Consider the following 66,959-nt stretch of genomic DNA (forward strand, 5'->3'; position numbering starts at 1 on the left):
TTATCAAACTCCCCAATATCATCATCAAAAACAATATTAGGTCTCAACCACATGGTAACCCAATGCAGACTATCTCTGTCCCTGATCTGAATTCAGAAATGGCATAGGAGACAATTGTTTACTTTTTACAGATCGAAATGTAGAGCCGAATCCTGAGGATAGTAACTGAAACTGGTAAACTTTCACCAGTATAAATCAACATTTAATTCTGATCCTGTTCATTTGGGTGCTGAAAAAATCATTGATCATTATAAAACTGGCTTTTAATTATTGTTGAAACGAGGATAGTGAATAAAGTGTAAAGTTTGTGTTTCCAGACAATGGTTGTGTTGTACCTTACTGAAGGTTTCACTCATTTTATTTTCACTAAAGCAATAGTTGAATTCAAGTTGGCACTTTGTCCCAAAATGTCAAAAACTGTTGCTTACCATCATGTGCTCGTCAGGTTTAAATGACATAAACTTCCCTTGGGGATCAATAAAGTATCTATCTATCTATCTATCTATCTATCTATCTATCTATCTATCTCTCTAGTGCTCAACTCTCTCCAACACTCTTCTATAAACAACACTTTAAGTAAAAGCTTCCAAAAAAGGCATCTGTATTCAGAAAACGATTTGCAATTAGCTGCATATGTAAATCAAACTCAGTGATGGTCCACAAGATGCTGAATCATTCTCAATAATTACCATTGACCAGACATTTGGCTGGAATGTGCCCAAATGTAATTATCTGTATTTTATTGCCATTATTGTCCCATTTGAAGAACATAGTGCCTATTGGCTTGCAACAGAGTTGCTGATGATGTGTAATTACTCCATCATCTTTAGTGTCGGCCCTGGCTGCATGGAGAGGGACTCTAGCCTTACAGTTCTCCGCTCCACTGCCTCCAAGGCAATTGTAGCTGTGAAATGAGACCTAAATTGCGGTTAGCATTCAAAGTTGATAACTCCCAAAGTCCTCCTTTCTCCCCTACTAAAGAGGGCGATTTCATAAATCTGCCAGAATGAGGTTGTTTTAAAGTGAGTTATCACAGGCCGACAGGCTGGATTTTACAGCCCAGCGACCCTTTCCTTCTGGACTTTTAATAACACAAAAATGCAAAGCGTTTGGCCTTTTGTACAGTGTTGCGTCACATTGCACTTCAATTATAGCAAAGCCCCGATTAGGTTCATTACCTAAGGTAGTGCTGTCTACCTATTCAAGACCTCATCACTTACACTGGACTTACGTATTTATGTACAAGGAGTCAAGCCTGCATGCATGGGGAAATCTCACTCATTGAGAATTTTCAGACTTTAGTACAGTGTTATACTTTATGAGCATGTGAGGGTCCCCCACAGTCCAAGTAAATTTTCTTCATAAGAGGCTCACAAGTGGCTCTGTATGAAGGTCCGTGCACCCGACAATTTCTTTTGTGGCCACATGGACCCATGGCCACAACATCACAAGGGCAACTAACGGCATGGATAATAGACTCTAACTGGGGCGCGTTCCCCAAAACTATAGTTGCTAACTAAGTTAGCAACTTTGTTGGTTGTAAAGCAATTATAGGGCAGCCGTGGCCTACTGGTTAGCACTTTGGACCTGTAACCGGAGGGTTGCCGGTTCGAACCCAGACCAGTACGGCTGAAGTGCCCTTGAGCAAGGCACCTAACCCCTCACTGCTCCCTGAGTGCCGCTGTTGTTGCAGGCAGCTCACTGCGCCTGCAGTTAGTGTGTGCTTCACCTCACTGTGTGTTCACTGTGTGCTGAGTGTGTTTCACTAATTCAAGGAGTGGGATAAATGCAGAGACCAAATTTCCCTCACGGGATCAAAAGAGTATATATACTATACTAATTTCCCATTGCCAACCAACGAAGTTGCTAACAGGTTAGCAACTATGGTTTTGGGAAACGCGCCCCTGGACGACAAGGTGTAATACATTTAACCAGGCATTCCTGCTGTCATCAGCTGTAAGTGAGTGGTTCCACAGATGAGATCAATCAAGGCCTTAAACTGCATATAGGCACCGACATGAGTGTATTGTCACTTCACGTGCACATCAGCTACGAAATGTTTAACTGAAAAGCGTTCGATAAACAATGGACTATATTGAGCGGCACTGACAAAAATAGAACTCAATAGTAATTCACCCAACGGCGGCAAGTTCGGCGCTGGTGTGCGGGGTGGTATTGAAAACAATGGAATCTAATGTAAACGAACGTTAAAAGTGGACTGTACCACACTCATGTCGGCACATATGTGCAGAGGCCTTTGCCTTGACTTGATGAAATACAGTCTCTGTTGATATGAGTCCTGGGGGGTATTCCAAGTACGTGTTTTAGTGACAAACCTGGGTAAGTTAACTCAGAATAACCTCCTACAATAAGAGACCTATGGCATTGTTTTGTTAGGAGAATGAAGCCATATACAGCTCTTCTATTAGGAGGTTTACCCCTTACTCTGTATTAACTTACCCAGGTTTGTCACTAAACCACGTACTTGGAATACCCCCCTGGCAATAAACTGTATTACTGAGGTGGCATATTTTAACTCAGATGTGTACATAAAAACATATTTACAAGCCTTTACACATAGCTTTTAAAGCAGAGCTTGAAAAAGCTCTACAATATGAACCAGCAGGACTCAAACATTACTGCAATCAAGTGGATCTGTTGTTGTTGTTGTTGTTGTTGTTGTTGTTGTTGTTGTTGTTGTTGTTGTTTTGGTTCTCCTGTCCAATACATCTTTGCGAAGTTTGTCTTGTATATTATTTGCAGTTGGTCTTGTAGATGATTTTGGTATATTATCCTTTTTCGTTTAAGTTTTTCATAATCTAAAATGACTTACACCAGCAGACACATGTGGTTGGTTCTGATTGAGATATTTGATAACAACTGCATTGTGAAATGACCAACCCAACCTGCAACCGACCTACTGGCACAAAAGGGGAAGAATCACAATAATGTGAACACATTGAGGAGGTAATGAGTGAATTTTCTACCTGCTGAATCCTCTGTCTAGTTCAGTGTGTTGACCCTGCTGGTGCTGTTGTGTTAAATATATACCAGAGGATAAATAGCTTTTTTCTGTCAGAAAAACAATGGATTATAGGCAACATGTACTGTAAGTCTTTGTCTCAAAGGAGCTTTCAAGCTTCACAAATACATCAGCACCATTTTGTCAGCTTGCAAATTTAGAGAAGATAAAAATCCCACTTCTTTTCCCCAAACATATATTGAATCAAAGAGTTCAGGAGTCAATAAATTCCTTCAGAAATGCCCTGATTGCATCAGAGCACTCAACACCTGGGAAAGCTGAGATAAGACTCTTATCTTCCTCGCAAAACCGGCCGACTGTTTTCACTTCACTTTGCGGTGGACCTCATCATCCCCCATGCACCTAGAGGAGGACAGGGGAGGGGAAGCTCTTCTTTGCATTCACAATTGCTTTCACTGCCCCGATTACAACATCGAGAACAGAGGCTTGATTAAAAAAAAAAAAACATATACCAACCACCATTCATGTCTAATAGGCCGCCTAATGTTTTGATAAAACATTTCAAAACAAAATATATTATTTAATATGCGCCATTTGTGGCTTAGTGTAATTATAGGACTTTAGATTAGATAACAAATTTGCAAAGCACTAAAACAGAGAATCAGACACAATCCATGAAAGTAAATGGAACAATGTTTTATTTTATGATTTTCTTCTCTAAACGGGCCTAAGTGTTTTCTTTTTATAATCAAATGCCTCTCTTTAGGGCACATATAATGACTTGGACATGTTAATGAGTAATTAGAGCCATTGATTAAATTAATGGAGGAGCTTTGTTGCATGGGTGGCTTTTTAAAGTGCTCAGTCTCATTCCAGCAAAGGCCTTGGGTGCCTGAACAGTCTCTTAGACTCTGCCCAAGATTAACACACAGACAGACCCATAGCCAGCAATCATGTCCACACCTTCGTACTTCTACTGATTCCAGGCCAAACCAACATCATTAGGGATCTGTAGCCTACCTCTGGAGTACTTTGCATTTTGGACGCAAATCAGGCCTATAGCATCGCCCGCTAGTTGCACAATGCTGAGTAATTGCTCATTTGATGTTTTTGTGTCCATGCGCGTGTATGGCTGAATGCCATGGTGTGTCATTTGTTCTCATCAAGCATTCTTGTTGAACCGTGTGAACGAGTGACGTCATGCGATGGAGTCATCAATCATCCGGAATGGGTTTGGGAAATGAATCTCTTTAACCAAGAAATGACTACCAGACGTGTAAGATGTGTACATAAAAACAAACTGCCTATCTACCTCACCATTACCACTGGACTCATACAGCTCTATACATCTGCTGATCAGCTATCATCCTGTCTCAAACAATGTGGTTTGGGTTTTTGTTTTAGTAATAATCAGGGGTGTATTGGTAAAATAAGAGGTGGGTAAACTATGAATTCTGTGATAAGGTAAGGTGGACTGCGCCATGTGGTATTGGATTTTTTAAAAAGGAACATGTTTCATGATGGTGGAGGTTATTGTCCAATGTTTATAACAATACCAGTGGTATGAAATGGTTCCAAGAGTGTTGATGAGTGCACATATTGTGAATGTGGATAAAACAGTGTGATTTTTAAATGCTAAGAGGTGGATAAACTCTATTTCTGAAATTTCAGAGATGGGTAAACTGTGTTTAGCCTACTTGCATTTAGCCTCCACTACATCCCTGGTAATAATGTTCATTCACATAATTTCATAGTCTGAATGGAGGTGATCATTCGCAATCCCACATTATATCCTATGTTCTTAGCATCAGACTATTGAATAAGCATTTAAGTTGTGTATCTCACGGATGTGTATATGAAAATGGGATTCTTAGTTCTTAGTTGAACTCTTGAATAGCACCGTGCGACTCCACTGCTCCCCCCCCCGCCGCCTGTCAGCTGACAAAGCAGGGCTAGGAGGGGTTGCTCACCAGCGTGATTCACGGTGACCGGCGATCTGGCACCGAGCGACGGCCGCGCACGCAGCCAGTGGGTAGGCGGCTACCAAAACTCCTGTGGCTGCAGGTAGAACAGTGGACAGAAGCGCCACAAGTTGGATGAGCAGGACAAAAAGCTGGACGTAGAGTTTGAGGTGAAAACGCGCCAAACCACCCATAGAAAAAGAGTTGCGACTTAAATTATAGTGTCCATTACATATTGCGAGTATAATTGATCTGCAAACATCGATCTAAAATATGTTCTTTGGTAGTTTTAACATTGGACGTTTTTTCCCTTGCTGGATATCAGTATCGGGTTCCTACATTTGCCTGTATCACGTGTATACTTTACTTACATTGTCAAAACCTGTTTGTGTGTGGACATTAGATCCAGTGTCCTTTCCAGTTCTGTTGGTGAGATGAGGATGAAGGTGCCCCCCCCCAAATCTACCACACAACCTTGATAATTGTAAGCCTAAGCCATTAACGTATATCAAATAAATAGCCTATATAAATCAATAGCAATCAGTAGCATAACAGCTTACATTTTAAAAGTTTGATCATGCATTAAATCTGTTCAGTTCTTTTGAAGAAATAGCATAAAGGTGGCCAGCACACAGCCTTGGTAATATTTTAAGACATAAACATGTGTCAAAAATACATAAACAAATAACAATCAATAACAACTTCAATGTGAAAAGTTTGATCAATACTGTAAAATAAGACACCCACTGTTTCAATAACACACTTGTAACTCAATAAGCCATTAACTGTTTCAATAAAACACTTATAACTCATATTTCAACCGGCTGGTAAGACTACAGCATAAAAAGGATGACTGATACATTTTAGGTTTTCAATAGATTTTTTATTAACAGTTAAACAAGCAGCACAAAAAACCTCAAAGAACAATACCAGTATCTACTAGTACACTTGGTATAGGAAATACATATGGCAATTAAAAAATTGTCGTACTTTCGTCTACTTACCACTGACAATATCAGGCAGAAAGCAATGGAAGTGAATGGGGCTGTGAATGTCAAAGTTAGGAACTTTTGAGCTCAGCATAACGCGGAAGTAGCCTGGGATGTTACTGTAAAGTAGATTGCAGACGTGCACATGAAGATCATAAACTAGCCTAGATGTACTGCGTAGCGGTACAAAATATGACCGCCGCTCCTGTAGGCCTATCCTCCCTGCGAAAATAAATCACGCTTTTCAATTTGTCTTCATCTCTTAACTTTTGTGTATGCTTGTATGTGCGTGCCTGTGTGTGTGTGTGTGTGTGTGTGTGCGTGTGTGTGTGTGTGTGTGTGTGGCGTTTATGTGTGTGTGTGTATGTCTGTGCCAGTGCGTGTGGATGTGTGTGTGTGTGTGTGTGTGCATGACTGTGTGTCTGTGCGTGTGTATGTGTGTGTGTGTCCCTATATGATTTAGGGTTTTAAATGCTTCAAACTGTGTCACTCCCTGAGTATGAAGAATTCTAGCTCACTTAGTAGAACACTAATGGTCATAATGAAGCTCAGTGTAGGTGTGTGAGCATCATACAATGCAACACAGCCACACACACTTCACACATCACTTAAACACACACTTACACTGTTCTTGGAAGGCGCTAATCAAACATAATGTTATGTTCCACCGGCTCCAGTCCCTGATAACAGAGCTGCAAGACATCCCCCCAAAAGCCTGGGATGCCGGGAGGCTCTCAGTACTTAACGTTCACAGACCAGCAGCTCTTGCATGTATTCCAGTAGTAAGTCTTGTAGAGGTAAGCAAGTAGTGAACAATTACTTTTTTTTCATGTAACTCTGGCTTAAACCGGTGTTATCGGGACCAGCTGGCCAGTGGTTTAGTCAGAGTTTAAGTGGACATTTAAAATTGTTTCCTCTTCACTGCACAGGAAACTACTCTGCATATCACTGGACTCGTTAGACTTGCACTTGGTGAGTCAATTCACTCTGATTACCAGGCTACAAATCTGCAGCACTCACAAAACAATTGTGCACGAAGCCTGATTTGAATGTCTTCAGACAAGCCTTGATTGGATTCAATTACATTTAATAAATTGTAATTACAGACATGGCCAGATTTCACTTGTCTTTATTGTGGCATAAGGAACCTCTTTATGTGATTGGCCTGACTGATGTAGCCTGGCCCCGCCCGCCTAGCTCCACTCATTTTCATTTCACTGAGATACTAGTCTGGCTCCTCTCAATGCCTTAATGTTTCCTTCAGCCACCAGGGTGGAGGGCCTATCATCGATGAGAGGGGAAGACATTCGTTGGGCCAATCATCGATGAGACGGGAAGGAATTCATTGGGCCAATCATCGATGAGAGGGGAAGACATTCGTTGGGCCAATCATCGATGAGACGGGAAGGAATTCGTTGGGCCAATCATCGATGAGAGGGGAAGACATTCGTTGGGCCAATCATAGATGAGAGGGGAAGACATGGCTGTGGTAAGCAGTAGATACACGAAACACTAAAATTGCAGTTGGAAGAATGTGTGCATTTACACAGCAAAGGTGTTTCCTGACTGCCGATGTGTTTATTATCAGTTTGTAAATGTTAAGTGTTATTAGTAAGTAACGTTAGGGCTCCCTTATAAATGTGATTGGTTTGGCTGGACCAATGATATCAAAGTTAACGCAAAGTGTACACCCGATACAATGCTAGAGTTGGAAACGTTTCCCAATCGTTAAAGGCCAGAATCTTTTCACAGAGTGAAGCGAAGTAGTGACTGGTGAAACAAGCAACGTTGGACTGAGCTCACCTATAGGAGCACGTTAGGGAGTTGTGTACAATGATTAGCTACTGAAGTCATATATGTGGGGGCAGCCGTGGCCTACTGGTTAGCGTTTCGAACTTCTAACCGGAGGGTTGCCGGTTCGAACCCCGACCAGTAGGAACGGATGACCTTGAGCAAGGCACCCAACCCCTCACTGCTCCCCGAGCGCCGCTGTTGTAGCAGGCAGCTCACTACGCCGAGATTAGTGTGTGCTTCACCTCACTGTGTGTTCACTGTGTGCTGTGTGTGTTTCACTAATTCACGGATTGGGATAAATGCAGAGACCAAATTTCCCTCACGGGATCAAAAGAGTATATATACTTATACTTACAGTATATGTCAACGACCTTTCGCAAAACCGAAATGCGGACTGTATCTTTTCACAGAGCCTCACTACCACCCCTGGTGACTGGTCAAGGTCAGGGTCAGATCCATCCCTGATTGAGACTGCACAGTCTGACTGGGTCAGACTCAGAGCATATGGCTCATGACCGCCCAGCTTTCATGACACATAAACACATCATTGTCAACGGTGTCATATGGATTTAGCTTGACGAGGGCTTCTGGCGATCCGTTGAGTCTGCTGCTGCGGCCACTGCTCAGCCTCTGGATCCTCCACAGCAGTGCCCTCTGCAGAGAGTGGTTTAAAGGAGCAGATACACATAAACATGGCTCCCTTCCGTCACTGAAAGAAGATCAGTCACTGGTTATTCACTCACAAGATAATGCTTTGTGAATGCTCAGGATCGTCAAGAAAAACTTAGTGATCCTTGTGGTCCTCTTTGATGCATATATAGTTACACTAAAGTATAGAATACAGAGACACAGATGAAATGACATGCTGATTATATACAGTATATACTTTTATCAGTTGCACTATGATTTTATCCCTAATCTTGGGTGGCTATGGGTGGCTGAAAAAGAGCTGTCTGAGGTATGATATTTGTTACACACAACCATGATGGAGATCACCGTGGGTTGGTGAGCAAAACACATCCCTGCATGGCCCTCTTCAGAGGGCTCCATTACCCCAGTAAGACCCCTATAAGCCCAGGAGCTCCCACTGGGCAAGCCCAGGCACAGAGCCCTCACGCAACCGCCACAAACACGGGCTGCATGCCGTCCAGCTGGGAGCCACAATGGCGGCTCATCTCAGGACCACGGGCGTCCGGGGCTTTGCCTGAAAGTCACACAGCCTGATGAGGGGGGATGTGTTTCTTGAGTGTTATCTAGAATACCCTTTTCTCCTTCTCCCTTCCTCTTGCTCTCTCTCTCCCTCCTTCTCTTTGCTTTTCTCTTTCTGTCTCTTTCTCGTAACCCCCCCCCCCACACACACACACACACACACACACACACCCACCTACATGATCTTGGTACATGAATCATATTGTTTCTAAGAACAGTTTGTACCTCACCTCAGTAAAACTGATCAAGTACTTTAGATCTAATGTCAGGGATAGATCTGGGATAGAAGATGTTAAGTCTCATGTAATAATTCATCTGAATATGTTAAATGATGACATGAAACAGACGCGATGAGAATGAGAACTTGTGGTTGGTTGTGAGAATTGTGACACTATATTGCCCTAGCTACTGTATGTTACTTTTAGAAGCCATTTTGCTTGGAGTGTTTACATAGGTGATCGACCAGAGGACATCCACGCACTCACTATACGATGAGCCTGAAATAGAGATCCAGAAATGGATAGCTGTGTTTACCTGGGGCCTCCTCTCCGGATGGGGTTCCTTGACGGACAGACGCCTGCTTTGGGCCAGATCCGCAGGGCTGTTTGATGTGCCGCTGGCAGGCGAGGCATCCGGATATCTGGGATGCGCTGACAGACAGACACAATACATAATACATCATACCGGAGTGCGGTCGCTTGCCTTGCCTCCCCTCCCCACGCACCTCCCCGCGCCTCCCCTCCCCACGCACCTCCCCGCGCCTCCCCTGCTGGGTGTCACTCCTGCTGTTACCTCTCCCTCCTTCCCCGTCCAGAATGATTCACATGCAGAAGGAGTCAGTGGTCCAACTGCAAAGCCTTTACTGATGTTGTGCTTTACTGGTTACTATAAAGTGAATTAAAAACTGTCACATCCATACAGTTAATTAATTCCAACCCAATGCCATGGTATTTAGTTGGCGTTATGGATGTGACAGTTTTGTGTGGAATTGCCCAGTAATCTAGAATCTACAAGTTCCCTTTTGTCAGTTTTCAACATACTGGGTACCCGTTTAGCACACTAAGGGCGAACCCATTAGACTAGAACCAACAGAGAGTGTCACACTCCTGCCAAAGCACAATAGTGCAATTCCTGATACTCCATCCTCTGTGTTTTCAAATCAGTGTACATCAAAATGAGTTTAAGCTGTTATTTTAAGGTAAACAAAACTACATTGTGTTGCTTTAACTATTTTTGCCTTGCAGTTTACTGTGCAGGATCGAACCTGCCAAAGACTTTGCTGAATCCCCCCCCCTTCTCTTGAGCTTCATTCTGGTTTCATCCCGTTAGAAAAAGTGCTGTTCTTTCTATTGCCAGATGCCAATGGTTTTGGGTAACAACACTATTATTGAATACAATGTCATTTGAGATTAAAAATTTAGCAAAGATATAACTGTATTGCTATCCTGTCTCTCTGCTTGTCTGAGATCTTTATGGAATTATAGAGACAAACAATCATAGGTCATCTATCATTATCTCTAAAATCTGTGGCTGTCTTCCTTCTTCCTCGGAGTAGCTGTTGAGTCATAAACTGCTCCCTAATTGACTATCTGATAATTATGGCCAGAACTGCCCAGAACTGCCCAGGGTTTGGCTTCAGGCACTTTCTCTGGTCAGTTGGTGAGTGCTGCAATGCTGGAAATTATTTTTTAAACTGTTCATTTTGTAGGTCATCCCTAGCTATGCGAGACGGACATAAAGCCATATGGACGTCAGTGAAGGTTGAATGTCAGGAGAGAGACACTGTGAGAGTTTTACAGAGGTGTACCTGGAAAGTCTTTCCTCCTCCTGAGTGAGTGGGCCAAAATTGAGTGTATCTGTGTGAGTAAGGCTATTCTCCTCAGGAACTCGAAAGAAACTTGGTGAAGAGTTGGGGGAGGGAGGGAGGAGTTTTCTGAAAGTGGTGTGGCACATCCCCGGTCCGTACCCGAAGCACGTCACACTTGACGCAAAAGAGGGTGTGAATATCTCACGTAGGCCCATATGATGCACTACTGTCAATCAGACTACGTAAGTACCTCTGTCTCTCTCCTCTTTCCCTCCCTCTCTCTCTTGCCCACTCACCCTCTTTCTCTCTCTCTCCCTCTCTCTCTCTTTTTCACTCTCTTCCCTTCTACTGCTCTTTCTCTCTTGCACCCTCTTTCCTGCCCTCCACCATCCTCTCTCCCCCTCTCTCTCTCCATCCATTCCCCTCTCCCTCCATATCTCTCTTGTCTCTCTCCCTCCCTCTCTCCCTGCCTCTCTCTCTCCCTCTCTCCCTCCCTCTCTCCCTCCCTCCCTCTCTCCCTCTCCCTCCCTCTCTCTCCCTCCCTCTCTCTCTCTCTCCCTCTCTCTCTCTCTCCCTCCCTCTCTCCCTCCCTCCCCTCTCTCTCTCTCTCTTCCTCCCTCTCTCTCTCTCTCCCTCCCTCCCTCTCTCTCTCTCTCTCTCCGGTCCTGTCAGAGTTGTGAGGGAGGGGGCTGGGCTTGGCCCAGAGGGAGGGGTGTGCTTATAAGAGATCTGAGCAACAGCATCTACTGAGTTCTACTAATCACAGCCTGGAGCATCAGGACACTACAGGCACCTCACACACAGACTCAGACTCAGCCTCAGCCTCAGCCTCAGCCACGCACCTGCCTGCCTGCCTGCCCGCCGCCAGGACAAGCCTCCACGTCAGCCGTCCAAACTCTTACACACAGGTGAGTGAGCGCAGGGCATGGAGGGGCTCATTCAGCCACAGCAACGCTGGGGACGATTTAATCCAGAGCTAACTTGAGTGAATCTGTCTCTTTTTACCTCTCCGTCTCCATCTCTGTCTCTCTGTCTTTCTCTTTCTTTGTCCATCTTTCTCTTTCTCCCTCTCTCAAACACACACTCACACACACTCGTTCACTTTCTTTAAATCATGTTGATGTTGTAAGCAATGATTGTTACTCTGTTTTTTTTTTTAAAGCATCTGGGTTGTTACTTTTTGTTTCAATATGAGAAGTTTGTAAAGGGCTATATCATAATTACAGATCTATTTTTCTGGCTGTGTTTGGTTGTGCTTGTGAAGCATGTGGCTCAGTCTGTGCGATTTTAGTGTGGCATATTGGCTCGCACGTGAAGCAGATCAGAAGGCTCTCTCACTAGTAGGAACATAATTCTCACATCACTTTCAATATCATCTCATCATTGATTTTGTCAGGCTAAAAATCGATCTAACTCTAGTTTTACAACACTCTTTTCAACACTTCCATTTTTTTGGTCCTCTACTCCTTTTTTTGTAAGTAGTGTGAGAGAAGAAGATGAGATCGGAAGGAAGTACTTGGTCCCAGTTTCAGGTGCCCAGTGCGCTAAACTGCAGAGGAGATGTTAAATGACGAGCATTCATGTGCTCGGATTCCCCGTCCCATTCACTTCTATATATAGTCTCCACCCATTAAATGCCCATTTACATCCGAGAGAAGATTAAGAGCCTAATTTTCTGTGGGCGCATTTTCAAAGCAAGAAAATTCCCGATAAGAGGACAAAAATATTTAACCTAAAAACTGTTTTGCTTGTGATTAATCAGGCACATTTTCATTTCAAGTCATTTTTTTTTTTGTTCGTTCCTCAGATTAATTAAAAGTCCAATGTTCCATTGCAGCCACTGGTTTATTTCACACCTGGTTTCTTTTCTTTTGTGACAATTGGCTAAGAGGTTGTGCTTAACGCAACACCGAGGGATTAAGACAGCACCAGGGACAGATTAAAACAAACGTTTCTTCACTGAAGTAATTTTTAAACAGCAAATTCTGTTATCAGTGTGCTTGAAATGGCTATAATTGCTCTAGGATTATTTAATCCTTAATCCTGTATAGTATTTTTTCCCCCTCAGGAAATGAGAACATATTTTCTTGTTGAAACCCATTAAATGGTGGTTATCTTTATGGAGCATTCTTTTGCTGGTGTGCTAGGATCAGTGAACAAAAAGTGTTTCAGGAATATTACTATAAACTCTGTGGTTATTACACTGTAGAGTACAAAGAGGGGGACCATATTCCAAACTCATCTCAACCAGTGAGTCACAACTCTTCTGCTCTGGAAGCTGCTGTGAAATGAACTGATGATAAGTTGCTGGCATTGCAAAAGATATATGATAAGATGGTAGTGATAAATTCCTCTTTAAGTCATGCTCAGGACAGATTTTCCTCAGGATTAAAAATGACCACGCTTACTGAAAAGCCTGAAGAAACAGTATGAGATTGTTTTTCTTATCTTGCCTTTAAAAATAGAAAGAAAAACAAAACAAACAATGATTTTTCTAATCAAGAAATTAAGCATTACAGTGGGCTGTGGGCTATGACATGAGATGCATTCACTGACACGGTTCCCCTTACATCTTTAGCTTACAGTCAGTTCTCTTTAGGAGGCATTTCCATTTAATTATCCTGTATTTTCTGTGTGTCAGACAAGCAGGGGGGTTGTGAAAGACGGAGGGGATTTTCTGTTATGTGGACACAGGTAGCCAATAGGACCTGAGTATTTCTCTGAAAAACCATAAGGTCAAGAGATAGACCTGAGTGCAGCAGAAATGCAGGAAGGAATACCCAGCGGATTAGCGTTTTTTTCCCCTCTGTTTTACCAGTGGCAGTGGTAAGAGCCATTCTGTGTGAGGAGGCTGTTTCTTTTTGTTTATCTGATGTCAAGAAGTCATGCCTTTGGATTTGGCCCCAATCTCCAAGAAATTACAGCTTATTTCAATGTGAGAAAATTAGACAACAAAAGCTTCTATGATATCAACGTCTGATTATCAAGACCAATGCCAAACCTGTAGAGATAAGCGGCTTATTGGCCGCAAGATTTCTCTCAGGTTGACAAACAGGTCAATAACTGTCTTTTTGAAGGTAGTATTCTTCGAGTTGTGGGGTTGGTAGTTTCAAAGTTTTTCTTGTGACCTTAATATTCTATCTAGGAATCGAATCTGTAACTATGTGGGGCTCGCTTGATAATCATTTGTTCTTTGTTAAAGCTGATTCATTTAAGATAAAAGGAAAAATAGGAAGCCTTAACAGATCTCTCGCTTCTGGATCTCAGTGATGTGTCTATTCTTTGAAATACCCTTGCCCTGAAGCCATAAGTTCAATCCATCAGTGAAAATAAAATAAAAAATTACCCATCTAATGTGTATCACAACCATGAAACCAAACTAATGCCTTTCTGATTAGATAATCTATCGCCATGTCATGGGTGTCAGGGTGAATCGCGTCTGGCTCTCTCACTGCATTGCAGTGTGGTGAATTGTTTCTCTTTCTCTCTTGTTCTCTCTCTCTCTCTCTCTCTCTCTCGCTTTCTCCCTTTTTCTCTTGCTCATGGTTGATAAAGGAGGAAAAAGGTGCACAAACAGAAAAGGAAAGGTTTTGTGCGGAAGTCAAACAGACAAATGTGGAGGAGGCGAAGAGGCCATATTCACCATATTCACCACTCCGCTGGCACCACAAGGATCATTTTTGAGCTTACTGCACTAAAAAGGTGCATCTTTGCAGAGACGTCTGTCCCATCCAGCCACAAGCATTTGATTCAGAGAGGGGAAACTGAATCCACCCTACATCTGATGTGTCTCTGTGTGGCTCTCTCTATGACCTTCATGATGGTTCACGCTTGTCCCCTTTTGATGGGCTCCCGTCTAGGCAATGTCCAGACCTCTGGCTACACAATCACCATCTGGGTGTGGTGTCTGGACCTTCCTCTGGGTCCAATCAGCCTGTCCGCTGGAACAGGTGGAGGAAAAGTCAAAGTTTTGCTTTGTTACACCCCCTCCCCCACCCCACCCCACACACACACACACACACACATTGTAAGTGGGCGTTGGCTGCCACTGTTGAATGGACTTATTTAGAGACATTATGGCTGATCTTTTATGTTCCATATGGAATCAATTACTGCTGTTAGGTTCTCAAGGTCAATTTGGGATTTATGTTTTAAATGGCTCAGTCTAATTGATCCTCCCTGTGATGTCAGTCATCATGAAGTTAATGATATGTATGGCTGTAAATGCCAGGTCTATATCAAATACATAAACTTGGCATTGAGTCAACAGAATTTTTATATGATTCCAGAGGAATGCATATAAGTATAGACAACTGCAGGGTTTGTCTTATTGAAAAATAGCACCCCTTTTTTTTTGAAGGGACCAACCAACTAGAAGCACAACGTAGTTTGAAACCGTGATGACAAGAATACATCTTTGTAAAAAATAAGTTCTCTGGAGGCCAGAGTGTTCTATAACCCACAAGTAGAATGAGTCACTCAAGTCAAGAGTACGTTCATGGACACTAATGAGTCTTGCTAACACAGCATTTGCATGGCTTGTCTCCGTCCCCTGGTGATGGCTGTCCAGTCCATTTGGCTGGGGGTGGTAGTGAGTGGAGAACATAGCTTTATGGAGGAGACTCAGTGTTTATTTGAAGCCACGGGCTTCTGTAATGACCGCTGTGACAAAGAAAGCAATGAGCCATTGACTTGTGGGACTGTTTGATTTCCAATCTTGATTGACCCAGCATGTGGCTCTCAAGATCTCTCGAGATAGTGAGTCCATCATGATTGAGGAACATTGGTTTTTTTTCTCTCTCTCTCTCGGTGCAAGCAGGCGTTTGGGGCTTTCTTTGTAGGAAATGGACCAGGGAGGAGATCTCATCCCATTCAATTCAATCTGAGTTAAATGAAAATTGGACACTGGCTGGATGATCAAACTATTAGATCAGAGTGAGTTATCAGAACAAACGCCCCAATAACAGAAAGCCAATGCAGGTTTCCTAACCAACTCCCCCTCACACCTAATTCAGATCCAAGAACAGTCTTCTACAGCAGGTGCAATATTTTACACCAACGTGGGTTGTGGAGCCATTATGGCACTTCATATTGAGAAAACAGAAGGCCTGACTCTCATCATGAATCAAGTTTGAAGAGCGATGTTTGGTTTGCACACACGTGCCGCTGAGATGACAAGTCTCCATCTCAATCTGTCAAAGGCTGGACAGATGGCTTCATGACATATAGAGGCTTGGTTGCCATGTGGCTACTGGATGGTCAGGACCACACTGCTCTGCCCTGAGTCCCGCAGAGTCAGACACATTGAGTCACACGCTTGGTTTTGGGAACATTTGGAAAAATCAATAAAAAAAAATAAAAAGTACAGTGTTCATGGCTCAAGAAGAGATGTTAGATTCATACAATCAATCGTAAGAACATTAATAACAACACAGTTCTGTCGTTTTCTTGGCCTTAAAGGTTTGATGTTACAACAAGATTAAGAAATTGGTTTCGTGAGAGACATTAGTTGATATGCTTTTCTCACTCCCTAAATACCCCCAGGCATGCCTTCCATGTCTTCTCTAGAGAGCAAATTTATTGATTTCGGGGCTTTCGATTATCTCTGTTTTGACTCATTTGTTAGTTTGCCTGTTAATTCACCAGCCTTCTGTCCTTTTTTACATAGGTGTGGTCAACATGAATTTCAGCACGGAAGACACACACACACGCACACGCACGCACGCACGCATGCACGCACACACACACACACACACACACACACACACAAAGACACACACACACCTATGCACATGCACTGAAACCCACCAAGAAATCTCTTGGACACTGGCTGGAGATCTCTGAGCCCCTTTAGAAAAATACATAATTTTCTGAAAACTACTGCCGAAGTGAGCATCAAAGTCACACAAAAAAAAATCAATTTGATGACAGCATGTCTCTTGTCTCTCTCTCTCTCTCTGGGTAGCTCTCTTGGCAAAGACAGCCCTGAAACACCTCAGCTGTCTGTGAGAGCTACAGGAACTCACTTAGAGAGAGCTTCTCAGAAGGAAAAAGCTGCCTTAGTCAGAGAGTTGATTTTAAAAGCAGCAGATCAATAAGTGAAGTTAGTCTGCAATTCACTCGGCTCTCCATATTTGTTATATACCAGTTCTGTTTCTTATTTGTTTTTTTTTGTTTTTTTCGTTTTTTTTTTTACAAATTACAAACTTACTCTAGGCAGATATTGATTCCCACATTTGGTCTTCATTGAGATGTGTTCTCAGAAAAGTGTAATGAAGTTAGTTCTGTACCAGAGAACTGATGTGTCAGTCTTGAATCTTCCTGTGTGTGCGCCGGAGAAAGGGAGAGATTAGATGTCTACGGAACAATGCTGGGTGATGGACACGAGCTGTTAATAGAATTGGCTTTGTTATAGATCTGCTCGAGAACAGACAAAGACAGCAGCCGCAGTGCCTTGTCCTGAACACTCACTCCGTCTACACAATTCACTTTAGAAGAAGTTTCTCAGGAGGCAATCAAAGTGTATGTCACAGTTCTTCATGTCTGAGATTGCTCTTGTTCATACGAGAGACACACTCAAAAAACATGGTTGACGTTGTCAGCTTTGAATTGGGAAGACTCTAATAAACTTATAAGGTTCAGGCGTATATCTTATCACAAGATCAAACTTTTTTGCCACTTTTTGCCAGCGCATATGTATAAAGCCAATGAAATTCAATGCAAACATTTGTATATCAATTACACAAGTGCAAGTACAACAGAATAAATAATATTATATTTTACTATATGTACAGGCTATGAGATGTGGTGAAGGCTTAATACAGTTACATTACATGTCATAATCATGTGTAATTCATTAATTGATCAACTAATAGCGTTACAGCAAGTGCATTATTGTTATTATTTTTATGATATTAGTATTTGTGTTGCGTTCGGAGAGCAGTTTTCATGTTGTTGCTTAAGTCTGCTTGATGACTAACTCTGTGCCAGGGTTGTTGGGTCTGACAAAACCCAAAATGGCCGCCTCGCCTCATTATGCCACAAGCGCTAATTCAAACCTCAATTAACCGAGATGATGAGTTTTGCTAATGAAGTACAACAAGATGATGAGTTTGTTTGTTTGTCAACCCCCCCCCCCCCCCTCCATACACACACACACAATCTTTACCAGACTTCCCGAGTTTTCCAAGGTCACAATAGCGTATGACTGCCAGTATAAGGTCGTGTCTGACCAGCCATTCAGGGTCTGACAATGTGGCAAATAATATGAATAATACAAAATGCTCCAGAATTTTCATTTTGACATGTCGTAGTCTGCTGGCACTGAATTCTCTCAGAGTATATTATTATTATTATATTATTATTATCATTAATAGGCAAGAAAGCACCATCTCTCACATCTCTCAGACATCACACACACACACACACACACACACATACACATACATATACACACACACATACACACACATATACACACACACAGTCCATACATTACACATACACACACACACACACACACACACACACACACACACACACACACAGTCCATACATTACAATAGATTAGATTAAGTATAGACATTAGGTCAGGCATTATGGCAAGATGTCTATCTCACTGTCGGTCGTGTCATCATGTCATGGCAGTCTGCAATGTATTTCGTAGCCAATATAGCAGTCAGTCCTTCTCCTAGTAGTTGGGCCAATTTAGCAGTGTCTTTAGGGATCTAAAATGTGGAATTTTGTCTGAGAACTGTAAAAAATATCCCTTTCTTATCTGATTACATTTTGGACAGTAAAGGAGAAAGTGCATCTCTGTCTCAACCTCACCAGTCGTACAGAGTGACCATCTTTTTCTGTTCCAGAATTTCTCTGTGGCACTTAGCCTGTTAACATTTTGATTGCTCTCTCTCTCTCTCTCAAACCTCTCAGTAAACCCCTCTCTCTTAGCCTGTAAGAATCTGTCTCTGCTTTGTATCTCTGATGGTGAAGAGATGGTCTGATTTTGGAAAGCTGATCTGAGATTGGTTTTAGAGTTGACATCTTGGATTTTGATAGCTCTCTCTCTCTCTCTCTCTCTCTCTCTCTCTCTCTCAAACCTCTCAGTAAACCCCTCTCTCTCTGTGTCCTTGATAAAGGTTCCACCCAGCCATGAAGACGCCTCTGTGGATCCTGGTGTTCCTCGGTCTGTTTGCGCCTGGATACAGCGACTGTCAGGGGGACTGCCTCTCCTGCCTTGAACTCCTGCCCAAAGACCAAGCCTTCAACACACTGGTCAGATTTCACTTCACTCCTCAGCCCACAATCAATAATAATCACTAATACCACCGCTGTCAATCATACAGCTGGCAATAGTTCATCATGGATCAGTAATTAATGATATCTTTAAACAGATATTGATCAATTCATTGATCCAGTTTAATTGTCTTGCTTGTCCTTCTCATGGACGTTCACTGAACAATTAACCAGTTATTGAAGAAATACCCGGCAGTTAATGATTTCCCCAAAGCTACCGTTTTAGACATGCATTATTAAGAGTAGGCTAAAATTAGAGCAAATTAAACTAGATGTACCGCATAGCGGTACAAAATATGACCGCCGCTCAGTCCTGTACATCCGTTCCGCGAAAATAAATCACACTTCAATTTGTCTCCATATTTTACTCCATCCCCCACTCTTGAAACTTTTGTGTATGCTTGTTTGGCATGCCTGAGTGTGTGTGTGCGGCTGCACAGAAAGTAGCCTACTGGTGCTGAAAAGGTGAATAGATTGTAGAATAGCCAAAGAAGATGTAGCATTGTTATAAAACCTTTAAAATCTCTAAACAATCACAAGTAGGGCAGTTCATCACAGTTCATCCATTGCAACTGGATTGATGAAAGGTCACTTACACCTGTAGGCTACATTGTATTTGGGAAAAGCAAAAGGTATCAGCATAATGTTATTTATTTATTTATTATGTATTTATAAACAAAAACATCTCTGTCAGTTCCATGCCGTTTTCAACAGCTATCAAAAACAAAGGTCATTTTTGGATGGATGGATTTTTTGTGAATGTTTCTTCTTCTACATAAGATTTTAGTCATCTTTAGTTCATGTAATACTTTATTGTCAATGCACAAATTAAGTAACAGTAGTCTGAAACATTATTGTTAATGCACAAATTAAGTAACAGTAGTCTGAAACGAAATGCTGTTTTACATCTAACCAGTGGTGCGAATAACTGACATGTCCAAATGGGCCTTGATGAAATGCGTCGCTAGACTGTTCATACACATTTTAACGGGCCAAAGTTGAAGAGCTTTTGTCCGTTATTGTTCGTGCAAATATAGGCTGATTCATGTTCCCTTGCATTGTGTAACTCAGGTCCATGCCTAGTCTGGCTTTCATCAGACCAAGCTCAATCTTTTAAGAAATCAAAAAATAAATAGCGGGCAGATCAGGCTGGGTTCACCCAGCCTAGTCCATAGGCACCGATATTGTTTAATTTTTCGATTGAGATATACACGCTCTGGCTATTCTAAATGCAAAAATGCATCAGGGAGTTATGACAAAACGGTAACTAACAAACTAGATCCTAATAGAAAGCTGTTAGCTTCCCTAAGCTACAGGTAGGATTATAAGGTAGGCCTATTTACAACATAAATTGTCAATAGGCTATGCTGGCGACACAAATAAAATCTCCTTTGGAAACCAATGGCTTACGCCTTACAGTATCAAGCGGACTTAACTGCCATATCGTGGCGAAAAGTTAGCCTGGCTAGCGCCACCACTTCTCAATGAGACGTGGTCTGGGAACCAAACGTTCATTTTCTCGTATTTCAAAAAAAAGCCCAGATCCGTTTATTGGGTGCCACGGATGTCTATCAAATGCGTCTTTGCATAGCTCATCATCGTCTTGCTTTCCCCCCTGTTCTGTGATTGGTTCCCTATCTCAGGCGAAAATTTGCTCCATGGTCTCCAGGCTGCCTTAGCAGCGTGAATCAAATCGCGCGCAAGGCAGCATGGGAACACCCAGGCTAGCGAAAAGTTGTAATAACATTCACGCAGCTCCATGAGTCAAGGAAAGCGCGAATGAAGTAGCCACTTCTAAATGGGACCCACTACACAGTAGCTTAAGGTGTGTTGCTAACGCAGCCATAATGAAATGAAGGTGTCATTGTTTGGATACTTCACACACACGTGCTTTTTAATTCCACAGACTACAACTACCAAGCTGGAATCAAAGCACATCGATTCTCCTCTCACACCCTGCACGCACTTAAAACAAAATAAACAGGCGTCTCAGTCTCACGCATGTATAGGCAAAACTGTATCAGACCGGTGTAACGTTGGTAAATCTTCCATTGCACAGAATGATTTTGTAGCACGTGCAATAAATGACAGTCGAAAGATACAAACAGTGCTGCTATTAATTTGCTTGGTATAACTGCATTTATAGTTTTCTACAAATGCAATCAATCAAATGGGCCTCCATCACTCAACCAACGCTAACGGTAACATTACCTAGGTCCTTATTGATATTACAAGATTAACGTACCTGCAGTAAAAACCAAGCATGTCCGATACACATCCTCAGATTTATTTCGGCTTCAAGAAGAAATGGGAATTACACTTCATGTGAACATTGTCCTATCTTTATTAGATGTTCGCTGCGGTAAATTACAGTCCTTGTAGGAAGCGTCCATTGTTTTTCCAACCCACTTTTAACTTCCAACAAAATTACGTCTCACTGCAACGATGCGCCATCTAGTGGACAAACGACTACTTATCGCCAATACTGAAAATGCAGCCATGATGATGATGATGAATATTTATTTTGGCTTTCTTTTAATCCTACTGAATTTGTAATTATGTATCGGCCGTTCTAATACCGATAGTATGTGGGTGCCTGTGTGTGTGCATGTGTATATGTGTGCACCGCCATTTATAGGCCAATGAGTGTACAGTCACTAAATGTACACATAACCTAATTTTTTTAGACCCCCCCCCCATGGATGAAATTCTTCGAAACTTGGCATACCCCCAGAGAATGCCAGGTCAAACCCCCCGGGGACGAAATGAACATTTTCCGTAAAAGTCTAGTGGGGCTACATACCCACCAAATTTCATGTACCCCGGTGGTTCGGTGTCCCGGGTATCAATGACCAAAAATTCAGGAAGTAGATGACGGGAAAAATTCTTGAATTGTGTACATGTGTGCGTGTACAAGTTTATGTTTATGTGTGTGGGTGTGTGTGTGTGTATGTGTATGTGCGTGCTTGTGTGTTTGCCTGCGTATGTGTGTTTGTGCATGTGCATGCATGCGTACATATGTCTGTGTGAGTATGTGTCATACGTATGATTACTGTAAATGTATGTGTGTGCGTGTGTATCTGTTTATGCACATGTGTGCACATGGAATGGGTTAACATGACCCTGGAGGCAAACATATCGGAAAAAATTGGTCATCCTAGGCCCTACAGTTCTCAAGATATTCACAGAGAACTGTGTTCGCCCTACCCTCCTTTCGGGGGTCCAGTCCAGCGGGGGCTACAGATCAAAACGAAAATGACGGTTCCATGCTATCCATGTGAGGGTACATGCCCACCAAGTTTTGTGTACCCCGGTCTTTCAGTGTCCCGGGAATCCTTGTTGGTGTACGTCACTAAATGTACACATAAATTATTTTATTGTAAGGCCCCCCATGAACGAAAGTACACAAAACTTGCCATGCATTTGGAGGGTGTCATAATGATCCTGCACTTTTAATTTCGTGCAGTTTTGACCTTGTCAGCCAGAGATATTGTGATGAAAACACCTAATTTTTTGCTTTTTAATTTTTAACTAGGTGGCGCTATACATGAAATAAGTGGTAATGGGATGGGTTGACATGCCCCCTTAAGACCAACATACATAAAAAAGGTGGACCTCCTAGGCCCTACGGTTCTCGAGATATTCACAGAAAACTGTCTCCGGCCACCTACAGGCCAGTTGGTGTATAGTAACATAAATGAATTTATTGTGTGGCCCCCCCATGAACGGAATTCCACAAAACAGGGTGTCATAATGATCCTACACTTCCAATTTCGTGCAGTTTTGACTATGTTAGGTCACAGATACCTTCAATTACAACACCTCATTTTTACTTTTTTGTGTTTAACTAGGTGGCGCTATACATGAAATGAGTGGTTATGGAATGGGTTGACATGGCCCCTTGAGATCAACATACAAAAAAAAATGGTCCTCCTAAACCCTACGGTTTTCGAGATATTCACAGAAAACTGTGTCTGCCCTACCCTCCTTTCGGGGTCCAGTCCAGCGGGGGCTACAGATCAAAACGAAAAACGATGGTTCCATGCTATCCATGTGGGGTTACATGCCCACCAAGTTTCGTGTACCCCGGTCTTTCAGTGTCCCGGGAATCGTTGACGGAAATTTGGGCATGCGAAAAAGAAAATCTGACTAAACCTATATGACCGCCGCTTCGCTGCGCGGCGGTCATAATTACACCAACAACAAGATTACGTATGTTTCAGGGAAAAAAGTAAGGGATATCGGCTGCCGAGATGTCCTGTTATACGGAATTAATGGACGAGGGCGAGAGGCAAAGAACTCTCCTCCGCATAACAGGACACCTCGAAGGCCGTTATCCCGCTTATCACCCGGTTGCCACTGTAGGCAGTAGTCATGCCGTTATAGCACGCAAAGACAACGCAAGCGGTTCTGCATAGAAAGAAGCCGACTTGTTCAGTTTGTTGTACAACTTCATAGGTGTCCCGTTATTCAGAATTAATAGCCACCCCACCAGCCAATCAGAAAAGAGTATTTCTTCTCTCCGGGTGACACTATGATTTAGCTCAGAACATTTTAGTTGATAGTAATTGAATGCCCTTAGCAGCCCAACAACTAATATAGGTACTCACGTACTTACTGATGCACTTTTTTTTTGTATATTTTTTGGGGGCTTATATGCCTTTAATGTGACAGGATAGTGTAGAATGACAGGAAGTAAGTGGGAGAGAGAGTCGGGGTGGGATCCGGAAAGGACCACGGGGCGGGAGTAGAAACCGGGTCGCCGGCGTACGGTGCAGGTGCCCCAGCCAGTTGTGCCACGGCTGGGGCCCTAGCTGACTCTTTTATTCAAAGTGACTTACAGATACCAATTGCAGGGGCCAGTCCCCCTGGAGCGATTTGGGGTTAAGTGCCTTGCTCAAGGGCACAACAGTAGCAGCCAGATACTTTCTAATGAGGAGACACGGCACTCAAAGAATCTCCCATAGAAATGTATGGGGTTAGTTCGTAACGCAAACATGGCAGTCATCTACACAAAAGTTGACATGTGAATACATCATGCCAATTGTGCCAATCATTTGTTGTAATCTCGCAGCTGGAGCGAGGTTGGTATGTCATGATTTGTGAAGCATTGCGCACGCGCAGTTCTACCCAAAATAGATGCCCGATAAGTGCCCAAAAAGCATTGCAATACGGCCGCCGAGTGGAGGGACTTGCCTAAAAGGACTTTGAAGCAGCCAGGCCTAGCCATGACTTTATTTGTGGCTACTGCATGTTATCCAAGTTCTTTAGCTCCTACACTAGATATTAGCTCCTACACTACCACTACCATAGTACCACTACCATAGATATTAGCTCCTACACTACCATAGATATTAGCTCCTACACTACTGCTACCATAGATATTAGCTCCTACACTACCATAGATATTATCTCCTACACTACCGCTACCATAGATATTAGCTCCTACACTACCATAGATATTAGCTCCTACACTACCACTACCATAGATATTATCTCCTACACTACCGCTACCATAGATATTAGCACCTACACTACCACTACCATAGATATTAGCTCTACACTACCACTACCATATTAGAAAGCTAGACACCGACTTGTTCATCGAGTTCTATCAAAGTCCTTTTAGTCAAGTCCCTCCACTCGGCAGCCATATTGCAATGCTTTTTGGGCACTTATCGGGCATCTATTTCGGCAGAAATGCGAATTGAGTGCTGTGTCTCAGACATCCCAAGTCTCCCGGAAGTTCCGGGAGTCTCCCGCATATTGATAGCGGCTCCCTGACGCCCGCAAATTAGATAAAATCTCCCGGAATCTAGAGTGAGCGATCAAGAGCGCCAAGATGCGAGACCGCGTGTGCATCTGAGTGTAAGCGCATTAACGAGGGAGAGAAAGAGAGGGGTGGTGCGTGTGTGTCTGAGCGCATCCAAGACAGTGATCATCCTGATTGGCCTGTTTCGCTAAATCAACCAATCAGTTTTCAGTGTAGGCGGGCTTTTATGTCTTTTCTCCCGAACTTAATTAATCAGTTCAGTAGAAACAGGAGCGTCATGGTAGAGTCAGTGCCTCAAAAAAAGGAAAATGTAAGACCCATTTCAAAGTGTAGGCTACCCTTGTCTCATAAGAGTAAAACATAATGATGGACCTAGTCTTGCACGCTGCACTGTTTGTAAACAGTGACTTTAGCATTGCCCATAGCGGGTTAAATGATTGCAAAAGACATGTTGAGGTGAGTTTAACAAGTGTCAATTCATGTGCATATTATTCAGGCCTATAGCCTACTAGATGGCTAGTTTCCAAGGCTACATGAAAAGACCAAACTACCAAAATCTACATATTTTATTTTGACAATTTCTATCTATAGGCCTTCCTTATTTGTTGTACTGACATTATTGTATAGGCTAAAGTTTTTTTTTTTTTTTTTTTTTTTGGGGATGCCTCCCTGAAATGACTTTTTGCAAGTTGGGATGTCTGGTGTCTCCTCATTGGAAAGTCTCTGGTTCTATTCGGTGACATATGTAAATGCGGCCGCCATATTTGCTGGGGGCAAACACCTTAGTGTCTATGGGCAACACTTGCCGGTAATCAGAGACACGTATTTGCGTACGCTCTGGAGCCCAATGCGGTATCTAGCTTTCTAACATCTATGCCCATTACCACTACCACTACCCTGATTGCTATAGACCTACAGCTTTACGCAGATGCAGAGTAGTCGGTTCTGGTGTCGGCCTGGTTCTGAGCTTGGGCCGGGGCAGCTCAACTTGTATCTGGGGGGACGTGGGGGATTCAATTATCCCGCCGCATAATTATCGAGCACCACAATTCCACTGTGTGGTGAGAGCTTTGATGGAGAAGTTGATGGAACAGAGCGGCCTCCTGTGGTGTTCACTGGAGACCCCCTCAGGGCTGTTCTCCATCAGTTAATAGCTTGGATGGCCAGAAAAGGGCACATTTCCTCTGTACAGCTACAAAACGGCGTCCCTGGAGCCTGGCTTTTAATTTGCATGGTCGACTAATTGAATTCCTTTGATGAAACAGAAAACATGCAAAAAAAAACAGTTGACGTTTACATATGTCGATGACATATTTGTATTGAGCGTGTATGTTTGTGTCCAGTCTGTCCTTTTTGGTTCACACTCATGATTGATTATAGAAGGACTGAAAAGTGTAAAGCTAAACTTAAAAAAAAGCTAAAAAGTAAACTTCCTGACACATTAAACCATGCAGATAACTACACAACCCTCTGTGGGATAAAAAAAATCACTCCCTCCCCCTAGATGTGGTTGGAGACAACAGTTACAGAGCCGACAGAGCTGACAGAAAAAAGATTTGGGTCACAGAGGTCAACCACCTGTTGTCTCCAACTCACCATCCTAAAAATTGTGAGAAGCAAAGCACAGGTTTCTTTCTATGTTTCACTAACTTCTGGTCACTTTCCGTTCGTTCCCCAATCCATGTGCCCTGCAGGTGTGTCTCGTAGAGTGCCATGGTAACGTCTCTCCAGGCCTCAACTGGGAGATGTGCCGCAAGGTTGTGGAGAAGCCACAGGTACCCTCCCAGTCCCTAGGGGGCGCCATGCTGAAACGCTCCCAGGAGGATGTGGCCAGTCTGCTGCCCCTGGAGCAGGAGGATGGTGGACTGCCCTACTCTGGAGCCTTGCAGAGGTTTGACCATGTGGCCCGGGCACTGGGTCTGGGTCAGCAGGGCGTCAGGAGCCGGACGACCCAGCTGGCGCCCGAGACCGTGGAGGGGAACCAGGAGGACGAGGACGAGGAGGAGGAGGCTGAGGATGAGGAAGACAGGGACGAGGGCGACGGGGTCGCCATCAACCTGACCAAACGCTTCGGCGGCTTCCTGAAGGGCAAGTATGGCTACAAGAAGCTGATGAACCCAGGGAGGTCCTACCAGAAACGTTATGGTGGCTTCATAGGCGTCCGTAAATCTGCCCGAAAGTGGAACAACCAGAAACGTTTCTCTGAGTTTCTAAAGCAGTACCTGGGCATGAGCACCCGATCTAGCGAGTATAAGAGTGTCTCAGCTGACCTCACCCAACAAAATGAGGTCTAAGGCCTTTGTTGATACCTGTCCAGTCACTGTACAAACAAACAAATCCTTTCGTCCACTCCACACTGCAGTTCTTCAGTTCACACAGTGACCTTCTAAACTACGCAACAGAAAGGTCATCCATACACATTTCCTCTTGCTTCTCACACTTAGTCAACCCATCTCAACATTTTTACATGAGGACAAACCACAGCCTATTCCTCGGCCTAAAAGTAGGTCAAAGTTAAATCTGGCTATTGTTGTTGGTAAAAAAAAAAAAATCTTGATTTACTAGCTTGACTGTATCCCGGGAGGCAAGAAGCATCTCAGTTGGAAAACATTTTATGACTAAATACTTATTTTACAAGACGACACTCAGAGAAATCCGAGATAAACAACTCTGTAGAGATAGATCAGATTAGTTTGATAAAAGGAATGAGGGAAAGTTTCTTTCTGTAAAAGTTAGGCCTATTGCCCAGAGCGATATTCGATAATAATCTGCTCATACTGTCAACTACTATCCAATAGGCTCTGTCAAACACTGCCATCTTGTGGCTAAATTGAGAAAGACAACACTTGTCTGAATGATAACCTTGCATATCTAATGAGAGTCCTGTTGCTGGACTAATGTGACTTTAAAAATCCAATGGACATTGTAATATTTGGTTGAACTATACAAATATTTTAATTAATTATACAAGTCATGAAAAATCTGAGAACATATAGAGTTCAGGCACACAGGAAACATTGCCAGGTCTTCTATCTGCGATGATGATGCATTCGTTTCTCCTGATGAGATCTCTATGGTTTAATCCAAGGCTTCTGTCACTACATAGAGATCTAATCAGCTGTGTTTGTGTATATGAAACAACCTGTACGTATGTAAAGTGTTTATTTTGATAATTTCTTTCTGTTGTGTGAAATCATTTGATTGTTCAGAATAACAACTTGTAAATAGGAACAAAGTTGAACATACCAATAAAATAGTTTACTATTTCCTTTGTGGCTTGTCATGCAGCAAATGATTGTGTCTCGAGGTATTTTGTTTGTCCATTGACTTCATGTTATCTCTTGCAATTCTGGTGGAAATGCAACTATTGTGATTACTTCATTCATCATCAATTCACATTTATTTGTTTAAGGAGGACAACAAAGCTTTCCGGTGAAGTGTATGAATTAAAGAGTTAGGATGATACACTACTTTTGACTAGGCGACTGCCAGGGGTTTCAGTACATTGACATGCTGTCTTTCTGGGAAATTCATTTTATCATTTGTCATTTACCATTTGTAACTCAGATAAGACAGAACAGCACACTTGGTTTGATATATATTTTTATAAAATGTAATAAAACTTAAGAATTACAAAAAGGTTTCAGATTACACAAAGAATTTCATAATAAGGTGTTACTTTTTTGCTTTGACACAAACTGACTTTATGGAACATACAATGACACAAGATACTCATGGACTTCTGTTGGTTATGTCTCATTTGCCTGGGCAGTTAGATGACAGAAGAAATTACCGTTTTAGTACTTAACTACAATGTGAACACAAATCCTTTCACTAAAAAGTATCTGACTCGCATAGAGCAGACTCCCTAAGACATTCATGTCGTCTGTAGTACAAGCAGACATACAAAGTCTTATTCCTTGGAACTTTACACGAAAAAAAGGTTGGAGGCTGATGTCTCTCAATCATACATATTATATTCCTTTCATTAAAGGACAAGACAGAATATCAAAAAGATTCAAAAGAGTGGTCTTACAGTGCGATTGCACCATAGTAAAAGAAGGAACCACAAAATGTACACTTGAGCCAACAGTTTGGTAAACTCGTGAAGGAAGTGTCAAATGATTATGGAAAAGGGGAACGTTGCTACACCAGAACTAATTTCTTTGTCATCAGAGATCTAATTTTTTTTACATCTTTTTTTGTCTCACTGGCAATCAATATAAGAGCACAATGATTATGACATAACACCAGAAACACTAGCCACTGAGTAAACAACAACAAAAAAACTCATTTTTTTTATACATAAAACATCTCTTTTTGAAGAGAAAGAAAAAAGCTTCGGACGCTGTGGAATTCCACCACAGATCTGCATGGCTTTTACAGTGGACACAGTGGGCCATGAGTGCCAACACTGCTCCACCAACTGCTGTAGTCATAATAAGCTGCCGTGTTTTTTATTTATTTTTCCTTTTTTATAACTCCTCTCATTAGGTCAATCTTACGCCTGCACCACAATTGACTTCTTTCTTACTGCATGGTCTTCAATATTAAATCAGTGCTGGAACAGTAACTGCCATCCCACTTCATACACAAATGTGTGCACACACACATACAGACACACACACACACACACACTCACTCACTCGTAGTGTTTGAGGAAGGGCGGGAAACCGAAGCGGCTTCTTTCGTAGGCGGCCATATTTATTTCTAGACTGCCATTGAGAAACGAGTCGATTCCTAGAACCGGGGTCGTGTGGAGATGGGCCTCCGTTGACTCCTAAGGGAAATCCCCTTGGCTGATGTGGCAGTGGCTCAGAGACTGTTACACAGAAGACCCCTGTGTGTGCAGGGGACGCGTCTCATCATGTTCCAGTTTGGAGGAAGACTAGCAGAGGTGGGCACCTCGAGACTCAAGACTCACCTCAGACAGGTAGAGTTAAGGGGAATGGCAGTGTAATACCTCTTTACTTCCCCAAAGCCTTACTGTAAGCACCAAAAACATTTAAATCATGCTGTAACAAAGTACAATTACAGTTGTGAAATTTAAACACAAAAAGCATGCAAGTATAAAAGAACAAAAAACAAACAACAAAAACAAAACAAAAAAACAACAAAAACATTTAAAAAGTAAAAAGTACAAAACAGTTTAAAAAACAAAAAAGGTGCTTCTCTGGTTTTGTGGTTAGCCTGTCCTCCTGTCTTTGGAAGAGGTGTTTCTTCAGTTTGAAAAGAAAATGTCCCCCTCTCTCACGATCTCTCTCTCTCTTTCTCTCGCTGTCTGCACTCTCTCAGTCCACAAACCGCTGACAGGCTTTCTTCCAGCGGCATGCGGTGCACCACTGGTCCCTGTGCTCGATGCCGTACACCTTCCGGCACTTCTTGGCCTCGCCGCGGATCTTTCTGGAACGTGAGGATCAACAAGTTCAGAAGAAAAAAAAAAAAACGGAAATCTCAAACATATTTTGAGACGTACACACTGACATAATCCAGTATACAGAGACTAAGAGCTAAGAAACATTACAGAGTATCAGAGACAAGCATTCAGAAGTCACTGAAAGTGAAGTTGAGCATTAAGGTGTTTTGTTCAGAGGGCAAAGAGCAAATGACTTCAGTATTATTGTGTAAATGTATGTGTTCATCCTGTATCTAAAGCCATGTAAAATTTAGTTAGATGGCTTCAGATACAGGATGAACACATACATTACATTTGGTTTCACAGGAGCACATCCATTATGAATGGCTTCCTTATGCTAATTAACAATCTCTGGTTAGTTTTTTGTCTGTGAAAGCACTCATACCTGGTGTTGCAGTGATTTCTGGGTGGTGAGACACTGGCTGGGACCGACCTGCTGGGGGCGCTGTGGTTCTGGAGCCACTGTTCACCAACACTCACTGAACGGTTGCGAAATGGCGCCACCTAGGAGTCAAAAGATTAACAGTATGCAGTCAACAACAACAGAGGTGGAAAAAAGAGGAAGGACAACTGCACTCTGCAACAGCTCCAGAATTCTTTTCCAAACATGCACAGCCGTGACAGCTTATCATTCTGGATTTGCTCACACTCAGTCAAATAGGGATGTCGAAATATAATGCTGGCGTCAAAACAACTCAGATTATAGACGACGGAAAACAGAAACACTACTTGACGCAGACTTGGAAGATTAAAACTATGTTTATATAATTTTACACACAATGTTGCGATTAACACAATGTTGCGAAATACGCCTCTATAAATACACGTTGAACATGGCATACACCGAGAGCCACAGGCGTGTTTGTACGACCACATGTTTACAAAAGAGAAAATGGAGTCTGCAGTGAAATTCTCCCGAGTAGCCAGTAGGTGGGACCCTTGCACCAGCTGTCAGCTGTGCTGGAACAAAGGGAGGGTGGCTTGTGTGTTTATGACATCCTTTTAATGGCCACCCTGCAGGAAAACACTGCAGTATAAATCTGTCCCTCGAGACCGTCCTCTCACAAAGACAATAACCCTCAGACGAGAAGGACGATGGCTACAGGCAGGTGCATCGACTCGGACCGATCCAGTCCACTGTGCCGTCGAGGATTTTCCTGCCTCTGTGTTTATTTAGCTTGTTTATGTAGCAGCCAGAGTGGACGGCTTAGAGAAGGCATGGGTGGATGCGCCGACACACGCGGCTGTCTTAACACGAGACTGTTGGTCACCCCACTGGGATCAACAAGTGTTTATACACAAAGGCTTGGGGAGGGTATTGTGAGCGATGTTTTGCATGGGGATTTAGTATCCGAGTGACTTGAGTGACGGTGTGTGTGTGTGTGTGTGTGTGTGTGTGTGTGCGCGTGTGCGACCGTGCGTGTGTGTGTTAATCTGAGTAATCTCACCTGTTTGTTTGTGGCGACGGTCAGAGGCTGCGTCCAAAGACAGGAGGGGGAGGTGGAGGGCGCTGCAGTCACCGCCTGAGCAGGAGGAGGTGCAGGGGCCTGTGGAGATGAGGTCACAGAGTAAACAAACAAACAAACAAACACATGTAAACACACAATGGGTGTGCTAAAAAGATTAATACAAACAAACAGAGTAATGCGTCACAGCCAGGTGCTCTGAGAGGCAGAGGACTAACATTTAAATAAATAATAATAAATTATTCAGGAAATGACAGTTCACTCGTTTCTACTAAATCTCTAGTTTCCCGGCAGTGAAATGTGGCTTAATTAGTCTGGAAAAACACTGGATGCACAAATAGCCCGAGGGACTATTGGACGAGGGAGCATTTTTATTTCTGAAAATACAGAAATGAGCATTTTTATTTCTGAAAATACAGAAATATATAAACACAGATTTCGATAAGAAGCCATTACATTCCCATTACAATGCATCAGTGCATAAATCTACCCCTGGCTGATTAGTAACCCAGGGAAGGCCGAGCTAGCAGTACCTCGTTGTAGGGCTGTGCCATATACCATCCTGATCATTCTTCTATATTGTATGAAGTTTCATATTGCCATATTGACAATATAGTTCTTTGATTCTTGAGTTTTTGCATAACTTTGCTTTCTCCATTCTCCATATATGTGTGTTTTTTTATGTTCAATGCAACTTTTAGGATGCACGACAATATGACATGTTAACTTTGTATAAACACTATTTTATAAGAATACATTATATTCATTATATCGTATCCTATTGTATATCGGCATTTCTCCTCAGTTTATCGGGATGGGCATTTCTTAGCCGTATCGGCCAGTCCTACCTGGTACGAGTGCTCGCAGTGGACCTGCCAGAAGCTCTCGGAGGGCGCAGATCGGCTGAGGGGACTGGGCTCGGTTTTGGGGGGAGAGGGGATGTGCTGGGCAGTGCTGGAGGGGGACGCACAGGAGGGCCTGGCGGGGGTGGGGGCAGGGGCCAGGGGAGGGCCCCCGCTACTGACGGTCATCTGGTCCACGTCCTGGTAGATCTCGGTGTAGTAGAAGTCCTCCTCCCTCTGGGAGCGCTCATGCTCCGTGCTCTGGCTATAAGGATCGGAAAGTACGTCAGACTCAGATGACAGCCAATAAAGTCAAATTATAGACTTTTTTCCCCCACTTTATTGTACACCTTTTCCACTTAATTTCAAACGATTATTTTTTTAACAAATGTCATGTTCATATCCTGTTAGTCGCTTTGAGCAAAAGCATCTGCAAAATACCATAACCATAACTGTAAATATTATAATATGGATAATCATTGATTAACATATCGTTATGGTGCGTGTGATTTAATCCCAAAACAGCTTTGATCTGGAGGACTATGTTTCCCAAAGGCATTAGTGAGGGAGTAGAGCACTGTGGAAAATGAATGTGCAAAATGACCATCTCTCTATAATGCGCTTATGGTAGCTGTTCAATAACGCTTTCAGGAAATGTAGCCTGGTACAGCCCAAGCTGACACTGTACCCATTCCTTTACTGGAGGGCTAGAGAGGAAGCGTGCGGTGCGTACTGCCAGCTTGAGCCAGCTGGTCCCCACAGGGCACTTACCCCAAGTGCAGTGTGCGAATGTGCCGCTTCATGCCAACCACTGAGGTCAGAACCTTGCCACAGTTGCGCCAAAGACACCGGTAAGCAATCTTAACAGAGTTCTGGAGGAGAAAGGCAAGGGTGGGAAACAATGAGCACCAAATACAAAATTATAGTTCAGTGTCTTTCATTTCAAAACTGGTTTACACGCTGCGTTACGTCTAGTGCAACTAACACAACTAACTCATCACTTTAGAGACAGATAGAAAGGTGTACACATCAATTAGGAAACAGAAATAAATCATTTACAGCTATGATCCGCACACTTCAATAACAAACTTATATTACATTTTTATTTATAGAGTGTTAGTGTACTTTGACGTTACACATTTACTTCAGAGTCAATAAACGACAATGACAATACCTAATATGGCCATGGTAACAACACCAGTGTGATCAGTCACCTTTCGTTTCCGTGGCGCTGGTTCGTCAAACAGAACCTGTTCCAGTTCCATGTCCAATCCCTCGTCGGTGGGTGGGACCGCACCCCTGTCTGTCTCCTCGATGGTTGGTGACGGGGCGGGGCTTGTGTTGCCATGGTCGGAGCTCCAGTAGCCGCTGCTGCCGCTGTCGGACAGTTCACCTCCGCCACATTCCACCCCACTGACGGCTGGACACATCACACCACAGGCCACAGAGTCACACACACACAACGAGAGAGTGAGAGAAAGAGAAAAAGAGGCTATGTTTAACAAAAATGATATGTACAGTATAAGACATTAAATAACAATACAGAGGGACAATACAGAACTCCACAACGTCATCTGTAATATAGCACAATCAAAACTAAAATGATGTCTGAATAAACTGTTAAATTCTACTTTTTTTTATCTGCAAGTGGCATAACTCTGGCTTATCCTGCGTTGACTTAATTTGGGCAGTCGTGGCCTACTGGTTAGCACTCTGGACTTGTAACCAGAGGGTTGCCGGTTCGATCCTCGACCAGTAGGAACGGCTGAAGTACCCTTGAGCAAGGCACCTAACCCCTCACTGCTCCCCGAGCGCTGCTGTAGCAGGCAGCTCACTGCGTCGGGATTAGTGTGTGCTTCACCTCACTGTGTGTGCTGAGTGTGTTTCACTAATTCACGGATTGGGATAAATGCAGAGACCAAATTTACCTCACGTGATCAAAAGAGTATGTATACTTATACTTACTTATACTTATACTGTAGCTATCTGACACGGAAAAAGTTTTACCTTACTATTATGACACATTTAAAGACCACATATGCCAGACATAAAAAATTACGTTGATATTGATGTGTTGTTGTGTTGATGTGTTACGGACTCACCTGGTTCTACCTGAGACGGGCTCTGGACCAGCGGACTGCATGACAAGCTGGTCAGCACCATGGCAGCCATCATCTCATCCATGTCCACAGACACAGGGCTTCTGTAACTGGAGTGAAAGAGAATGAGGGCAGGCACAGGAACATGAATATTTTCAATATTAATGAAGGCTATCAACTATGGCCATGATAATTTCAACAAAAAACTTCATATTATATTAATGAAAAGAATGAATATGACTGAAGAATATTGTATGAATGTATCAACACATTAAGGGAAAAAATGGTGTATTGAACATAAAATGACACGATATATTGATTCTGCAAGACACAATCCTGTTGATTCGCTGTCAGAATGGTATGGTAAGTCTGAGCCCGTGCAGACTTCACGTCATACCTTCTTGGTACGTCAATGCAGGAAGACACAGAGCGAGTGGGGTGGGAGTGAGAGGCGAGCGGAGGGTTGGGGGTCGTCCAGACGTCCTCCTGCTTGCGGACGATGTGCTGGTTGAGCTGGGGGAGGAAGATGTTCACCTGGTTGTCCACGTGGTTGTGCTGCTCGACCATGCCACAGCACTCTTGGCCTCCGCAGAAAACATACACCTACAGGAGGGCAGGAGAACAGCGGCCGCCATCTTTAACACCACACAGCGAGATTCAGCGCAAACGTCCAACAAAAATGTTTTGCACAAAGAGGATGTCTGCATGCAAAGCACTAAAACGAGATTGTTCACGTGTGAAGTTTCACTTCCTATGCATCTAAAAGGGTGCAGCAAATCTGGTTTCAAACACACTGTTTATGTTTTTATCGTATGCTTCGTCATGTCATGTATTTGATGTGCATTTACGCCTTTTATTTTGAAGCACGTTACTGTATGTCAATACTTGTCATGGTAGTGTGGTAGCTAAGGAACTGGACTAGCATGCAATAGCCAGCAGCCAACCACACCATAGTGCCCCTGGGAAAGGCCCTTAAATCGAGCTGCTTCATGGGGCAGTCCCTGCAATTGGTCTTGGTAAATCAAATAAACTTGACTAAACTTGACCTTTGAAATGAAATCTACAATCACAAACACATTCCTAATTCCTAGTCAAACATTCTTGACTCCGTTCAAATTCCCAACAGTTCTCCAGTGTTTTCCTTTCCTGACAGCACTTTAGCATGGACGCGGCACTGATCAGCGGTGCGTTCAAGTGCATTCGGCAAACAGTGGCAAACGTTCATGGTGAATATGTTTTCTCTGAACAGCTCCCATGTTCCTTTACTTTAGAGCATCTAGCCACCACTGCTGTATGAGAGACCAGCACCACCTCTTTGAGACGGCACCTGCACCATCCTGGGAGGTCTTTCAATAGAGACTTTCAACTAGAAACGCTTGGAACTTGCGGCTACATTGCACTCTTTCCTCAATTCAGAACAGACACGGGCACTACGTGTCGATATATGGCACATGCTCCATCACGTTTTTGGCCTCACGCCCACCTCCCCCGTCTCAAATCACCTTCTGGCCCGGGTGCAGCTTGACTCTGATGACGCCGTGAGGTCTCGGGCCGAGCCCCAGACACGGCGTGCCGGCCTCCGCCTCGCCCTGATGCTGATGTGGAGGCAGCTGCGGCGCCTCCTGGTGGCCGTCGGAGGGGTGGCAGGAGCCACACACCAGCGCGCCCATGGTGGAGCGCTTTCCCAGCCTGCTCTTGGGCAACATATTTCGCTCTCAACGGAATCCTCGCAGTGTCCGATCCAGTTCAACAGTGACCAGTTCCAGTCGATTCCCACAGGGCCGGAGCGGCTCTCTTCCCACAGGACGGATATGAACACAGACACACACACACGAGAGAAAGCTGTTGGTGAGAAACAGAGAGAGAGAGAGAGAGAGAGAGAGAGAGAGAGAGAGAGAGAGAGAAACAATATGCTGTGAGACTGCTGGTGCTTCTCCGGCTGAGTTTCATGAATATTTAGATACTCTGAATCACACAAGGAGAAAGGGACATATGGACCCTGAGGTGATGGGACACCATCATAACAGCATGAGGGATTTGGACTAGTGGAGCGAATCATCTGTCTGTGTTTTTAACACAATGTAGTTGGATCACTGGTGATGATCAGTGTATACACAAAGACTAATAGGAACCTATTAGCATGAATTAATTACATAGCAATTAATTAATTAATTTAAGGCTAACAATGAACACAGTCTTGAGGTGTTTCTAAACAACCAATACAAATTCAATTACAGAATCTAATTACATTATTCAGATATTAGGCAGCACTTGCACTTCAGCAACACTATTCATTTGTGGCAAGAAAGAAATAATTTTGTGCAAGCTTTAATGGAATTCCAAATCATACCTCAACACACACCATCTCAAACTATAAACACTACATTAGCACAGAAACGGGCTATCTGAAGTGCAGTACAAAATTGTTTAACGTCAGTTTTAACTTCTCTTTATATGACACATCCAAATACTTGCTAAAAGTACCTTAAAAAAGCCTGATGACCTTGGAAACTTTTTTTTTTTTTTTCTATTTAAGTCCACACTGTCTCCCCTACAATCCCCTTCAGAGATATGGCAGAGCAGCAGGAGGGCCTGTTCACTGGCAAACACTTCCCGTAATAGAGGCCTGGCAACTCCCAGCCCCCACCCTTGTCCCACCTTAAGAGGACCCACATACTCTCTCTCTCACACACACACACTTAAAGGGGGAAGGGCTGCCAAAAAAATAGCCAGGAAGAAAATACCCTGCCCTAAATATTAAGTGCGTCACTATAAGGGAAATGAATCCTGAATAGCCATTAATTCTAGAAGAGAATTAACAGGAATCGGGGCCAGACCTGAGCCAAAAAAGACCAAAGTTGTTCCACGAAATAACCTACTTAAAAAGAGATACATTCTCAAGAAATCATCAAGACGTTAAACAAACTCTAATTGGCCGATTTAAATGGGTTGACTGATGCAACTCTAAACGCCTTTGTTGTAAGCTGAGGTGATTCATCGTATTCAAAGTCCAAGCGGCTGAGAAGTGACTTCGTCTTAACAACACTGTTGACAGGGGTCACACTGCATTAAACCCACTACTGCCACTGTACAGTAAGTCATTTCAGTCACATGAAAGCAAGCTGGTCTCTGGGGACTTTTCATTTGTCTTGGGATCTCTAATCACAAGCTGTGGTCACATTTCATATTTCCTCTTTTCCAGTAAGAGGTGATTCACCCACACTGTGGATAAACTGCCATTAGCCCTGGTTGTGAAACTCCCATGCCCACTTGCATCACTGCAGCTGTTACCATACTGTAAACTGTTACTGTATGGTCACTGGGCCAGTAGGCTATTCAACTGGAATCTTGTGCAATGCAATCCTGGCTCGCAGTCCAGCTGGATATGCAACTGTCCTGTCAATGCTGAACTGCAGTACACAACGTTTCAAGTGAAACGAGATGATCAAGCCTTTTTACAGGCAGAAATAAAATTGCACTACAAAATGTTTGCACATATCCTCAACGGGCCACCCACCATGCACACCGTTCCACTCATTCAGTAGAGACCAGTGCTGCATATATTATGGTATAATTACATAAACACAGTTGGAAGTTATTAAACAGCAATGACACTATAGCACTGACATCTCGCATACAAACATCCGAGTGGAACAATGGAACATGCACTCGATCATTGAGCGAATTTTGGTCCATTCACAACAAGCAATATATAGCAAGGGCGGGGGGGACTTTATGTGCATATGACGTCAGTCGTTCGCTCGCGCTTCGAAAAAGCCACCACAACAACCTGATATGCGACCCTCATGCATTCAACGGCGGTGAGCTGCGTGTTGATAGCAGCGTGGCGTTAACGGTTCGAGCGGAACGCCGCATGGTAAAAGCAAAATGCCAGAACAAGAATAAGGAATCATTAATGCAACAGTGTGCTTATCCAAAGGAGAAAGAAAATGGAAACAAAAACAACGCTAACGAATGTTTTGATGAATGTTGACAACGTATGTAGACAATTTAGCTTTCTGTAAACACAGCACACAACCACGATATCACAATTGCTGGGTGCACAACGACCTTATTTCGGACTAACATTACCGTCACAATGTAAACTTGAATTGCTCTGTGGGTTTTCATTAAACAGACATTTCAAACATAATAGGCTACAGGAAGAAAACGGATTTTCAAAATGTATACATAAATGTTACCATCGATTTAAAAAGTTGAGTGTTCTAGCTAGCACACAGCCAAGTGTAAAACATGAGCATGCATACATCAAACGAGTGCAACAAATTCTTAGTTTTCATACCAACAAAATGTTTAAAACATAACTTCACATAGTAAAATATGGACTGCAGCAGCGAAAAATACATTTAAACGGCATTTAGGCTTAAAAAAAACAACCAAAACATTCAATGGACATTTCACACCTACCTTTGCCAGTTTCCAACACACCCCCTTCTGCAAAGCTTGCTCTGACCGGCTGTAACTTGAAAATGCTCTTTTCAGTGCCTAGAAAGGGATGTGAGGTTGAGGAAAACCTGTCACGGATTTCCCCCAACTGGATTCTCCTTCTGCGCGTATGTTTACGAAGTCGACGACGAAACACTTACTACTCGAAGTGATGCAAAATAATAATTCCAAAAATGTCTTTTGGTCGAAGCAACCTTATGTCCTGCGAATGTTCGGTGATGTTCTATTGAACGTCTGGAGTTAAAACGTGCATTTATGTGTTAAAGTGAAAAAGAATGGAACAGAAAACTCCACTCCAGGCTTTGCAGAATACCTTTGAAAGCGAGTTCTGCTCTTGTAGTAAACAACCGAACCATGTGGTAGGACAGTTAGCGTTCATTGGATCAGTAAGTCACACGCCCCACAGTTCCAAGTTGTTTACCCAGGAGTTGTAGGGTTGGGAAGCACAAAGACGCTATATAAGAAATATATCACAGCCCCACTTAACAGGAGTTATGGTCAGTAGTAGCCGATTCTTTCAAATGTCATATGCTATTGCTGTGGCAATATGTGGCAAACTAGAAATGCACCCTTTTGAGCAAATAGCTTAAACTGTCATATTTAACAGTATGAACTGTCATATTTAACAGCATGAAAAAACATTGCATTATTGCAATTTAAAATTGCAGCGTCAATAAATACGTCAATATTATTGACAATGACACTGAATACTGTGGACATGTTATTTGCATTTGAGTCTTGCTCAAGCTGCAGATCTATTGCAACATGATAGCAGCAGATAAGTAAAACTGGAAGAATGGGGAACGCCATTCTTCAGCCGAGATACAAGCTCTTTGTATATTGTTGAGGTGCCATGTTTCACTGGACAAGAATAAAAACAAAAGAACGTGAGTGCTGCATTGCCAGGGTTGGGAGGGGGTTGGGTGGACTCTATCTATGGATTACATAACATAAGCAGAAGCTTTCCAATGCCCTGGCGCATGAGTGCCATTGGTGGGAATCTGTGACGTAGGTTCCCATGCATCCCGCGCGTGGCGGGCAGGGTACATGATGTGCGTGTCCTACGTGTCTTGGTGCACGTGGTGTAAACGGCTCCTACAGCACGTCGGCGGCAGTGTGAAATAGGAGTTTACCAAGTGACTAACTTACCGATTATTTCGGGACAGATGATGAAATGCTGACTTGTTGGTGAAATACTTTTTGAGTAGATGTACAATTATTGCACATTAAGAGAAAATCGTGCTTACATAAAATCTTGTAAATTAGTTGCACAAGTTGCTTTCAACAAACAAAACTATTTGAGCTTAACGAAGTCTAGTCGCGCACGCTCGGTGTCTTTGGTGATGACAGTGAGTTCAGTTTTAGGCTGTATGATATAAAGCATAAAATTCCTCTATTTATGAAAAAAAAAAAGATTTCCCCTTGTGGAAAGAGGAAATGCAGATAAACGCTATGATGTCAACTGTTAGCCACCGTGCTAGCCTGTTCACTCTTCCCCAATTTAAGCATCGTTGTCATCACTCTTGTTATGCTTCTGTTCTGTGTAACATGGGGATTTCTCGTAGAGATTTCTCCATAGTCAGTAAAAGAAATGTAGGCCTACCAAATTTACTTACCATGGGCGCGAAAGTTCTTTTCTTAATTTATTCATGTCATAGGTCACCATGTCCAATCAAACCAGAACAGATGCTGCCCTATATATCATTTTGTGGCAAGAACATGGAACAATGCCGGTAAAACAATAGCACATCTCAGATGTAACACAATAATAATAGTTATACAAACCTAATGTTTTAACTGCATTCAATTATTATCATTTATTTTTTTCTTTTCCAATGAAAGTTGTACTTGTATGACCTCAGAAGTTAGATTTGAGGTAATACAGTCAGCCTACTGTAAGTGACAACTGAATTAACATATGTGTTTATTTAATACATTTGAATTTTATTGATGACTGGAATATGTGTCAGAATTGTAGAAACTGTGAATGATATGGAAGCCTTATATCTGAGTTGACGGGTTCCACACTGATCTCATGAATTTGTGGACAGCCTGTCTCTAACGTAAGAACATGTCAACACTTCAAGTGCATTTTCAGTTTGAATTGAGTGCTTTAAAATATATATATATTTATCAATAAGATATTAAACAATACATAACCCACAAAATAAAATGCTTGGAAAGACAAGATACGAATACATGCATATAAATAACAGTAGATGGTGCCACATTCAAGCTGTCTATTGAGAGATGGATTCGTCTGTGTCGAGGGCTCTGTCTGGTAGTGGAGGGGCAATTTCCTCTCCTTTCTCCCCTTCCTCTTCCTCATCCTCGTCTTCAGGTGGGGGAACTGGGGGTGGGGTGGGGCACTTGATCCGTCTGCTCACCCTGGCGTACATGGCCTTGGAGTGCCGGTCCTCCAGGTCGGCGATCTCCTCCACCTCTACGGTGAGGGTGTGCTGGGGGAGGTGGGTGGGGTCGGGGAGCGACGTGGCGTAGGGTTCCAACTGCGTCACAAACTGGTAGGAGGGCACGTCCAGCGGCTCCCCCGAGCTCTCGGACAGTTCTGGAGTCGCTTGTTTTAACATGTTGGAAATGGTCTCGTAGTCATGCTGTGAGCGGACCTCTGGAATTTGGAGGAAGCTCGGAGGATGCTCGGAGGTGACCTCGCCAGAGTGGTTGGCCCTCAGCTCGGGTTGCGCTTTTGCCCATCCTTGTAAGGACCCCTCAGGCTCGCTGTGAGTGGGACTGACCACTGAGACTGCTGGAAGAGCCGACTGCACGTGCGATTCCACTTCTCTATGAGGAGCTATCATTGGTGTGGAGTGAAGCTCGTGCCTGGTGGTAGCTGTGCCATCTACGTATAGAAAGTAATGATAATATGTAGTGAGAAAACCAGCACTTAATTTACTTAAGTTACTGGGAGCTGGTTTGTAATCCCTCACACCAGTATAAACTTGGATTTGGGGGAGTGGGGATGAGGACAATCAAGAAAGTCTCAGCCATCAGCGATTTCGATGATCTCTTCGCAATCGCAAGCATTAGGCACCCAAGGGTGGAATAATTGTTTTTTACGCTAAATCACAATGTTGGCCAAGCTTGTGGTTGTCCAAAGGGTTCAGTTACCCATTTTGCCGCCGCCATTTGTCACAGTGAGTCCGGCGGGTGTTCCGTTGCCCACCTGCGAGTCCTCTGGGAACTCACCTGTAAGGTGTCAGAACAGGTTTACCGTTAGGCAGCGGTCATCAAACAGCTACAAGGTGTTATTCAGTCATTACACCATAGGGAAATGCAGATGTTATTCTCTTGGCCACACACGGGTAACTTGATATAATCTGTTTCTTTTGAGTGTAGTGAATTGTAACTTTAGCAGTCCATCATTTCTCTCACTACACATCAAGGGATTCGGAATATTTTGCAGAATATTTCTTTCAGTACCAGTATACAATCATATGGTTATGGTTCTTGGCAGACAGTAAACATCATCAAATGTAAAAAAAAAAACATTATCAACAAATCTTTTACAACATTAAAGTGTACGGGTCCATTTTAAACTCTTAAAGGCATGCAAAATGTGTTCTATTCAAAGTTAGTAGACTGAATCTTTGGAAATTATTGTGATCATTAACTAGCTTACAGCTCCTGAATCACAATAGAGTTCCACTGTGGGTTCTACTCTGCGTCTATTGTACTGGCTACTGATTGTGTGCTCAGAGGGACCTACTGCGTTGTGATGTGTGGTTTCTCCAGGGCGTTAAAGCCGCGCCGTTGCCCTCAGGAATAGTGCTGAGCTCTGGAGAATCACACGTGTAAACAAACAAACAAACAAACAGACAGACAATCAGTGAACTTCAGAAGGGACTTAGGGTTCAGAGCAGGATAATGACATGATGGATGAAGAGAGCTGAGAACTAAGGAGTGAAGCCCATAAGGGCCCCTTTTTTATTCTAGTCTGTGTTCTAGGGGTCTGCGTTGGCTGAGGGAAGGAAGGAGGAAGGCGGGCATTTCGTTCCGGCTGTTCCACTCTAGGTAGTACAGTAGAAACCTTGCCTTGTGACAAGGCACAATATCAACACATGCAGTCTTCTGGTGGTAAGGGACTCTTAGTACAGATTAGATTTCCGATACAAATGGATAAACCCATTAGAACAGCTCTGTTTTAATCCTGACGCCCCAGATCTATGGCAGAGTATAACATTATGTCTGGATTGACCAGCTTAATCCATCTTAATGTATGTACATACAGTATGTGTATGTATGGGCTAAATGTTGTCATGCCTCTTAATACGGCAATATGTTTTATACATGGATTTGTTTCCAATAAGTTGTCGATGGGGCGGGCGAGGAGGGATGAGAGAGAGCTTTAGCGAGTGTGAATGTACATGTGCTGTATTGTCCTTGCCTCATGTCTCGAGGACCCCCTCGAAAACGAGATGCTTCATCTCAAGGGGTTATCCTCCTAGCAATGAATTTCAATTTTAAACCAGCGTAATCCAGTGAAACAGGTACGGGGAGGTATGTTTGTGACTCTTAACTTAGTTCGGATGCCAATGACACATCATTTTAAATGTGACGAGGCTGTCACGGACTGATTCCCTGTGTCTGATACTGTGATGGCACACAAGGAACATGCACCGGTCATCATACCCTCTTCATCTCTCTTGATTTCATCAATGGCAGGATTTTCCCTTGCAGCTAGGGCGTCTTCCAGTTTAACCTGTGAGAAACATCCAGCACAATCTAGTGGTGAGTGAGTAGGTGAGAGTGGGATGACACACACACATACACACAGTGAGGCATCATTCATTTGCATGCGACTAAAACAACATTTTTCTGTGTGTATGTGTGTGTGAGTTGTCAGAGCAGGCAGCGCAGATAAAGCTGATTCGGACCACGCCTGGCCTGGTTACATACCACTCTAACTAGCGTGGAAGAGCTTCGTTCCACCCCTGCACTCGGCTGCTCCAGTTCAAAGGTATGCCTGCAACACATTACAAGTGATCAGCACGCATCACGCTTTTTCACAGAAAATACCAGCATAAACACTGCCACACCCTTCTAAATGTGTCAATGTTGATATCTTTCTTGCTAATTAGTGCCATACTGTGTCCAATAGCTGAGTGAATCAATAATAATTAGCCTTCAGTGAAAATAACTGAATCAAGTTAAAAACAGTGACTAGGCCTATGGCTTCCAGGATTTTATTTTGAAAATTGGCTATCTATTGCCCTCTGGTGGTGTGTTTTGTGTGTATGTTCATGTATTTGCAATTTGAGTAATCCATAATGTTTTTGGAAACATTGCTATGTTATCTCAGCACACATTGCTAAGCAGTATTATAGTTTCCTATCAGCAATAAATCATCATTTTATGAGCACCATTTCAGCTCATAAAACAGGCACACCACAGAAATGCCAAACAATCCAATGTAATTACACTTTCTCTGCGAGGAGGCCTAATGTACCTGCTCTTTTTTTTATGATTGGGTGAGCCAAGGTTAACCCTAAAAGAGACGTGGAAAGTATCTGATCTATAGTTGTCCACCGCAGTTTACTTTTGTGTGGTTTTAGTTACACCTCATTCCTAGCAAGCTCAGCGAGCTGACAAAACTTGATTGTTTTGTCTTGGAATGTGCAAGGCGGTTCTGTGACTCATAACAACCGATACTGACGCCTGCAGTCCTCCGGCTCTACAAAATGACCTACGAGACACCTCACAGAGGGAGGTTTTAACTCTCGTAAACATGACTGACAGCAGCCACAGCTCAGTATAGCGCATGTGGCATTTTGACTACATTGTTTTGAGCTTTAATGGTGTATGATGTCATGTTGGTCTGAGATGTTTGTCAGGAGGAGCGAACGCACCTCTTGTATTCTTCTCAGCAAGGTGCTGGTCACAGAGAGGTTGTGACATAAAAAAAATAAAGAAACTGTCTTTTTCAAGATGCAGTGGACGTTTTAAATTTGGCTGTGGAGCATGTTGGTTTGAGGTGTCTGCTGCTCAACAGATATCCACTAAATACACTACACATGTACTAGAGAAGCTATGGAGCCCCTAAAGGGACAAAAAAAAAAAAACACCAGGAACTTTTGTGTGCGCACCAGACATTTTTGTGTGCGCACCAGAAACCTTTTTTTTTTTTGTGTACATGATCCCTTAGGGGCTCCGTAAGAAGCAGCGTGCCAAATGTGGCTTATGTGGTTTTATAAGCCTCTATGGTGGTAGTGTAGTTATACCCACTTTTGGCAGGTGGTGCAGAGGTTGATGAGGTTGACGATGATGACGAGGAGGAAGATGAGAGAGAGAGCCGAAGTGAGAGTCAACCCTCCGCCCGCCACCCAGCTCTGCAGATCCGCTACGAGGGGAGCCATAGCTCCTGTGGGCGAGACGGAACAGAGTGAGAACTGACAAGAAGCAGAAAGGCGAAGCGAGGAACACAGAAAGGTTCTCTGGCTCATCTCCATGAAGGAACTTGCTTTAGAATATATTTACAGGAGGCAGACTTTTCCTCTACAATTGGAATGGCTCCTTCTTCGTTAATCTGGTTACCCTGTTATGTGTCCTTTCCCAAGGTTTCATTTTCAGGTCTCTCTCTGCCAATGGAATGTCTCTGTGGGTGCAATGGCACGTGTCCCTGCACAGTCTTTTTCAAGATGCAGTGGACGTTTTAAGGTGTTTGATGGCATATAGAAACCTGCTTTAAGTGGCCCAGTCAAGTTCTTCCACACCAGGCTCGCCTAGCAATGTATTTATGAACGTCTCAAGAGGGCGCCCTAGAGGTGGATACTCGTATTTATACTTTAGTGAACAAACCAATCAGAGACCTCCATTATCTCATTACCAATCACAGATGGCAAAACTACAAAACTAATACCTTTTAGTTATTTCTGTGTTCAGAACACCACATATTTACTACTCAATTCTGATATTTTTTCAGTCGTCTCATAACAGCAATATGCCTCAATATGCCTCTCCCTAAAATCCTCTCTTGAATTTCCCCTTAGGGATCAATTAGGTATCTATTTATCTGTCTATCGATCTATCAATCTATCCCTCTAAAAGGAGGTGATGGAACAATGGCAGAGAGAGAGACCTGAAAATGAAACCTTGGGAAAGGACACATAACAGGGTAACCAGATTAACAAAGAAGGAGCAATTCCAATTGTAGAGGAAAAGTCTGCCTTTTCCAAAAATAGTTTCATTTAGCACATGTTTTTATCCCAAGTGGCTCAGAGTACAGATAAAAAATACATTTCTGTATTTTCTGTAAATACTGTATTAAAGTTACATTATATAGACAAAAGTATTGGGACACGTGCCATTGCACCCACAGAGACATTCCATTCTAAATTCATACAATGCAGCTGTAACAGTTTACACTCTTTCAGAAAGGATTTCCTTTCAGAAAGGATTTTAAAGTGCCCATTCATTCAGGAGAGTATTTGTGACGTCAGGATGTTGGATAGGAAGGCTTGGTTCGCAGTACTCTTCTTCTAGTTCATCCCAAAGGTGTTTGATGGCATATAGAAACCTGCTTTAAGTGGCCCAGTCAAGTTCTTGGACACCAGGCTCGCCTAGCAATGTATTTATTAACGTCACTTTGTGCACTGGGGTACAGTCACGCTGGAACCAAAAAGGGCTTGCCCGAACTGTTCCCAAAAAGTTGGAAACATTTAATGTCCAAAATGCCTTGGTACTGAGGCATTAAGATTTCCCTTCACTGACCCAATCCCAACCCTTGAAAAATAACCATTAGCCATATCTTTCCACCAGCGTGACTGTAAACAATACTCAATGCAGGGTCTATAAAAACATGTTTAAGTGATTTTGGTATGGAAGAGCTTGGCTAGTTAATGCAAAAAACAGGATTATTTACATCATCAAACACCTTTAGCATGAACTAGCCCAGAAATTTAGAGCCAGGCCTTCTTGTCCATAAGTGCCTGACCTCTTAAATACTCTTCTGAATGAATGGGCAAAACTTTCCAGAGTCTTGTGGGGGGAAAAAATCTTGTCTAAAATCTTGTGTAAATCCTTCCCAAAAGAGTGGGAGATGGTGCAGCTGTAAAGATAGGACCTACTCCATCTTACATGCACATTTATTCATGTAGCAGAATGTCATATATTACAAGGGATTACATTGTCTCCGTGCAACTTGGGGTTAAATGCCTTGCTCAAGGGCACAAGTGTGGAAGCCAGGAATTGAACCCACAGCTTTCAGGTTACTACACACTAGCCCAGCTCCTTAACCACTACACTACCACGGCCCATATAGTAGGATATAAGATTTAAGAATGGGATGTCAATGAAGTTCCTGTGGATGTACTGGCAGGCGGCCCAGTATTTTAGTGTTTTCTTCTCCCTTGTTTTTCATGATCTATAAAATTACTCAGAAATATTACTAAATGCAATGAATGGGTGGTGTTAGCGTACTGGTTGAGGAGCTGGGCTAGCATGTAGTAGCCAGAAAAGTTGTGAGTTTAATTCCCGGCTTCCACAATTGTGCCCTTGAGCAAGGCACTTAATCCCAAGTTGCTCCGGGGATAATGGCCCTTGTAATATAATACATTATGGAAGTCACTTAGGATAAAAACATCTGTTAAATAAATACATGTAAATGTAAACAAGACTGGTCAATACAGAACGCAAAATAATGGATGCAGCCATTCATCACCCAATAGAAGACTGTGCTCCATGTAGTTCTGTTCCTGAATTATTATCAATGACACCAATGAATTAATTAATTATTAAACCATGAAGAATTAGTTATGTACTGGCCTATCAAAAAGCAAACAGCATTCAGACTTCTTGCATGAGTGGCCACAATCAAGCAAATGGACAAGTATTTTTTATTCATTCACTTTCTTATTTGTTTATCCATGCAAATTTACAGATAAATGGAAATACTGAGTGGTTTGAATTTTATGGAAATGCTGATAGGAACTGATACAGGAAAAACATGAAAGCAAAACTTTGTCAGAATGACCACACTGTGTGCTGCTAGTGCCATCGAAGAAAAGTAATTATTTTAGTGAATGATTAATTCACTATTTAGTTGTGGCTTTTGTATTGTTACAGGATACTGTACATAGTGTGCAGTGTATGTGTTATCAAGTCATCTAGATAAGTACTAAAGATTCCATGTGATAGCAGATGACGTCATGTCATCCGGTTCACATTCTTTCAGCACCTTGCAGGCACTGTCCATTGCAAAGCAGTAACTTGTTCTGGGTTCCGACTATTAGCATGGGCTAAATAGGAGCTCTGTTTAGAGACAGACGTGAATGAGGAAGAAGGCGCCTAAACACCATAAAACCTGCAGCAATGCCACCCGTCACAAATTAAACTGCCGGAGGTCACATACATGACACAAGAAACATTCCCAGTGCATGTGCTATAAAGAGGAGTCTTGTGGTCAGTTTACTGAAGATATTTTGCAAGCAGATAGCCATTGCGTGCCTTATCGATCTGATGAACGAGCAAACCTGTTCTCTCTGATGTATTTAGTGGATTTGAGTTCTCCAATAATGTTTATCTAAATACTCCACTGTTGCTGCTTGGCATGATAAGTAAATACCAGGCACCAGGTTAGGACTTTGTCCTTAGGCTAGAGAGAGAGCTGTATCAAGTTGCTTAATCAGTAAAAGTCCTGTTCAAGGTAACAGGATTAAATGTGTATCCTTAAAATGTATTTCCTAGAGGACAGATATTTACATACAATGTCCTATGTAAATAGGAATGCTTTGTTTAACAGATCTATTCAAATGGACTTTGAAGGTTTACTGTCTGAGGAGTATTTCATGTTGTTCATATGCTTCGGGCAAAGAAAAATCTTATGTCAAACATGTCACACGGATCACACCTCTGTTTGGTTTGACAGTAGGAGCGATACTTTCAACCACACCCAAAAACTCAAATCAATAAAACACAAAGCAAGCACATCACAACGCCTTCCTGCAAACTGAATTTCATAAATACATAAGTGATAATATTACTTAGATACTTGGTCATAATACTTTCGATTTTCCCTTCCATATTGTCAGGCAGATGGACAAATGAAAAAGGCAAAGAACTGTACTGAACTGTCCACTGGATTATACAGTATATATTTATAATCTGTAGGTCAGTTTTTAATGTAAAGTCAAATGTATGTTAGCTTTGCTCTCTGCCTCTACTTACATGTACTACAGAGTGAGGCTCGTGTGATTAGACAGAAGAGACAGGACTCTTTGCTCAGCTTGGTGAGCAAAGAGTCGCGGGAAAGAGAAACGCAGAGAAATACTCACCGGACGAGTCCTTCACTCTGACCGAGTTTGACCAGGTGGGAGATGGCTGCCCTCGGAGAGACTGAAGAGCTCAAACCAACAGCTGTAGCTTCACACCAGCATCATCCTGCATGATATACAACTGCCAACACCTGCTGCATCTGATCTCTGTCCGTCTGTCTGTCTGCCTGTCTCTCTCTCTCTCTCTCTCTGTTCTCTGGCTCAAACAGCTGGCATCTGTTTTACAGTAACCACCCTCCCTGTGGTTTTGGTGGTGTGTGTGTGTGTGTGTGTGTGTGCGTGTGTGTGTGTGTGTGCATGTGTGTGTGCTAGTGTGTTTGTTCCTTTTGCAGACTTTAAACATTCAAACATGACACTAACAGAAGTTCATGAGAAATACACACACAAAAACTTCCTTGTTCTCTCTCTCTCTCTGTCTCTCTCTCTCTCTATTATACCAATATAGCCATATATTGCAGCTTAGTATATAGATAGCATATAATAGAGGATGATATGGCATGAAATAAAAACTACTATTACTGTTAATACTATTACTGTTCTCCCCACTGTTAATCTTTTTGTCCTCTCCCCCCCCCTCTCTCCCCCCCTCTCTCCCCCTCTCTCTCTCTCCCTCCCTCCCTCTCCCCCCCTCTCTCTCTCCCCTCTCTCTCTCCCCCCCCTCTCTCTCCCCCCTCTCTCCCCCTCTCCCCTCTCTCTCTCTCCCTCCCTCCCTCTCCCCCCCTCTCTCTCTCCCCCCCCTCTCTCCCCTCTCTCTCTCTCCCTCCCCCTCTCTCTCTCTCCCCCTCTCTCTCTCTCCCTTCCTCCCTCCGTCTGTTCTCTTGTTCTCTCCCTCCCTCCTTCCGTCTGTTCTCTTGTTCTCTCTGGCTTGTCGCCACACCTGTTTTTATGATCCTCTCGCTGATACGACCAGAATGACTTGAACTGTAAAGCAGCTCTTGGCTTTAAAGTATCTCCCTGTCCAAACTAATTCATGAAACATGACTAATTCTCAGATATCGTGGACAGGTATCTTTTCCTGCTAATTCAGTGGCAGGCAGATGTGTATAACAAGCAAATGATGAGGTGCAATGGCAGACGGATTTAGCTTGAATTTCTACATTTGCACAATGTAAAGGATTTGTCAGGATTTACCTACATTTATATTGAAATAGTTTTTTTTTTTTTTTACCACAGCTTCCAGTGAACAGATATATATATATAGAGAGAGTGTGTGTGTGTGCCTGCTCCCGTGTGCCTGCCTGTGCATGTGTTTATTGGCTAATTAACATCAGAATTATTGTGGAGCAGTGCAAATATTTGCTGTGGTCATCTGCAGAGCACTTAAGCATTATGTGAGTCGACAGTAAAAGAGTGCCGTCTACTCGTCAGGTGTTGTTCAAAGGAGTGCAGATAAAGGCCAGGGAAGCACTAAATGTACTGCGCTGATGCCATTGTTTACACATGTACAAAGTGATAAGGCACTGCTGCTCAAGGTATCCTTTTACTGCAAGCAAACTTTGAATCTCTTGCATTTTAGCAAATAATAATAATAATAATAATAATAAAACAATGTAGCCATGAAATGTTTTATAAGTTGAAATGGTATTCATGCAATTGTAAAGACATCTATGGTAAAAGACTACTTCATTGTGTGTGTAAAGTTGCTTGTACCACATTATGTTCAATGTAGACTTAGCTCCTCACAGCCCTCTGCTGTCCATCCAGTGTAAGTAGGCTACACTGGTGGACAGTCCTAGCCATAGATATTAGAAAGCTAGAGACCGCATTGGGCTCCAGAATGTGCGTAAATAGCGACGCCATCTTGGAGGCCAATGGAGGAGCATGTGACTCTGACTGGTGTCTCTGATTGCTGGCAAGTGTTGCCCATAGACAGTAAAGGTGTTGCCCCCAGCAATATGGCGACTGCATTTACGATGCCACCTAATAGAACTCGACAGACAATGCGGTATCTACAGTAGCTTTCTAATATCTATTGTCCTAGCACTGTAACTGAGAAACGTAGTACTGAAAAATGTAGTACACCAAGACAGCCAGTATAGTGCGATATAGAACCATACATCGTCATTGCATTTCAGGCCCATGTTCAGGAATGATGTACGCACATTGGAAAGCCAAACAGTCTCAATAGAATAGCCTTGTTATTTTATGAAAAATTCATGCTGTTCCACATTCTTTATCGTAAACGTGCCAATTACCAACCATTTCGTACGAAAATTCTAAAACAACGTTTTTTAATACTTCAAAATAACATTTAATAAATTAACCTTACATTTTTCAGTAGCCATATTGTGTAGATTTGAACAAAATCTAGTTTGTTTCTTATTGGGGGTTTTACTGCCTGAAATATCCGATTTTGTTTACCACGCTCAGAGTTTAGTGCTGGGCTGGTGGGTACCTATTCCCAACCTTTCTCACGGCACATCAACGGTTAGACCAACGGTTAGATCTCACAACACTGTTTAGAGTCACGGTAAAATGTAATTTTTGGTACATGGCTAATTTAGATACACTTATGGTGTGGGTGCGTTTCTTTAGGAATACGCTGTCTTGGTTTGTATAGAAATTAATATTAAGTGACGCATACACGTAAGAAGTTGGAAATACAGGACGGTTGGTAATAGCTGACATTATGATATATTGTTCTTTTTTTCATGTCAACAATATTTAATGTTCTGAGTCACCTTTGATAAAACTTGTGTTATGATTGGAATGCCTCACTCGGTTTGGTTTCTCTCATCACTCATCTGAGGAGAGTGACATACTCACGGACGCACGCACGCACACACACACACACACACACACACACACACATAAGATGTCTACAAGTACAAGCTTATTATTACCAGTAGTCAACTCTCAGTCAATGAGAAAACAGAGAGAGAGAGAAAGCACAGACCTTTTGACTCTAGTGGTTGAAGTTTACTGTATCAAAGGAATGTAGGCCTTTACTTCTGTACAAAAATTCTAATGTTGCATAGAGAGAAATGAAAAAGATGAGATCACAATTCTAATTCTATTCTAATATTCTTATGTTTGTGTTAGCTGTAAATGAACAACAGTATTCAGGATCTTCATCACTCTGAAGAAGGAGAACTCAAACCTGTAACCAGTTCTCTCTGCTTCCTGACTCACTGCTGCCCCCTTCAGATTAGAAAAGAAGCAACATCAGCCCTACTGAATCATTACAACTGGCTCTTTACATCAAATGTGCATGGCGGGTGAAATCAGTTCCTGCCATTCTATTATATGTACAAATTCATGAACACATGGGGTGATATGTGTATATGTTTTCTTTTAAACAATAATGTCTAATAATACAGTTGCAATAATACAGTCTAACAATACTGTCTTATGCCATTGAGAGTTGAACAAATGACAACTCTATAACTATAATCATATACACATAAATCTGTGCAATGGTATGCAAAATAAGTCCAGATATTGTGGTAAAAAGTAGCAAATATTGAAAAACTTGTGCAACATCTTCATGTGCTTTCTGGGGATGCCTTGGTGTGGCTATATGGCCACCATGGTCACATATGATCATGTAAACTATTGCATTCAGAGTAGCCTAAAGAGAGAGGGGGGAAAGGGCATGATGATGCCAGTTGGGCAGAGATAGAAGATGGCACGGGGGTGACTAAAGGGGCAAAAACTGGGTCATCTAGTTAAAAGTGTCATAGCCTAGTCTAGGGTGCAGTCGTTTTGGTTTGAATATTGTTTACATGACCACATAAGATCATGTATAAGCCCCCCATGACACAAGACAGTAATGAATAATATCCTGTAGTAGTAAAGCACTACTCTAGTTCAACTTGAAAAGAGCACTGATCAAATGTGACAGGAGACGAAGGACATAATAAGGTGTTTTCACTAAACTGAGGTCTGTTATTTAACCATTTAGAATACCATTTTGCACTTTGTAACAAGTTATTATTTTGAACAACAATGAGTGATACTACTGTAGCATAGCATTTGTCTTGGTATGGGGGTTGCATTTTGAGTATTGGGGGAATCTATATGTCCCCCTCAAAGTATATTATGATTACACCCTTGGTCTTCGTAATATTATAAAGCACACCAATATGCCAATATGTCTCATCTAAATTGTAACAGCGTTTAATGTTATCTAAGCAGTAGTATTTTTACATTTACTACACATATTATATATATATATATATATATATATATGTATTTATTTTTTTATTTTATAGTGATTGTTTTGGATAAAAGCGTGAGCTAAATGACTAAATGTAAATGTGTGTGTGTGTTTGCTCATCTAGCTTCCTGTAAATGTTCAGTCACGTTGGAGTAACCATAAATCTTTCCTCCTACATGATGACCTGAATCAGGAACTAGAAAACTAGAAAATATAAAATATAATTTTGTATAACTCAAAATAATATTTAATTATACAACCTTACATTTTTCAGTAGCGAGATGTAGAATGGGACAAAATCTGGTTTGGCTCTAACCGAGGGCATTTATTAGCCTGGCCATACCTAGATCTAGATAATTTCAGGGAGATACTAGTCTGGAACACCATAGTTCACTAACATTTCCATTGATTGGCAGATTACCTTCCCAATCAGCAACGAAACTGGATGACATTATAGTTTCAAAATCGAAAGTGGCTTTGGTAAACCGTAGCAGCAACACCTGCAAACATCAAAAATTGCAGTCGGAAGAATGAATAAATTTATTTACAGCAAAATTAGGCCCACATACATTGTTTCCTGAAATCTCGTCACATAATCAAAATTCCACTAGTAAGTCGTGGTTTTGTACCAGCAGTATTACAATACTGTTTACAGCACTTCGAGACCCAGTACAAAGATCATTTAGACACCTTTCTGGGATGGGAGCTTGCGTTTCTTTAGGAATCCGCCATCTTGGTTTGTATAGAAATTAATATTAAGTGGCACATTAACGTAAGGGGGGCAAAAATAGGGCACGGGCGGACATAGGTGATTATATAGGGTTGAAGGTCTGCAGCTGTCTCACTGCTCTTGTTTAGGACTGGCTCTCAGTTCTTTCCTTTTAGTGTGCTAACATATAATTTGTAATTTGTAAATTTTTGAGTAGCTCTCCAAAATATAACAAATTCACAGATATCCTGCCGAGAAATAATCTGTGTGCTGTAGACTCTTCATAACAGTAATTATATCATAACTCTAAAACATAAAGACAACATGTCATGGACATTGTATGCATGTACTGTAAACTAGCAGAATGTTTACTGTCTTGTTTCAGTCTATTTCTTTCCTCCTGTTCTTGGCTCCATTAATTAGGTCTGACTTCAAGCATGCTTCCGGTGTACACCAAGTGCAGACTCTTCATAACACCAGATACTACAGAGGATATATTGATAAGTCGTGTAGAGTATTAAACCAGTATGACATGAAGTGACGTTTTTTAGTCGTGTAGAGTTTAAAACCAGTATGACATGAAGTGACGTTTTTTAGTCGTGTAGAGTTTAAAACCAGTATGACATGAAGTGACGTTTTTTAGTCGTGTAGAGTTTAAAACCAGTATGACATGAAGTGACGTTTTTTAGTCGTGTAGAGTTTAAAAGCAGTATGACATGAAGTGACGTTTTTTAGTCGTGTAGAGTTTAAAACCATTATGACATGAAGTGATGTTTTTTAGTCGTGTAGAGTTTAAAACCAGTATGACATGAAGTGACGTTTTTTTTTTCTCCAGTCAGTTTTGTATCCTTGAGCTTCGTTCTTTGGGCCTGGCTTTGAGCTTCCTCTTGGCGTAGCAGCACATGACGCCAGCGGTGAGCAGGCTGCAGAGCACCAGGGTGGGGAAGGAGGCACAAGCCCCGATCAGCCTGTCTCGCCCGTGGACCCGCTCCAGAGTGCGCCAGCGTGCCCGGAAGTCCCGGAACAGCGCCTCCTGCTGGACCAGCGTGCACAGTGCCAGGAAGAGGTGGAAAATCTGATGGCCGTGGCCCAGGACGTCGCAGCGGCCCGGGAAGAAGCACTCGGGCACGGGGCACGAGAAGAAGAGCGCCGCCAGCAGGAAGAAGAAGATCTGCAGCGCGTGGAGCGCGAGAGCGTCGTCGGCGTCGCTGGCGTCCGACGAGCCGGCGCTGGCCAGCCGGTGGGCCACGGGGCTGATGTCCAGAAGGTACGCCAGGCTGGTGGGCACCAGCTGGAAGACCTTGCGGCGGAGCGGGTATGGCCGCTGGTAGCGCAGCTTGGCGAAGCAGCAGCTGGCGCAGGTCAGCCAGCCGAGGAGCACGGCGCCGGGCAGAAAGGCGTCGGCCACAGCGGTGTTGCGCCACGCCGGCTCTGAGCTGTAGAAGTAGTGTGCCAGCGCGCAGCCGTACTGGTAGACGCACACGCCCACGTAGTCCAGGAAGAAGAGGCAGTAGTGGGCGAGCTCCGAGTGCGACTGCAGCAGGTGGGCGGCCGCACTGCAGGTCAGGTAGGTGAGGGCAGAGGTCACGTACAGGCACAGGGGCAGCGCGGTCAGGTCCAGCGGGGCAGGCCAGGTGTGCAGCAGGAGCAGGAAGCGGAGGAGGACGATCACACCGGTCAGCATGTGGCTCCACACATTGACGGACTCGTTGTGCACCTGGAAGAGGCTGAGCAGGTAGCAGGACCAGCGCTGGCCCACGGGCCGGTAGCCACCGTGGATGTACGGCTCACGGAACAGGACGGGCACATCTTTGGCCAGCACAGTGGCCTGGGGAGGCGGGGAGAAGCCACTTAGCCGTCTGCGGTGCATGGACAGGAAACTGAGACACACCAAAGTCCACCGCGGCATCCTAGGAAGGGATGGAGGAGGGAGAGAGAGAGAGAGATCAGCACTGGAAATTAAATTATGAATGTTGAAATGAAAGACAACAAGAGCTGTTATCTCTTATCACTTTGGTGAGCACATGTTCTGGCACATAATGGCTGCTGTGCATCACCCAGGCGGGTGCTACACATTGGTAATGGTTAGTGAGGTTCCTCCTTCGCTATTAAAGGGCTTTGGGTGCAATGATAAAGCGCTATAGAGCACGATTTGTATTACAGTCGCGCATCATAGATTGTAGTACAACACTTGTGTCCACTCTGTACCACAAATATCAGTCTAAAATATCAGACCACAATGCTGCTAAACAATGTCCCTAAAGAGACAGAACAGAAAACATATTTTTTATTCATGTTTTTAAAAGCAAGTGAATGTGATTTCTGTTTAAAGGATCAGAGAATGAGCTAAATAGGTAAAACACTCCATAATCAGCCATTTTGGCAAGAAAACCCAAGTGTGGAATTAGACAGTCTGCATTAAAGGCGTCCTAACAAAGTACCTTTAGCAAACAACAATAATACCTCTCATATCACTCAAGATATTCTGCTTTGGTCAAACAAATTTAAAATGAATGATTTAAAACAATGGGTAAAGGATTTGTGAAATTCATTAATTCTGAGATGCTGCAAAGTATCAATGATTATCACGATTTGAATGTAAAATCATATAAGCAACAACTTTTCTCTTTTTTCCATATTTGCAAATCAATATATGTATAATCCATTACTTTGTAACATAGTAGATAGGTGAAATGATACAGTATGTGATCACTCACCTTGTCCGCACTATGGGGTCCTCCTCAGGTTAACAGTGAACGTCCATGAGTCTGCCATCATGACTTAGGTCGCAGAGGTCAGCGACAGCATACTGAGGAGGGAGAGGCCAAGTGAGGCTTCTACAGGACCTTCCTGTGCCTCACTCTGTGTGTATGTCTGTCTGTGTGTGTGTCTCTCTGTGTGTGTGTGTGTGTGTGTGTGTGTGACCTGGAGCAGGGACCACTCTTTGTTTCTGTTCAGATTTGCAGTTGTGTGTTCTTTAGCTAGTCTGACCTACACAGACAATGTTATAAATGTGTCCAGTTTTTGTTCTAGAGAACTTCCTCGAACATGGTTGTCTTTGTGCTATCTATCTCTATCTCTACGGACAAGCGAGTTCTCTCTCTCTATCTCTCTCTCTCTCTCTCTGGTCAAGTCTCGAACAGTGTGCTCGTGCCCAGCCTGTCCAGCACAATGAATGAAATGTGTCCAGTTCAGCTCTGGGCAGAAACAACTCAACTCAAGGATTAAGAATCATGTGACATTCTTTAGGTCACAAAGCTCAGCTCTCAGTGTTTCCCTTGCAAATGCTCTCCTAGGAGAGCCGGCGAAGTTGTTCCCAATTTTCTGTGTCTAGACGCAGCACACTAACTATTATCAGATTAGATTAAACATATTTGTTGACTGCTTCTTAGCAACATATTTTACTGATAATTTCATCTGTATATTGTTTCAGTTTATATATGTATTCCTCAGTGAACAGTGGCATGTTGACGTTCAAATGAGTGACTTCTTTGTTCTCTCTTATCTGAAATTTGCACATTCTCAAATGCTAATTATGTGTAATATTTCTTCAGCAGAGCCGCTTGATCAAATGTGAATGGAGCTAGAGTAAGACATGGAGGAACTGATATGACTATATTACTGCAGTGATGCATTTCAACATAGGTACATCACACTGAGGACCAGTTACACTGACACATTTAGTGTAAACACGTATCCAAACTTACTCTCAGTATAGATGCAGTGGAGTAGAGGTATGAGTACATTTGGGTATCAGTCCTTTGCTGGCACCACCAATAACCACTTTTTTAAAGAAGAATTCTGGTAGTTCATGTTCATGAGCCCCGATGTTCATGCCCCCAGAGTGTAGCACTGTAGCTGCCTGCCGGCTCAAGTCATTGTCTGCAGCTATAGGCTGAACCGATTATTTTCCGGGGAGTTTTCATACAGACAGTTCTCAGTGACTTCGAGAAACAGAGACCTACCGGTATGTGAAAAATCATTGGGATTTTCTTTTAAGCATCTGTCTCTATGCTGCGAGAGCACCATAGATTCACAAAAACCAGAATGTAAATTGTAAGTCACTTTGTAAAGTAAGTCACGTTGGATAACAGTGCCAGCCAAATGAATTGAAGTATTGTGTATAAGTAATGAAGTATTGTGTATAAGTATACTAAATAATTAGCACAAGACATGTGTGGAAGCTCTTTATCTTGTATTGTTTATTTATTTTGTGTCCAATCTGCTAGATTTTCAAAGACATTGTCCACAGACCCACAAATAAACATGTTATCTCAGTTGTTGAAACATAAACATGGCATATTTTTGCATAGCATCTTTACAACAATTTATTTTCCCATTGATTAATGACAGCTTGCTAACAATTTGTATTAGGGGGTCAGGATCAATGTTAGAATCAGGTATGCTTAAGTGGTTGTGGGACACATTATACAGATCATAATGTTTCACATGAAGCGGAGTGTCCTTCAGTGTGAATGTTTGGCCCAGACGCACATGCAGCCCACTGCCACGCGTCTGAAATGCGCGACGTAACACCTGGGCCTGCCTCTTTGTCTCTGCAGGACCATGTGCACCTGGTGGATGGCCACAGCGTTGAGGTTCCCCTGAGCTTCGATGTCACTCTGTGGATATTCGCAGTATGACGCATCACAGACTGCTTCGTAGATCACCTGAGGAATACCATTCTCCACAAAGATTCTCCTAGAAGGGTTCAGGAAAGGACGGCCATTACATTACAGCACGAAGCTATGCCCAGATGGACAAATGCTTAGTCTGGCTTTCACCAGACCAAGCTCAATCTTTTTCTGAGTCCGCTATGTATTTTCTACTGCACAATAGGCGTGATCAACGGGCATAGTTCAAATGACTCAATTGGATAGTCATTCACCAATCTGACCAACGAACCGGATGACGTTTGCAGAGCGACGTGAAAACTCCAGGCTCTCCCGCTATCGTCATCGTTTTAAACCTGCCAATAGCGCGCCAGGTGGATAAGCCAGTTTGTGATTGGATTAAAAATCACTCTGTGCAATTATTCTAGAACATTAAACCGGAATGCAGTGGGTAGAAAGGTCTTTAGTCGATCCTCAACAATGAACCTCCTTATTGGGACTACCAATCAATTTGGTGTATTTGTTTGCTTTGTACCTCACTCGGAAGCCATTTCTTCCAGATGACTAAAGGCAAATTGCAAGCAATTACAATGTGCTTGTAGGCCTAATCCAACTCCATGCAGTTCAATTCCAGTTCCTTCTTTGACCCATAATAGCTTCCTCTAAAAGTATGGTACAGTTTCTGAGAATGCACATTCTTTGGTCCATGCCATGACACCCATAAAGTATTTTGATTCCCAAATCCCAGAGCATTGTGACGCGTGACTTGTGATGCAGCAGATCTCTTTGACTCTAACTTCTATCCCACTTAAACAAGTAGGAGTTTACAGCCTTTGAAGTACAGAAGACAGCTTATGTCACAGTGAATGGACACAGTTGGGAGAATGTACGGCTCTTTGCCAGGTTTACATTGTGCCATACTAACTAAATCATCTTGTTTGGGACTCACTGTCCCTCTCCACTGAGCATGCCATCAGTCCCTATCTCATAGACTGTGTTAGCACAATTAAACCAAAATACTCATGTCATGTACACATTTGTGGCCTGTAGCATAATATTCTAAACCGTGACAACGCCACTCCCGGTTAGAAGGGTGGGAGAGGAGGAAATGATCTAATGTATCAGAAAAAGCGTACAAAGTGCTGCCATGGGCTACACATTATTACATTAAACGAATGCACTAAACTAACAAATCAATCTAAGAATGGCTTTGCATAACATCACGCCACGCCACGAGTTGAAGATTTGAATGAGGCTTCCACTTACTTCCACTTCCAGGGAGAAAGTGATTGTCTGTTGAGCTCTCGGCTCCTTTTCCATCCCTCAGAGGGAGGCGGACGGTGCACAAGGAAATTCATTTTGGGGTAACAAACAGCCGAGTTGCTGCCCTCCACCAGAGAGCATCTCATCAGCAGGACCAAGCAGCAAATGAACCCCTGTACAAAGGAAGGAGAGAGATTCCGTGTCTGGCATCTAATTTTTAAAAAGTCAAATTAAGCATCTGTTCAGTAATCTGAATACCATCCCATCTGTTTGTGGTCTTATTCACAAATACAAACTCAACAATATTGCTCAACTCATTGTATTCTCCTCACTCAAGCCACTTACTGTAGCATCACATTTCATATAGACCCTTTCAAGAGAGCTCCATTATCAGCATCATAGTTGGCCCCACAAGGCTTCCGTTTTAACATTCCATATGTTATCTTAATGCAGAGGAAGTAGATTGGGAACGCTAGTTACGAATGTAACTGTGGTTATGTGAGTAGTGGATGACCGCCAGGGCAGTCTCTTTGTAGTGGATATATCTCTGTTGCGCCAGCCACAGACCGAGAGTTGTATACCAAAAACGTCACTCCGTGACCCGGCGTGTGACGTCACCGAAATTATATCAGCTTTTGTCACACGCCAGCATTCCTCAGGTAACTGTTCTCTTCTCGCATACTCCGAGTGACCAGAAACCCTGGCGGTCATCCACTACTCACATAACCACAGTTACATTCAGTAACTAGCGTTATGTTTCGTAGTTCCTGACCGCCAGGGCAGTCTCTTTGTAGTGGATGAAGAATATCACAATGTCACAAGGAGTGACTCAGATGGAACCCAAATCTGCTGTAGACAGCACTGCTGAAGCTAGGCAGGGGGTAGATGCCACATTAACATTGTAGAAGCGGCTAAATGTACATGGGGACGACCATGTTGCGGCCGCACAAATGTCAGACAGAGGGATCCCCTTGAGGGCTGCCCACGAAGCTGCCACGCCCCTGACCGAATGCCCTTTTACAGGTGCCGGCAGTCTACGGTTAACATGCTTGTAGGCCGACTCTATCACCTCAATGAACCAGTGCGAGAGCCTCTGTTTGGAGAGTGGCATTCCTCGTTTGGCCTCAGAAAAACAAACAAACAACTGGTCTGAGCGGCGAATCTCAGCAGTAGCGGTAACATAATATCTCAGCGCCCTAACAGGGCACAGCAGGACCCGTCGAGGGTCACTGCTGTCTGTGTAGGCCAATAGCTCAATGGACTGGTTGATAAACCCAGGTGAGAGACCCTTGGGTAAGAATGTTGGGTTAGGCCTGAGCCTCACACTTGAATCATCCAAACCCCAGTGAAGGCACAAAGGGCTGACAGATAGTGCATGCAGTTCACAGGCACGCTTGGCAGATGACACTGCAAGAAGAAATGATGACTTTAAGGACAACCATTTAAGAGAAGCCTGGTCGAGGGGCTCAAATGGCTTACCACAAAGAAATTCTAGAACAGTGGGAAGATCCCAGGGTGGCAGCCTATTCATTCTAGGTGGCCTCAGTCTCCTCGCTCCTTTAAGGAAGGCAACCATCAGGCGATGCGAGCCGAGGGATGCTCCATCGATCAGGGCACGATGGCTAGAGAGTGCAGCTACATTCACCTTCAGTGTAGATGGAGATTTCCCAGATTCAAAAAGTGATTGAAGGAATTCTAACACTGATTCAACAGGACAGCGGGTCCCTGTGACGATCTTTACACCATTTCTGAAAGATCTTCCATCTCCCATTGTACATTGCACGGGTTGATGGTGCTCTAGCGTTAAGAATTGTGAGTCTGACCTCAGGTGTGCATGACATTAACTGTGGGTTGGCCCCAGGGGCCACAACCATAACTGGAGGAACTCCGGTCATGAGTGCCATATCTGCCCTCCTAGTTGTGAGAGGAGATCTGTCCTTACAGGAAGCTCCCAAGGTAGCCCCTGCTGGAGAGACAGCAGCAGGGGGAACCAAACTCGTGACGGCCAACGAGGGGCTACCAGGATAACCCTGTGTCCCTCCTTCTGGATCCGATCTGAGAGGGAGTAGCCTGTCCGGCCAGCTGTGAGCTAAGGCGTCCTGTCCCAGTGGACTGTCCTGCTCCTGTTCTGAAAACCAAAGACGGCAATGAGTTGTATCTGCGGAGGCGAAAAGGTCCACTTGTGCCTCGCCAAACAAGCTCCATATTTGCCGCACCACGTCTCGGTGAAGTCTCCGGTGGCCAGGGTGCAAGGCACGGCGGGATAGTGCGCTACACTGTTGTTCACACCCGCCAGGTGTATCGCTCTTAGTGAAAGGAACCTGGGGTAAGCCCACGACCACAATTCCTGTGCTAGTTTCAGGAGATCTCGTGACCTGGTGCCTCCGTAGTGGTTCACATGGAACACAGTGGACAGGTTGTCGGAGCGGACTAGCATGTGTCTGCCCTTCAGCACTGGGAGAAAATGTTCCAATGCCAGTCGGACTGCTCGCAATTCGAGCAGGTTGATGTGTTCTTGTTCCATGGGCGATGACCCGCACTCCCCTGGGGCGCCAGACTGCGCCCCACCCAGTTTTGGATGCATCGGTTGTTAATACTTCCCTGTGTGATGGAAGCTGTCCCATGGCTACTCCTGACGAAAGAAAATCCATCGACTGCCATTTCTGTAGAGCTGTCAAGCATTCTTGTGATATACGTACCGGTGTGCGTCTGTGGCGTACAGGGTCCAGCCCCAGATCCCTTATCCACATCTGAAGAGGTCTGACATGCAGCTTCCCTAGTGCAATTACCTGTGCTGCGGCTGTCAGCAGGCCCTGAAGCTGCAGTAATGTCAGGTAAGGTACCTGTGTTCCCAATCTAAAGCGCCCGACGAAAGCAAGGATCGCTTGAACTCGGTCTTGGGGTAGGTAGGCCATCATCATGCGGGAATCCAACCCCATCCCAATGAACTTCACCGACTGTGTCGGCGTCAAGTTGCTCTTTTCCCCGTTCACAGTGAGGCCCAATGCCTGGATGTGAGTGAGCAGTCTGCATGTGTTCATGACTGCCTGCTCCCTGGTGGGGGCGCACACGAGCCAGTCGTCCAGGTAAGGTAGGATTTTGAAGCCCTGGATCATGAGGGGTGACAGGACTGCCTGCATGCATCTGGTGAATATTCGGGGGGCTAGGGAGAGCCCAAATGGGAGGACCTTGAATTGGTGATAGCCCCCTGGAATGCAAAGCGAAGAAATCTGCTCTGGTGCGATCGGGATATGAAAATACGCATCCTTTAGGTCTACTAGTGTGAACCACTCTTCTTTGCAAACGTTGCAGAGAACGTCTGCAGTACGCAATATGCGAAAGGGAAGAACTTTTAAGAACATATTCAACCTCCGGAGGTCCAGGATTGGTCTCTGGCCACCATCTTTCTTTGGAACTATGAAATAAATTGAATAAAAGCCCTCTTCGTGAACATGAGGGTGAACAACTTCTATTGCGTCCCTGTCCAAGAGGGAGGAAATCTCTTTGGAGAGGACTAATGCACGCCTTGGGTCTCGAACAACAGTGACCCTGGTCTGTGAACTGAGGGGTGGCTGGCGACAGAACTGCAGCCTGTACCCTTCTGTCATTGTACGCACGACCCATAGGTCTTTTGCAGACTTTTTCCAGTATGACAGCTGCTGGACTGACAAAAGCCCTGTCACCAGCCGGGGCCGTCAGCGCTGAGCTTTTCTTGGCCTAGCATCAAAAGCAGGGCGCTGTGCAGGGAGTCTACGTTGCGCCTGAGCAGGTGGTCTCGCTCTGCGCTCCTGGGGGCCGAACGAGGTACCAGGGTGCTGCTGGTGCCTGGTTTCCCTTGGGTGGGTGGGGATGAGAGGCCTGGGGTGGCCAAAGCGTGGGTTTGGAGGCGCTGGGGCCCGAAAACGAAAGGGCCTGTGCGTGCTCACATGCTGACGCGATTCAGATAGGGAAGCGTGGCATGATCCAGTGCGCCCTTTACAGCAGGTCCAAAGACATGGCCAGGGACCAGCGGCAGTGCCCGAATTGTGGCCCTGCATGTCTCTGGCAGGGGGGTTTGTGCTAGCCAGATTTGGCGGCGGCCACGCACCAAGGTAGCTACGAGTCTTCCCATGTCCTGGGCTATGTGTCTGAAGCGTAGTGTTCAGTAATTCATCTGGGGCGGCATCGGCATTAGTGCCTGGCAGTGACGCTCGCAAGGCCAGCAGAAGATGTGCCAAAGAGTTGGATAGCCGTCCTACCCGTGTTGCTGTGTTGTGAGCTCTGATGAACAACTCATCTGTACGTCTGCACTCAGCACTAGGGCAGCGTGGATCTGGACGCAGCGCCTCGCCTAGCGAAACCACTAGCGCTGCAATACATGGGTCCACTGCTGGCATATTTGCCAGGCCATGACCTCCCGCGCCTGTCATGGCTGATAGTGTGCGCACAGCTGGGCTCACCCGAGTCCTTTGTGCATCAGCTGCAAAGGCTGCTGAGAACTCTTCAACAAAGTCCTTACAAATGGGTACAGAAAAGTCATCATTTGTGTTTGCTTTCTTAAAGAAGGCACTGGGTTCCGCTGTCTGAGCAGGCGGTGTGTCCAGGGCCAATCTGGCTAAAGCCAGCTTCATAGTGCTCTACAGGGAGGCTATGGGGCCACCCCCAATGTTTGCAGACGTTAGAGAGTCATCACTAAGGTCTTGGGACCGTGTGGCAGGTTCCATACCAGCTGGGGGCGCCAATTGCACAGAGAGTGCTGAATTCTCAGTGCATGCAGGGCTATGTTGAAGCACAGCATTTGATGCAGCTGTAGATAGGATATCATAATCATCATCTGCTTCAGATGGGGAATGTTCAGGCATGTCAGGTGAGGTGTCAAAAGGGGCTGCGCCTTTAGTCAGTGACATTAACATAGATTTTATTTGCTCCATATCAGATGAAAAAGATTCCACCTGCTGGGCCAAGCCAGATGTGGACTTTTTCTTTTTATAAGCCACAGTGGAGGTTTCCGCAGAGTGGCGCTTAACAGTCTTTCTATCAAGGGCAGCAGGCAGTGTTGCTTCACATTCTGCGCTCAAGCCTTCCTCTGTGCAACCGACATAATTGCACAATTCATGCACGGGTTAATGAGAGCTTCACGGAGGTGGCCCAGCCCAAGACAGGATGGGTAGAGATCATGGCCATCATAAGGTTCCAGTGTAGTGGGACACTGGGTACACTGTACTGATTCAAACATGGTCGCAATTAGTGTTGTCACGATACCAAAATTATGACTTTGATACGATACCTGCCATAAATATCACGATGCTCGATACTGAAACGATACTACGGCGAAATCCTAAGATATCTGGAAAAGAAAGGACTCATACCTCCTCCAAGTGTATTGAGTCATTTGTGTTGAATTCGGTGCACTTTTGTAGTGTGCAGGTCAATTCTGGGTTCTAAACTTCCTACATAATTATTATTTTTATAGTCAGTAAAATAGTAGGCCTACTTTGTGTGATTAAGTCCTTTATTTTTTGTTATAGTTCATTTACATTGTGTTGTGTTTTGCCAATAAAGTAGCTTTAAATAGCCAAACTAGGCTAGATCAAGGTCAGTGTTGAAATTACTGCATGCAAATCACTGAATGCTATGCAGAGGGGCCTAATCTTTAGGCCAGGGGTCTCAAACTCAAATGAGCTGGGGGCCACTTCTGCCAACGTCATCTGATTGGAGGGCCGGCTATTTCTGAAAATGCAATGTTCTTTTTTTCAAATACCACACAAAACTGCAAACAGAAAGTGCAAGTGTTTTTATCTAGTTTTAGACACTTGTGCTAGCAACCTTAGCTTATAAATAAAATAATGATAAAAAAAGACTTCATCACACGTGAACATTTTTCAACATTAGGTGTAGATAGATAGATAGATAGATAGATAGATACTTTATTGATCCCCAGGGGAAATTCAAGGTCTCAGCAGCATACATACAAGACAAACACATTCTTTAACAGCAGAAGAGTAATTAAAGTATATAATATAAAAACACAACTAAGCAGTAAGGACAGTAGAAGATAAAGAATATGCTAAATATACTAAAATACAAATTATACTAACACTTAATACAATATATAAAAATATACTAAAATACAAATAACAAAATTACAAATTATACTAACACTTAATCTAAATCAATTCTAAAACAGTATCCACATAGTGGTGATTAATAAATCAGAGGCTTTGCAATGACTGAGGCAGGGACTGAGCCTGTGATTCTCTGTGCATAGTAAGGTATGGTAAGGTGCTCTAAGGTGCTCTGTGTGAATGAGTGAGTGTCATGGTGGTAGTGCATTGGTGATAGTGGTCATGGTGATAGTGCAAATGAGTAAGTCAACAGTGCAACAATGCAGAAATAAAGTAAAGGAAAGTCTATATCTATATATTTAACTATTTAAGAAATGTATAAGTGTGGCCACAGTTCGGCTGTGGCATGGAGGGGGTTATGCATATGTGCTAATGTGCTAATATAGCACGCAAACAGTGAGGCATAAAGACAGTGGTACAAGTGGCTAGTGGACAGACAGTACCAAACATGGAGGGGATGAAGAGGCAGACAGACTATGCAGAGAAGTCTATCTCTCCTCTTCCCTTAAGTGAGGCATTGAACAGTTCAATGGCCCTGGGGACAAATGACTTTCTCAGTCTGTCAGTTGAGCAAGGCAGTGAGCTTAAGTCTCCAGCTGATCAGGCTCTTCTGTTTAACAATAGTGCTGTGGAGGGGTGACACTCACTGTCCAAGATGTTGATCAGTTTGTTCAGGGTCCTTTGTCAGATAGTGAAGTGATACACTCCAGTTCAGCTCCCACTA

General features: G+C 43.4%; 5 protein-coding genes and 1 long non-coding RNA gene across 7 annotated transcripts; 2 read left to right on the forward strand and 4 right to left on the reverse strand.

Moving 5' to 3' along the window:
• The first annotated feature begins 11,510 nt into the window (after window positions 1-11,510).
• pnoca (prepronociceptin a) lies at window positions 11,511-28,083 on the forward strand. The gene is made up of 3 exons (XM_048228134.1): window positions 11,511-11,651; window positions 18,882-19,017; window positions 26,506-28,083. Exons 2-3 carry the CDS (start codon window positions 18,895-18,897, stop codon window positions 27,103-27,105), a joined length of 723 nt encoding a protein of 240 aa, XP_048084091.1. The 5' UTR covers window positions 11,511-11,651; window positions 18,882-18,894; the 3' UTR covers window positions 27,106-28,083.
• Window positions 28,084-28,397: 314 nt separating this feature from the next.
• znf395a (zinc finger protein 395a) lies at window positions 28,398-39,394 on the reverse strand. Of its 2 annotated transcripts, none has more exons than XM_048270896.1 (10): window positions 39,063-39,394; window positions 36,137-36,428; window positions 35,032-35,237; window positions 34,638-34,744; window positions 33,750-33,955; window positions 33,307-33,407; window positions 32,542-32,800; window positions 31,676-31,774; window positions 30,613-30,731; window positions 28,398-30,214 (listed from the first exon to the last, which is right to left on the reverse strand). In XM_048270896.1, exons 2-10 carry the CDS (start codon window positions 36,338-36,340, stop codon window positions 30,103-30,105), a joined length of 1,413 nt encoding a protein of 470 aa, XP_048126853.1. In that variant the 5' UTR covers window positions 36,341-36,428; window positions 39,063-39,394; the 3' UTR covers window positions 28,398-30,102. The 2 variants fall into 2 exon arrangements, with proteins under 2 accessions (XP_048126853.1, XP_048126852.1); XM_048270895.1 differs by having other exon boundaries at window positions 36,137-36,476; window positions 39,063-39,393.
• A 1,314-nt stretch (window positions 39,395-40,708) lies between these two features.
• si:ch73-204p21.2 lies at window positions 40,709-49,689 on the reverse strand. Its single transcript, XM_048270897.1, has 7 exons — window positions 49,388-49,689; window positions 45,342-45,477; window positions 44,016-44,082; window positions 43,749-43,818; window positions 42,826-42,894; window positions 42,228-42,305; window positions 40,709-41,958 (listed from the first exon to the last, which is right to left on the reverse strand). The coding sequence occupies exons 2-7, from the start codon at window positions 45,470-45,472 to the stop codon at window positions 41,342-41,344; spliced, it is 1,032 nt and encodes a 343-aa protein (XP_048126854.1). The 5' UTR covers window positions 45,473-45,477; window positions 49,388-49,689; the 3' UTR covers window positions 40,709-41,341.
• On the forward strand, window positions 43,764-53,515 carry LOC125312385. The gene is made up of 3 exons (XR_007196609.1): window positions 43,764-44,076; window positions 45,351-45,545; window positions 52,430-53,515. It is a non-coding gene; the product is annotated as an uncharacterized LOC125312385 (long non-coding RNA).
• A 1,575-nt stretch (window positions 53,516-55,090) lies between these two features.
• Window positions 55,091-57,083, reverse strand: LOC125284357 (membrane progestin receptor beta-like). The gene has a single exon (XM_048228273.1). It carries the CDS (start codon window positions 56,162-56,164, stop codon window positions 55,091-55,093), a length of 1,074 nt encoding a protein of 357 aa, XP_048084230.1. The 5' UTR covers window positions 56,165-57,083.
• A 1,017-nt stretch (window positions 57,084-58,100) lies between these two features.
• il17a/f2 (interleukin 17a/f2) lies at window positions 58,101-60,459 on the reverse strand. The gene is made up of 3 exons (XM_048270898.1): window positions 60,390-60,459; window positions 60,135-60,304; window positions 58,101-58,956 (listed from the first exon to the last, which is right to left on the reverse strand). The coding sequence occupies exons 1-3, from the start codon at window positions 60,390-60,392 to the stop codon at window positions 58,722-58,724; spliced, it is 408 nt and encodes a 135-aa protein (XP_048126855.1). The 5' UTR covers window positions 60,393-60,459; the 3' UTR covers window positions 58,101-58,721.
• Between the last annotated feature and the right edge of the window lie 6,500 nt (window positions 60,460-66,959).

Source organism: Alosa alosa, chromosome 19 (assembly GCF_017589495.1).
Source record: "Alosa alosa isolate M-15738 ecotype Scorff River chromosome 19, AALO_Geno_1.1, whole genome shotgun sequence".
Taxonomy (NCBI): domain Eukaryota; kingdom Metazoa; phylum Chordata; class Actinopteri; order Clupeiformes; family Clupeidae; genus Alosa; species Alosa alosa.

Coding starts and splice junctions, on each gene's coding strand:
- pnoca (XM_048228134.1), top strand. CDS start 18,895: ATGAAGACGCCTCTGTGGATCCTGGTGTTCCTCGGTCTGTTTGCGCCT. Junction 19,018..26,505: donor ACCAAGCCTTCAACACACTG/GTCAGATTTCAC, acceptor TGTGCCCTGCAG/GTGTGTCTCGTAGAGTGCCA.
- znf395a (XM_048270896.1), bottom strand. CDS start 36,340: ATGTTGCCCAAGAGCAGGCTGGGAAAGCGCTCCACCATGGGCGCGCTG. Junction 34,745..35,031: donor TGCATTGACGTACCAAGAAG/GTATGACGTGAA, acceptor CTTTCACTCCAG/TTACAGAAGCCCTGTGTCTG. Junction 33,408..33,749: donor CAGCGCCACGGAAACGAAAG/GTGACTGATCAC, acceptor TTTCTCCTCCAG/AACTCTGTTAAGATTGCTTA.
- si:ch73-204p21.2 (XM_048270897.1), bottom strand. CDS start 45,472: ATGGCTCCCCTCGTAGCGGATCTGCAGAGCTGGGTGGCGGGCGGAGGG. Junction 42,895..43,748: donor AATCAAGAGAGATGAAGAGG/GTATGATGACCG, acceptor GTGATTCTCCAG/AGCTCAGCACTATTCCTGAG. Junction 41,959..42,227: donor AAATGGCGGCGGCAAAATGG/GTAACTGAACCC, acceptor TTCTATACGTAG/ATGGCACAGCTACCACCAGG.
- LOC125284357 (XM_048228273.1), bottom strand. CDS start 56,164: ATGCCGCGGTGGACTTTGGTGTGTCTCAGTTTCCTGTCCATGCACCGC.
- il17a/f2 (XM_048270898.1), bottom strand. Junction 58,957..60,134: donor CTTTCTCCCTGGAAGTGGAA/GTAAGTGGAAGC, acceptor GAACCCTTCTAG/GAGAATCTTTGTGGAGAATG.